The 72,089-nt window shown below is 40.5% G+C and overlaps 1 protein-coding gene across 1 annotated transcript; it reads right to left on the bottom strand.

Annotated features, from left to right (window-relative positions):
• Nucleotides 1–6,149: 6,149 nt before the first annotated feature.
• Nucleotides 6,150–53,477, bottom strand: LOC140769806 (uncharacterized). Its single transcript, XM_073110676.1, has 4 exons — nucleotides 53,101–53,477; nucleotides 36,726–36,975; nucleotides 27,995–28,088; nucleotides 6,150–6,555 (listed from the first exon to the last, which is right to left on the bottom strand). Exons 1-4 carry the CDS (start codon nucleotides 53,424–53,426, stop codon nucleotides 6,311–6,313), a joined length of 915 nt encoding a protein of 304 aa, XP_072966777.1. The 5' UTR covers nucleotides 53,427–53,477; the 3' UTR covers nucleotides 6,150–6,310.
• Between the last annotated feature and the right edge of the window lie 18,612 nt (nucleotides 53,478–72,089).

A 72,089-nucleotide genomic window follows, 5' to 3' on the forward strand; every position in this document is an offset into this window, starting at 1 on the left:
GAGCCTAGTATTGTCGCAGGAACAAAAGAAAGAGAAGAAAGAAGAAGAAAGGAAGAAGAAAGAAGAAGAAGAAGAAGGGAAGAGGAGAAGAAGAGAAGGAAGAGGAGGGAGGGAAGTGCGGACCCGAGCCGGCAGGGAGGGCATCGGCCGCTGGCTGGCCTCTCGTCGGCGGCTCGACTCCGACGAGCCTGAGCTTGGGGCAAGAAAGAGAAAGGGAGAGGGAGAGAGAGAGAGACAGAGAGAGAGAGAGCAAAGGAAAGAGAGGGGGAATGAGGGATCTCACTGGCAGCAATGGCTTCGGGGAGGTGGCGGCGGGCCGACATTGGCAATAAGTAGAGGAAGGACTGCGAGAGAGAGTAGAGTGAGAGAGTGACCGAGAGAGAGATTCAAAAAGAGAGAGCGAAGGCAGCAATGGCTTCGGGGAGGTGGCGGCGGGCCGACATTGGCAATAAGTAGAGGAAGGACTGCGAGAGAGAGTAGAGTGAGAGAGTGACCAAGAGAGAGATTCAAAAAGAGAGAGCGAAGGTGGTGGAGGAGGGGTAGTGGCGATGCCTGGGCCCGCCGCGACCAGCTGGCCGCAGCCGGTTGGCTATGGCAACAGCAGTGGGCGCGTGGCGCCCCACCACGCAAGCTGCATGGGCAGCTTGCATTGGCACGAGACTGGCCATAGTGTGGCTGGCCACGTCATGCCCAAAATTAATTAATTAATCAATTGATTTTTTAATTATTATTATTATTATTATTTTTTAAGGCTAGGTTGTTACATTTTCCTTCCCCCTTATGAAAATTTCGACCCCGAAATTTAAATCACACTAGTATTGTAAGAAAATCCACATATCTAGTTTTGGTACCTTCTAATCAAATCTACAACTGCACAATCTTACTTTTCCAAATCTATAACTTATACCACCACAAGTAACTCCCTGACAAAAATTAAATTTTCTAGATCTAGGTCAGTTAGGTAATCATACCATATTTATACACATCAATAACACCACTGGTCTGCAAGAAAGAGTACATTCATTCTATTAATTGAACCATATTCTACTCCAAAATATCTCAAGCTATTCCAATTTATCACTTTTCATGCCATGCATGATTGTCTCAGATCATGATCGTGTATTTATGAGCGACTTTTAGACTGAGTTTTCAGATTATAGGGGACTCGATTGAACTTCAGTTCAGCCTACCATCCACAGACGAACGGCCAAACCAAGGTGGTCAATTGAGGCATTGAGCAGTATTTGACGTGTTTTGTTGGAGAGATGTCGAGATGATGATTAGAGTTCTTACCATGGGCGGAGTGGTCTTACAACACCGTGTACCATAACAGTTTTGGCATGACTCCATTTGAGGTGGTGTATAGACGCATAGCTCCGACATTACATGCTTATCTAGTGGCATCTGCAGATCGAACAGAGGTGGACTTAAAGTTGATGGATAAAGACGCCATATTGAGGATGTTGCATGCCCATCTTAAACTTGCTCAAAATCGCATTAAACAAGTTTATGATCGTAGTCATAGGGAGGAGTTTGACATCAATAGTTGGGTGTTTATAAGGGTGCAACCGTATCGACAGGTGACCTTGCGTTCGATGCAAAACCAGAAGTTAGCACATCACTACTTCGGTCCATTCATGTGTTAGAGCGTATTGGTCTGGTTGCATATCATTTGGAGCTGCCTGAGGGATTGAGAGTGCATCCTATCTTCCATGTATTATTGCTGAGGGAGCGAATTGGAGATCATGAGGTCGTTGGATCAGTTCTACCGAAGCCATTGGAAGAGACAGACATGATACCATATTAAAGATGGAGATTTTAGTCGAGTGGCTTGGCAACCCATCCGATGAGGCGACATGGGAGTTGGAGACTAACACATGGAGGATTTCCTTAACTTTTCACCTTGAGGGCAAGGTAGGGGAAGCGTGGTGGCTAATACATTTATTTAGGATCTTTTCTTATTGCATTAGTTGTTTATTTTTATTAAAATAAAATTCATGTAGGTCGCGTTCGAATGCAGGAGGGGTCGCATTCGAACGCAGGAGGGGTCGCATTCGAACGCCCTTGCAAATGCTTACATCAAGTTCGCAAATACAGAGGATGTGAAATGCACGTTCGAACGCCTACATTATGTTCACACATACAGAGAATATCTTTTGTGCGTTCAAATGCGATCGGGCGCATTCGAACGTGATCGGCAGAATTGCACTAGGATTAGGGTTAGTTATTATTATTAGGGCTTGTTGGCTATCCTCTATAAAGATGTGGATGGCAGCCAAATTCATTATACTATTGGATTATTGATTTCTTATCTCCTATCTTCTCTCTATACTCTCCTTCCTCCCTCTTCGCCAACCTACCATCTCTACCATTGGCAAGGTCTCTACTAACTTCTAATCTCCCTCGTCAAGGTCTCAAAATTGAATAAACCCACACATAGAGAAGGCCTCATTTGCTGAATTGCTGCTTCCGATTCCCTCGATCATAGATTTGCTTCATGCAATTCTCAGCTTAAATCATGTGTGCTTGTAGCCTCTTCAAGGTTTGGTCTTAGTCCATAAGGCCCAAATCAGCCTTCGTCCTCACCGATGATGCTACCGGGTCAAAAGTCCTCAAAACTATCGTCAGCCGCCCATACACCGCCTCAAACGATGTCATATATATGCTATGATGATGAGCGGTGTTATATGATCACTCTACCAATGGTACGAAGTGCAACCATCACCTTGGTCTCTCACCTACAAACAATTAGAGGTATTGCTTGATCTCTCGATTGACCACCTTGGTTTGGCAATCCATCTACGAACAAGAGGCCAAACTTTGGTTCAGTTGAGTCCCTTGCAATCTGAAATATTCCATTCAGAATTTGATGAGGAAGATGTGGCCTCTATTAAATACAATGGATCGAGGTATGCCATATAATATTGCCATATCACGAACAAAAATTTTAGCTACTAATTTAGCAAAGAACAGGTGCGCCAAAATTGAGAAATGTACATATTTACCCAACCAGTCCACCACAATAAAAATTATTGAGTACCCATGTACCAACAGTAGACTTCTATGAAATCCATGGATATATCCTCCTATATGCAATCCGACATGGGCAAAGGTTGGAGCTAGCTTCAATATGTCATTCTTTGCTCGTTGACACTTTTGGCATGCTTGGACACCTTATGACCTACCTCGGGAGTAGCATGGAAGTGCTCTAGTAACCTGGATCGCAATTCATCACTATCAGGCACTCGGATGCATCCACGATCGATCAACAAGCTGGCTCAGTTCTCCAACTCAGTATGACTCATTAGATCATCCTCAATTTCTTATAGCAACTTGTGAATTTCTGGATCAACAGCACTTGCATTTCTAAGCTTGTCAAGGAAGGGAAATGTGGGGATCAATAAATCCACAAATTCTGTGGTGTTGGATTAGCATGACAAGGCATCCACCACTCAATTTTTCGTTTTCTTTCTATATTGTATATCATAGTCATAACTTAGAAGTTTAGTCACCCATCACTGCTATTTCAAGGTATGGATCCGCTATCCCATGAAGTAAGGAAGACTTTTTTGATTAGTCTAAACCACAAACGACGCTCAATCAACTACGGTCTCCACTTCGTGACCACATAGAATATAGCAAGCATTTCTCTCAAATATATTGACATTTGATGCGATTTCTCAAACAAGGCTTTGCTAAAAAATGCTATAGGTCTACCATCTTGCATTAGAACAACACCTATGCACACTCCCGATACATTACATTCAACAACAAAGCCTTTACAAAAGTCCAGCAAGGCCAAAATAGGTGCTAATGTCATAGCAATTTTAGATTTTCGAATGCTATCGTAGCTTCTTCAGACCACTCAAATGCATTCTTCCTTAGTAAGGCAATAAATGGAGCAACAATTGTTCAATATTCGACAATGAATCGATGGTAGCAGTCAATCAACCAAAGAAATCCTTGAAGTACTCACACCATCTTTGGTAGTGGCCACTCGAGCATGCATGCAATTTTGCTCAAGTCGACCACCACCCCCTCAACTGAAATAATGTACCAATGCAGAAAAGGTCTAAACACATCACTCATAAGACCTCGAAAAGTTATTGAAGCTTTTGTGAGGCTGAATGGCATCACCCAAAACTCATAGTGGCCATTTTGAGTCTAGAACGCCATTTTGTACACATCTGTTGGATGAACTCTAATTTGGTAATAATCGACCCTGAGATCAAGTTTTCTGAATATAGTAACCCCTAGAAGTTCATCCAGTAGCTTCTCGATGGCCAAATAGGATACTGGTCTTTAACAGTAATGGCCTTTAGTGCTCGATAGTCAACACAAAAACATCAAATTCCTTCTTTCTTTCTCACCAACAACATTGGCGAGAAGTATGAGCTACAACTTGGTTAGATAATTGTTGTTCTAACATTTCAGCAATCATCTTTGAAATGATCTCCTTTTGCACATGAGTATATCGATACGCTCTCAGGTTAGTCAATTCAGCCCTCGGAATGATCTCTATGCGATGATTGATTTCTCTAACCGGCGATAGCCCTTTCGGGTCCTCAAATAGATTTTGAAATTTAGCAAGTCTAGCAAATTAATAGGTGTAACTAAGCTCAAATTTGGCATGAGTTCAACTGGTCCTATTTGAAAAAAAGTAAGCCTCATCATGTGCACCCAGCTGCCCCACTCTACAATGTCGGAGTCGATTAGGACATGACTTCATCAAAGTGCACCACTTTGTTGTTTCTCCAGAATGTCATCAACATATTGCTGAAATTGAACGTGACGAGACCCAAGTTTTGTAGCCATTGTGTGCCTCGAACCACATCAACACTTTGTAATGTAAGAGGATACAAATCCACAATCAACTTGTGACCTTGGACTTCGATACTGACCCGACGGCATAAGTTGTTCACCCTCAAATTTGTGCCATCTCCAATGGTGACGTTGGAATCGTTGGTTCCACTTCCAATCCAATGACTCTAACCAACCACTAATTTAGAAAATTATGTGTGCTCCAAAAGTCAATTAAGATATGCTTTTCTAATAAGGCACTCCACCCTTAGCTACTAGTCTTAGGATCATACATTCATTGACACACACTTGACTGCATCATATTTTGTTAATTTATTTATGTACTTTTGACCGAATTTTAATTATCTTTTTATTTGACGGATTTTCATCAATGCATCTTTTGTCATAATAGAATTTTGGATTTCATAGTTTCGACCGAATTGTGTTGCTTTAATGGATTTCTTTTGGCCATGTCTTATATATATATATCAATTGCTGAAATCTGGTATGTAAATTGCTGGTAGGTTGCATGTCCTAAATGTCTAGTAGGCATGTTGCATATATTTTATAAATATTAGATTGACCATTAAGCCTTGCTGCAATTGCATACTCAAGCAAAATTTCATATTGCATGATGGAAACCTTGACATATTAAGGTTTCACAAAGTAAAAAAATTATAAAAAAGAAATCCAGTAGGGGAAACTAAAAAAAAGAGTGATAAGAAATAAAAAATTTACATGAAATCATTTTGAAAAGATTTAAGGAAAGGGTAAATTTTGGTATGAAATCATTTTAAAAAGATTCAAGGAAAGTGTTAAGAAAGATATAAATTGATGACATTGAAGAAGAAGAAGCGGAGGGGAAAAGGAATCCAATCGCTGGTCAAGCATATTGAAGATCATAGACTTCCAGCCTATTTAGGAGGGAGGAATTTTTCCAAAACCAACTATTAACTTTGTGATCACCAAGAGCAGAAGGAAAAAAACAGAAGAAAAAAGAAGAGGGATTCGCCAACTTAGATTTTTAAATACAAGAAACAAGACATCCCTGAAGAGTCTGCTGCTTAAAAGAACGTTTCAAGATAGGATATTCATAATTTAAGGGATATAAAGAAGCAAAAGCGCTAACAACAATCATATCTTCATTTCTTGAATATGGAAGATTTTATAACACATCTTTACAGAAAAACATTAGTATCTATCTATGTATTGCATCAAACTTCCTTTGCATCAATATTTTAATAAGTCAAGTTAATTAGGCACAAACATTTGAAACAGCATGTAACTGACAATAAAAAACAATCAAGCCATTACGCACCACCATTCAGTCAACTGAGGCCCAAATACCCTAAACAGAATGAGTCTCTTGGCCCAATTGGATTCAGAATGAAGGCCCAAATATGTTTCTTATACAAGGAAAAATACATGCATATCAGAATAACCCAATTAATTTTCAACACCTCATGTCTTATATACAGATAAAAGTTTTTTTCGTCATATGAGTCAATAATCAATCTCCTTGAATGCGTTTCACAATGATAACAATGAAGACCAAGACTGACAGCATAAATGATGAACTTAGTATATCACTCGCAGTATCCCAACTTATACCCTTTTCTTGTGAATGAAAAAGCTCATTCACCAGATTGGTGATCTTATCAATAAGTTCCAATATCTTGGACATTGCATTCTCCAAAATCCAACTCATAACTCTTGTTACAATGTCAGCAAACATCCTAGTTTTACTTCCTACAGCTGCATAAAAAAATGTCAGCAAGATTCAGCCAAAAATTAATAAATGCCTACAGAAATATTGTCTTCAACCACTCCTTTTTTGAAAAATAGTTAGTAACATTAGTTAATGAACACATTCAATTCTTTAAATTATATTAAAACTGGCAGTTTAGATTTTTCTTTTTTAGAAGATTATAACTAACATGATATATATGTCCTACAACATAAATGTCTCCAAGCAAAAAGGACAACACAACAATATGGTACTTCTCGCAAAGTAAGAGACAAATATCCTGGCACCATTTCAAATCATCTAGCCAAACAGTCTACTTCTTGTAGAAGGAAAAGTCTGCTTTGGAAATTAGTTCCCTTCCTCCCTGATTGTAAAGATTAGGTCGTGCTGCTTTTTCCCTGCCTAACAACATAAACAATATAAAATCATCTCATTTTTTGCTTATGTATATTCTAGTTTTTAGATTGGCTGAACTACCTATGAAGTTACTAAAATCCCCCAGTTTAACTTGACTAGATCCTTAGGAATCTGACTCAGATAAAATGATGTTCCAACCAAGTCTGTCCCAACTGAACAATTCAACGGTTATATGATGTGGGGAGGAAACGAACAGATTTGAGACAGAAATAAGTGCAATTTGGGGATTGCAAACATTACATTCAAAAAGAGTGAAACGCATTGTTATATTAAATTTAACCTACATAACATGAGATGAGTCAAAAAGGCCCAGATAATGTAGGAGAGTAAAACAATCCATTTATGTATAATGATGTGGTGGATTGCTCAATGAAAGATCAAATTTTATCAAATGTAAAACCTCTTTAGAGTTTGGACAACCGCCAACATAATCATACTCAAATACAACATAAACAATATAAAATCATCTCATTTTTTGCTTATGTATATTCTAGTTTTTAGATTGGCTGAACTACCTATGAAGTTACTAAAATCCCCCAGTTTAACTTGACTAGATCCTTAGGAATCTGACTCAGATAAAATGATGTTCCAACCAAGTCTGTCCCAACTGAACACTTCAACTGTTATATGACGTGGGGAGGTAACGAACAGATTTGAGACAGAAATAAGTGCAATTTGGGGATTGCAAACATTACATTCAAAAAGAGTGAAACGCATTGTTATATTAAATTTAACCTACATAACATGAGATGAGTCAAAAAGGCCGAGATAATGTAGGAGAGTAAAACAATCCATTTATGTATAATGATGTGGTGGATTGCTCAATGAAAGATCAAATTTTATCAAATGTAAAACCTCTTTAGAGTTTGGACAACCGCCAACGTAATCATACTCAAATACAATATAAACAATATAAAATCATCTCATTTTTTGGTTATGAATGTTAGCGGTAACAATCTGATTCCAAAGAGTTACAAAAAATCTGATCAAAATAAATAAATTAAATGAACTTATATATTACAAAATATAAAATTCTGAATAGTTAAGTCTAGTGTTGAACACTATTTCCTTAAGACCAATTCGCCCTCCACCGATTACTTCTGGAACAGCGGACGTCAGTCTCCCAGGATACAACAACTGCTTTGCACTGGAAAGGAAGCAGCTTTCTAATGCCTTGATTGAACCTGAGAAGTTAGTCTTTGAACCACGTCAAGCTGAAGTAGAAAAGAGGAGAAACTACCATGGAATGGGGCCACAGGTCAGACTTGGACGAGGATACAATTCGAATGGCAACCATGGGATCCAAGGGCGAACAGTATGGCTAAAATTTCTAAAATTCAGCGAAGGATATCCGGTCGGTTGGTTATATCATGCAGAGCTATTCTTTCCTTCCAAAGGATGCCAAAGATCAAAAAGTCTTGCTCACAAGTTTTTCATCTTGAGGGCTCAGCCCTACATTGGTAACGAGATGCCACCACCTACTAAAATTTGGATCAGTGAAAAATCTTTAGTTCCTGCCTCAATGAAATTTGGATCTAGTTGGTTGATTTTGATGCTCTTCTTATTAAGACAGTTTAGCGAACCATCATGTGTGCGTATCAAGAAGAGTTTGCTAAAATTAGCGCTTGTTGCTTTTCACCATGGTCGGATATATCATTGAAGAGCACTTCTATTTCAGGATTGCGGAGTGAAATCTAAGTAGACATTCAAGCGCTTCCACCACAGACCTTGGAGGAGACCTATGAAGACGTCATACTCATAGAAAAGAAGTATATATGACACAAGGTACCCGACGCGGCCTAATTGGACGACAGGAAATTTTTCTACTAGACCAAGGGTGCCTGCTGCAAATTCTGGACAACGACCGCCCCTTCAGACCTCAGCTAATATAAGGAAAGATTCTAGGCCAGCTGTTCGTATTGTAAGTTCGGCCCAAGTAGAGGAGAGACAAGCAAAAGGTTTATGTTTCTATTGTGAAGAGCGATTTACACCAGTCATCGGTGTGCAAAGACAACAAGGAGTGATGTTGATTGATGGGTAAGAGAACATTAAAGATAATGAGGGCGAGGAAGAGAATCTAAAGAAGGCAATGGATGAGTATGTGAAAGAAGTCAAAGTCAAAATCTCAATGCATACCTACCTAAGAGGTTCTTGGTTGGTTATGGGAAGAAAGCAACACCCGTAATGACTCTCCTAAAGAAGGATGCATTCGAGTGGAGCAACAAAGCTACAACAGCTTTCAAGGCATTAAAATCAGCAATGACGTTGGCACCGGCTTTGGCGCTACCCGACTTCACCAAAAGCTTCATCATTGAATGCGATAATTTGGGAGTGGGAATAGGTGTTGTTCTCATGCAAGAGGGCAAACCTATCGCCTATTTTGATAAGAGCTTTATCCAGAAAATTGCAGCAACTCTCAAACATACGAGAGAGAGATATTAGCAATTGTGCATGAATTGACAAAGTGGAGATCATATCTAATCGAGCGCCACGTCATCATCCATACCGACTAGAAGAGTCTTCCCTACTTCATAGGACAACGTATCCACACACCGACACAACAGCCAAGGTCACAAAATTACTAGAATACGATTATGAGCTACAATATAAAAAGGAAATAGAAAATCAAGCGGCAAATGTTTTATCGCGTCAACCACATGAAGCTTAACTTGCAGCCTTTTCTACTATATCTTTTCCCTTCCTCAACAACATAAGGAGAGCAGGTATAATTGACCCTTAAGTGAGAGGTTTGTTGCAGGAAATTAAAATTGATCCGAAGAGCCACCCCAAATTGGAAGACCAAGACAGGCTTTTACTCAACCATTGGTGATTCGTGTCCCCGAGGATGAGTCGTTATGGACCAGATTGTTAGAGGACTTTCACTGCACTCCAGAAGCAGGAGAGAGGGTATCTTGAAGACCTATAAGAGGATCTCCCAAATCTGGTCTAGATTGAAGAAAAACATCAAAGCATAGTGAGAACATGCGAAACAACGGGTGAAGATGGAGATGATAAAGCTGGCTGGACTTTTACAGCCATTGCTCATTCTAGACCATGCGTGAAGGACATATTCATGGACTTTATTGAGGGTTTATAGTGGTTCAAGGGTACTCAGTGATATTCGTTGTGGTAGACCATCTAATCAAATATGCTCATCTTTTTCAGCCTTGGTTGATACGATTTGGACTTCACCGATGTTGTCTCGAGTATGGCTACACTTTAGAAATATCTTTTTTCTTATTTTAGTGTTTAATTCATAGAAAAATAAGTTTTCTGTATGTCGCATTTGAACGCGGGTGCAGTGTGTTCGAACGCGCTTGCAAACGCCTGCATCAGGTTCGCAAATACAGAGACTGCAAAATATACGCTCAAACGCTGCGTTCAAACGTGCTTGTGAATGCTTGCATCACGTTCGCACATACAGAGAATGTAAAATGTGCGTTCGAACGCGGTCAGCGAAAATCTACTGTTTTAGGGTGAATAATTATCATTTTTAAATTGTTTGGTTAGCCTCTAAATGTGTAGATTACAACCATGGAATCATTATTGAATGAATTAAGTTTTGCCTTGTCTCCTTCGTCTTCTCTCTCGTTCTCTGGTTCCCCGGCGACGCCGCTTCTAACCCCGCTCGACCGGCACTCACTCTAGTCCCTTATTTCAATTTATCTATCACCTTGCCCTAACCCCTTCCATCATCCGTAATCCTTCCACCTCCACTTACTCACCGGTGCCACCCCATTATCGCCGGTCCACCACCCTCCACCATCACCAAGGATCTCATGCCTCCATCCACGGATCCAAAAACGGACCCCCTGATATTCGTCTACTAATTGGACGATATCTTGAGATCCTACTGTCTGTTTCGCCTGAAACTAGATTTTGTTAGAAAGCTCTTTTTCGGGGCTACGACATATCAAAATTTTACGTCGATCCGACGGCTGCATCTTTCAGGATCTATTTTCAAAGTTCCGTGTCAGATCCTGTCCAAATTTGAAAACGGGATAAGATCTAACCTTAGCTCAAAAGGAGATCGTACCAAGAGTGGTATCAGAGTCACCATTTCTCGAACACGCACTTCCTATGACAACAACCAGAGCCATGGCTGCATGGTGAGATGAGGAAGAAGAGATTTTCCCAATAGAGGAGGAAACGGTTGTGGAGACTTCCACCCACGGAACCACCCGACTAAACTTGAATACAAAAGAGCCTAGCATTCAAGCCATGTTTGGGTCTTTTTTCGAATAAATGGGCATCAGCAACTAGATGATGATGGAGATGATACGAGAATTACAGGCGACAAGGGAAGCCATGGCAAACGGAAATGCACCATCGACCCCACGATGCGAGTCCACCCCCATGAACCCGCTACCACCGGTTTAGAATTTGCACCAACAAGCGCCCCTGCTGCCACCACCCTATGAGCAGAGACAAGCAAGGATAGTTCCACCAGGCCCAGTTGCAGGTGAGCCCATCCGACGAGCGAACCACTATGGAGATCATCTTGGAGATCTAGATCCGTAGGCGGGGCAATACAAACTAGAACCGTGTCGAATCAACCAAAATTGAAGGAGGGATCATCAACCATTCATGGTGCATCCTCCTCCGGTTAGACAAGGACTGGGATATAATCCAGATCGAGATAACGGTATTTGTGGGCAGATCATGCGTCTCAAATTTTCCAAGTTCAAAGGTGGTGATCCGATCGATTAGTTGTATAGGGTGAAACAATTCTTCGCGTACCAATGTATAGCGAAAGAATATAAGGTGACGCTTGCGAGCTTCCACCTTGAAGATGCGGCGCTTCATTGGTTTCAAGCAGCCAATGCCCATGAGACGATTGAAACTTAGGTCGACTTTTATGCCGATATCACACGGCGATTTGGAGCATTGGGGTATGAAGACTTCGATGCTCTCTTCTCAAAGACGATGCAAAGGACTACGATTGGGGCATACCAAGAAGAATTTAAGAGGATAAGTAGCCGATGCTAACCTCCATGAACGGATCAACAACTACGCAGTACCTTCATATCTGAACTGCAGGGAGACATACAAACTGACGTGAGGGCTTTAAGGCCTACAACCTTAAAGGAGGCCTTCGAAGATGCAATACTCATGGAAGACAAATATCGAGCCATAAAGTTACACCTCAAACAGAACTGGTCGAGCCAAGAAAGCTACAATCTAGCTGAACCAACCATAGCGGCAGAAAATGTTACCGGTGTACCAAGAACCGTTGCTGCAATGGTTCCTCCTCGAACACCCCTGAAGCTCTCCCAAGATGTGAAGTACGCACCTAGAGGTCCAGGATGAGCACTCACACCTACTCAAGTGGAGGAACGAAGAGCCAAAGGCCTATGCTTTCGTTGTGATGAGAAGTTTGTACCCGAACATCATAGCGCAAAACCAATGGGATCGATGATGCTAATAGACGGATTAGAGGAGGTAGATGAAGAGATTGCAGCTGAAGATGAAGATGTCGCTGGACAACAAGGAGTAGCTTAGGAGCAACTCGTGGAGGACATGATCGCCGAAATCTCCCTCCACGTCTATTTAGGGACAGTCGCGCCAAAGACTTTGCGAGTGAACGGTATAGTCAAAAAAATCACAGTAAGAATCTTGATCGACACCGGATTCACCCACAAATTCATTGATAAGAGGCTTCTTAGAAAGATTGGGCTCAAGTCGGAACCCACGAACGGGTTCGATGTGACGATTGGAGATGGCACCATATTGCGAACAGATTTTATTTATAGTGGTATGGAGTTGAAGGTACAAGGCCAAATTTTCACACTGGATCTTTATCCGTTGGCCTTGTGAGGTGCCGACATTGTCTTAGGGACTCAATGACTTCAAAGCTTAGGGCTCGTAACATTTGATTTTTCAAATATCACACTTACATTTCAGAGAAATGGTCGAAGAGTGCTACTGGATGGAAACCAACCGCGGCAAAGGCCGACGTTGCAACCATTATTAGGGCTTCCATGTGTAGGGGACCGAGCTTTACTCTTGCAAATGGCGGTTGCTAAACCAGAACATCCACCATCAAGAGAAATACCCGTTGACATACAAGAGCTACTGCAGGAATTCAAGGATCTTTTCGAGGAGCCTCGAGGACTATCGCCGAATAGTCAGCATGACCATCGCATTCAGATCATTCCGGGGGCTGAACTAGCAAATGTTCGGCCATATCGATACCCACATGTCCAGAAGGAGGAGATCAGCAAATTGGTGGTGGAAATGCTAGAGCAAGGGATTATTCAACCGAGTAAAAGCGCCTACGCATCGCTGGTGCTGTTGGTTCGAAAGAAAGCTAGGAATTGGCAATTTTGCATCGACTACCGAGCCTTAAATACGATCACTGTGAAAGACCGCTACCCAATACCGGTGATCGAGGAGTTGCTGGATGAATTTACAGGGTTGGCTTACTCCAGCAAACTTGACTTAAGAGCGGGGTACCATCAAATCCACGTTGACCTAGAAGATGTGCACAAAATAGCGTTTCGAACTCACGATGGCCACTATGAGTTCCGAATCATGCCGTTTTGGCTCACCAATCCACCGGCTACCTTCCAAGGGCTGATGAATGACCGTTTTCACCCGCTCTTGCGTCGGTACGTGCTCGTCTTCTTTGACAATATTCTAGTGTATAGCAGAAATTGGAGCGAGCACTTGCAGCATGCGCGTGAGGTGTTAAATATCTTGCGACAAAGCCAGTTAAAAGTCAAGATGAGCAAGTGTCTATGGGGTGAGCTACGAGTGGAGTACTTGAGTCATATAATCTCAGTGAGAGGAGTGGAAGCCGATCTAAGCAAGATCAAAAATATGGTGGATTAGCCGATTCCCACTAATCAACAGGAATTGAAGGGATTTCTTGTGTTGACGGAGTACTATGATACACTTAGTTAGGATCTTTTCTTATTACATTAGGTGTTTATTTTTATTAAAATAAAATTCCTATAAGTCGCGTTTGAACGCAGGAGGGGTTGCATTCGAACGCCCTTGTGAACGCCTATATCAGGTTTGCAAATACAGAGAACGCATATTGTGCATTCAAACACGGTTGGACGAGTTCGAACACCCGCGTTCGAATGCTTGTATCGCGTTCACACATCCAGAGATGGAGCTTTTTCAGTGCGTTCGAACGCGATCGACAAAAATCTTCTAGAATTAGGGTTTCATATTGGTTTAGGAACTTGTTGGCTAGCCTCTATAAATATGTGGATGGCAGCCAACTTCATTATGCTATTCGATTATTGATTTCTTGCCTCCTATCTTCTCTCTAGACTCTCTCCTTTCTCCATATTCACCATCCTTCTACCTCTATCGTTGGCAAGGTTTTTTCTAACTTCTAATCTTCCTCGACTATCGAGCAACCCCTCTTCTTTGAGATCTCGACCACTTCATTCCCTTCGTCTACTTCCCTTAATCACATCCACAATCCACCTTCATCTCCATACCCATCCGTAACCCTAACATCCACTTCACCCGTCACCACCACCATAACTCACGTTATTTCGTGTTTTCGTCCCTACTACAGTTCGAATCTGTGAAGGGCATAAATACGAAAGTTGTAGATCAGGAAGTTATACATCTAACCCAATTGGTTTCGTAATTTTCTGACTACTGGAGAATATCTGACGAATATTTTTCCACGATTGCATGGACTAATTTCTGAAATACATTCAGATCTTAAAGGAATCATAGCGTAGCCTATCTTAGGTTCAAGAACTCATCAATTTAGTATCAGAGCCTATCAAAGTGGTATCAGAGCAGGTAAGCCTCAGACCTCCATTAATGGTTAAAACAAGAAAGATAACATCAATAAGGAGACCTATAGTAAACACACCAACAAAGGAAGACTCAATGCACGATGATCCTAACCGTGCGGCCGATTCCTTTGGAGCGACCACGGCAGGAATGAATCAACCAACGTCCATGGGTTCGTCGAGAAGAATTGGCACTATAAGGATAAGATTGATCTCTATGGAGATGGTAATGGACGTGCTCGAGGTGTAACAACCCAATCCAAAAAAAAAAAAAAATCTTTCTATGGGCACGACGTGGCCGGCCATAGTGTGATCGGCCTCGCGCCTGTGCAGTGGGGCTGCGTGGGGGAGGTGCCACGCAACCCCCCCCCTCGCGTCGCCGCAGCCAACCGGCTGCAGCCATCAGGCAGCGGCGGGCCCCAGCGCCGCCGCAGCCACCGCCAACCTCCCACCGCCTTCCGTCTCTCTTTAAATCTCTCTCTCTCTCGTTTGGTCTCTCTCTCTTTAAACCTCTCTCTCTCTCTCGATCTCTCTCTCTCATTGAGGCCGGCCTATCGCCGCCGTCGCCGTCGCCACCTCCGCGAGCTCCGGTGAGCTCCTTTCTCTCCCCCCCTCTCTCTCTCTCTCTCGCGCGCGCGCTCACACCCGAGCTCGGGCACGTCGGAACAGAGCCGCCAGCGAGAGGCCGGCCGCTGGCTAGCCAGCAGCGGCCGGTGCCCTCCCCGCCGACCCGGTTCCGCAGTTCCCTCCCCTCCTCTCTTTCTTCTCTTCTTCTCTTCTCTTTTCTTCTTCTTCTTCCTTCTTTCTTCTTCCTTTCTTCTTCTTCCTTAGCTGCTTCTCCTCTTCTTATTTTCTACAAGATCCTTTATCCTTTTAATTTTATTATTTATTTATTTAGGTATTTCTGTCTTAATTAATACAAATAGATTTAGACATTATTTATTTTAATAATAATACATATTCATCATTATGATTATTATTAATTAAAGTTTATTGATGATTAATTAAGTGGTAAACTATTACACATAATATAGGTAATACTTATATTTATTTATTTATTTACTTATATGTATATTAGATTAATAGATAAATTTGTAAATTATAGTTATTAGATTTATATTCTAATATTCTTATGATATAAATTTTAAGTAATTCTGTTAATTTATTATACATTATTATTTTGTAACAAATAAGATAATGACTACATAATCCCTAATTAATCAAGATATAATTTAATTATAATTAGGTTTTTATCTATATTTATATTTTATTTATAATTAAAATCTAGCCAATCATAAAAATAAGTAGAAATTCTAAAATCTAATAAATCATCATATTTTACTCGAACGGATTATAATGGGATAAACAACTAACTTTATGTTATTTAAACATTTTCAGATCCCGAACCCTTTATTTGAGACCCCATTGTACTTGCTAGCGAGAAGTGTCACACAGTTGATGGGCGGATGTAAGGGATACGTGGTTTGTATCTTCTGATTAGTGTGAGTAGTCTTATCCCCTAGATCCCTTTCTCAAATTAGGTTATATTATATATTATGTACATGCATGTTTTGGCCTCCAGCATGATTATATGATTTTATCTAGAGATGATTACAGTCGAGCATATTTTTATCATGCATATAATTAGGCTGATCTTGGATATGAGTATGATGATGATAAATAGAGATGATAAGATATGATTATACTGTGGTGAGGTTATGTCTAGTTGATCTGTAGCATGGGTATGCATATAATAGATTAGCATGAGTATGCATGTGTTGACTATATAGTTGGAGACTACATTGCATCATTTTTCTCTTGATTCCTATTCCACCTAAATTCCTGTTATGCATTGACTTGTTATCGTACTGGATATATGCATATGATCTGTCATTTAGAAGGAAAGCATGAAATGTGATTGATAGGATAGTTGATAGAAAGCGTGAGGATACCCGAGTGAGCGCGAGGGTTAGGGCATGCCTGGAGATGACTGATCGCTTGACATAGTCGTGATCCTGTTGGCCTTACGTCTGAGGTCGTTAGTCTGTGTGCGCAGCAGACATTCGGACACATGCCGTTCGCCAGGGCATATGTGGCGAGTTATCCTCACGAGGTTTCTATCAACTATGTGGGTGCCCGGTCTGGATGGATGTTGATACCCTAGCGGGTGGCGGGGTATGGTTATATTAGAGATACTCTTGCGGGTGGCGGAGTATGCTCTGAGCCTTTGGATATGATGTTGAGACCGGGTACCGGGTATTGACTGTGCACAGTGGTCTAGTATGATGATATTATACCGAGATGTCGATGATAATCGTAAATGTTGAGAAATGCATATGATTTTATTTTTATCTGACATACCTGATTATTAAGTGGTCAATATACATCATATATGGTTGCATTTGGTATCATAGCATGGTCATAGTCGGCATGCATCATGTGTCATATTTGATAGAGAGTTATGATGATCATATGACATGGAGATTTGTTTATTCATTGTCGAGGATTATATACTTTTATCAGTTATGATATGTTATCTACTTTTCATTTATATATTATTGAGGATACATTCATATACTCATTCATGACATGATGTTGCTTTCTGATTCATATTATCCAGTACATGATTTACTCTCTGTTTGGCATCACTGATTCGGGGTAATGTCTATTCACTGAGCCTTTTGCTCATGACTCTCTTTATTTCTTTTCTAACCCCTCAGATTTGTGGTACGTGATAGCGACCTGAGATATCTTGGGAAGATATTTTAGAGTGATAATGAGGTGAGCTATTGATGCGAGACGATATAGAAGATAGTTTAACCAGACATTGAGTTGTATCGTTGTTTGTTATATTTGTACCTTATTGTATCAGACGATGATTTATATAATATAGGTCGAATCATAGTGTACTCTTGTATTAGTTATTTTATTTGTATCTTGATGGTTTGTTGTGGCCTGTGTGGGTCTTGCCAGATTATGTAGCGGTCTAGTATATATTATTGTGGACTTTGATATTCATATGTTAACAGGTTTATTTGGTTAAGAGTATGATTTATTTGGTGATGGATTATATGATCATGGATAGGTTAGCAGGTTTTATTTGATGATGTCATGATTATATGTGCACAGGAGAGTATCCGTGTGTGACGGGCCCCGCCCGACTTGTCGCGTGCGTCGCGCGTGCCGTGCGACCGCGTGGGCGTGCACGTGCCGTGCCGGGCGGGGGCGTTACACGAGGATTTAGAGAAGATGATCAACATGCACAAAAGTTTAGACCTGAACAAAGGATCTTTCGTGAACCCGACAATGCTATTCGGGGGAGAACCGTACGCTTAGACTTTCCAAAATTGCAAGGCGGTGATCCAATAGATTGGGTGTTTGAAGTTGAATAATATTTTGATTGTCAAGGTACAACAGAAGATGCAAAAGTCCAGATGGCAAGCTTTCACCTCCAAGAAACGGTTATTCATGATGGTGGATTTATCAGATGGTTAATTTTTGTAAGAGGATTACATGCAGATTTGGGGCAGCAGCATATGAAGATTTTGCTACCACATTAAGCAAGATGGTTCAGAGGATAACCGTATTAGAGTACCAAGCAGAGTTTAAAAGAGTTAGTAGTCGTTATGAGCCACCGTGGCCTGAACCGACATTGATGAATACATTTATTTCAGGGCTGCGGGATGAGATACAAGCAGATGTTCGTGCTCTATGTCCTACTACTCTCAAGGAAGCCTTTGAGAAGGCCGTGAGGATGGAACAAAAGCATAGGGCTCTAAAGATGGCAGCGAAAACCAATTAGGGCAATCAAGATGGGCAGTTTGCACCTAAAACGCCGACTGAAAATTTTGCGGGTTCAAAAACAGCGGCTGCGGCTATTAGACCACGACCACCTTTGAGACCTTCAGATCTTAGAGGAGGCACTAGACCCCCCGTTCGAACTCTCACACCTGCCCAGGTGGAGGAGCGAAGAGCCTTTGCTTTCGATGTGATGAGTGTTTCACCCCCGGTAATCAGTGTTCTAAACCGATCGGGAGTGTGATGCTTATCGATGATGAGATTGATGATGGAGAGTGTCCAGAGGAGACCCATGAGGAGACCGTTGAGGAAGGCGTTGAGGAACATATCCAAGCTGAAATATCAATGCATGCATATTCGGGTACTTCTGCACCGAGGACGTTACAAGTAGATGGACTCGTTAGAAAGCATTGTGTGCACATCCTCATCGATTCGAGGAATACATAACATTCTAGACGAAAGGTTAGTGAGGAGATTGGGTTTGGATGCCGAACCGACCACGGGATTTAACGTTGCTATTGGAGACGGCACGAAGCTTAGGGCAAAGAGCTTGTGTCGCCGAGTCGGTATACGGGTGCAAGGACATGACATCGTTGTGGACTTGTATCCGTTGGCGCTACAAGGAACGGACGTTGTCCTTGGTGCTCAGTGGTTACAAAGTTTGGGACCCATCACATTTGATTTCCGAAGCATGTGGATGAAATATAAATAAGGAAACAAAGATGTGGGACTTGATGGTGTACGAACTTCACCGATTCCTACGATGCAGCCTATGGTGGGGCTACTTGGTGTGTATGATTTGGCCTATCTTCTTTAGTTAGGACCAGCAAGAGATGAGCCTCAAACGAGTTCAGGTACTACTATTGAATTGTCTAATTTATTAGATAACTTTTATGGACTGTTTGAGGAGCCACAGGAGTTGCCACAGGAGTTGCCACCTAGGAGAGCGGCGGACTATCGCATAAAGATTGTACCTGGGGTTGCACCGGCGAACGTGAGGCCATATCGATATCCACATATGCAAAATAAAGTTATCTCGAAGATGGTTGCCGAGATGTTAAAGCAAGGCCTCATTTAACCAAGTCATAGCTCATACTCATCCCCCGTGCTATTAGTGCGAAAAAAAGACGGAACATGGCGTTTGTGTCGTCTATCGAGTAATAAACGCTATTATCGTCAGAGACCGGCATCCTATTTCGGTTATCGAGGAGTTGCTGGATGAGTTTGCCGGGGCGACTATATTTAATAAACTTGACTTGAGGGCCGGGTATAGTCGCCAACCTCCGGATTTACAACTTTGATATTCATGACTTCTCCAAATTCAGAATTTATCTGCGACAAAACGAAAGCTTAATCCAAGAGGTAATCGGAGAAGATAAGGAAAACTGGTTTAGTTGGTTTGTTAGGGTTTCATATTGTTTTAGGACTTGTTGGCTAGCCTCTACAAATGTGTGGATGGCAGCCAACTTCATTATGCTATTCGATTATTGATTTCTTGCCTCCTATCTAGACTTCTCCCTCCTCTCTCTTCACTATCCTTCCACCTCTACAGTTGGCAAGGTTTCTTCTAACTTATAATCTCTCTCGACTGTCGAGCCACCTCTCTTCTTTGGGATCTCGACCACTTCATTCCTTTCGTCTATTTCTCTTAATCACATCCACAATCCACCTTCATCTCTATACCCATCTATAACCCTAACATCCATTCCACCCGTCACTACCACTATCACCCACGTTATTCCGTGTTTTCATCCTTGCTACAGTTCGAATCTACGAAGGTCGTAAATACGAAAGTTGTAGATCAGGAAGTTACAGATCTAGTGTTAGTGGTAACAATTTGATTCCAAAGAGTCACAAAAAATCTGATCAAAATAAATAAATTAGATAAATTTATAGATTACAGAATATAAAATTCTGAATAGTCGAGTCTAGTGTTGGACACTATCTCCTTAAGACCAATTCGCCCTCCACCGATTACTTCTAGAATAGTGGACGTCGGTCTCCCAGGATAAAACGACTGCCTTGCACTCGAAAGAAAAAGCAACTATTCGAATGCCTTGTTGAATCTGAACTGTGCTGTGCTCTCTCAAATGTAGACTCAAACTTAAGAGTGAACTAAATTTCTATGTAAAATTATGCAGATTGACAGCCTATTTATAGAATTAAACAGGCTCGACGAAAAGATGCAAATGGTCACTGAATGGATGCACCATTTCAGGTCTAAAACCAATTAACAGTTACACCATGAAAGGATTCACCATTTCGGATCAAGTTCAACCAACTAACTAACTGATTAACTGTTCATCGAAGGGACACACCACTTCGACTTCGGGCAGGTTCAACCAACCAACCCGAACCAGACAAGATTTAAACCCGTATTAGGCAAAAAATTAAAATTGGACTGACCCATGCGTGCGAACCAAGCCGGGCGGCGTGCGCATGTGAGTTAAGTTGTATAGTAACTTTTACCCACAAAATAGGTATCCCTTTTGGAGCCCAAAACCTATAAGAAGTTTGTTACTTATATACCATACTAACATTTCTCAAATATCCAATATAGTACTAAACTCACTTTTCTTTATTTTCCATTGCCATAATACCCACTTTAGAGCCAATTTTCATTCACTTCTATTCATGGATTTGACTAAGTGAATATATGACAATAAAGTACTCTTTAAGCTAAATTAATTCCACCATTAAACCATCATTAATAATGTGTGGGCCCCATTTAAAACTTAGCTCAAAGTTAATAAAAAGTTCATGTCAAATACATGAAATTACCAATATCTAACCCAATTGGTTTCGTAATTTCCTGACTACCGGAGAATATCTGACGAATATTTTCCCACGGTTACACAGACTGCTTCCTGCAATAAATTCAAATCTTAAGAAATTGCTCTGTAGCCGATCTTTTGGTACAAGAACGCATCAAAGTGGTATCAGAGCCCATCAATTTAGTATCAGAGTGCATCACAAAGATGGAGTATTTAGGCCACATCATTTCAGCGGATAGTGTAACAACGGATTCTCAAAAAGTTGCTTGCATGACCGCTTGGCCTATTCCTACTACCACCACCGGATTGAGAGGATTTTTGGGGCTGACCGGATTTTATCGCCGATTCATTTCCGAATATGACAAAATCGCTACTCTCACTTCTTCGTTGAAAAAGGACTCTTTTAGATGGACGGATGAAGCCACTATAGCCTTCGAAAAATTGAAAACAGCAATGACGACAGCACCCGCTCTAGCACTACCGAACTTCACCAAAGAGTTCATTATGGAATGTGATGCGTCGGGTGTTGGCATAGGAGCTGTATTAATGCAAGAACATCCCATTGCCTATCTTAGTAAGGATTTATTACAAAAATCTCAGCAATTATCGACTTATAAAAGAGAGATGTTGGCAATTCTGTATGCGGTGATAAAGTGGAGGCCTTGTTTGATCGATAGACGATTCAGTATCCGAACCGATCAAAGGAGCCTTCATACTTTATGGGACAGCGCATACACACTCCGGCACAGCAGAGATGGGTTACAAAATTGCTGGGATATGATTATGAAATCCAATACTAGAAGGGAACGAAAAATAGAGCGGCAGATGCACTATCGCGCCAACCTAATACCGCCGAGCTTGCAGCCTATTCTTCTCCTACATTTAGATCTTGAAGGAATCATAGCGTAGCCTATCTTTGGTTCAAAAACCCATCAATTTGGTATCAGAGCCTATCATACTATTGGCGATTCATTGCCTACTATGGCAAGATTGCTGCCCCGCTGACCTCCTTACTCAGAAAAGAAGGATTTCAATGGACGGCCAAAGCAACGGAGGCTTTCGAAGCATTGAAGACAGCCATGTCTACCGCACTAGTTTTGGCTCTACCGGATTTCAGCAAGCCCTTTATGGTGGAATGTGACGCTTCGAGTGAGGGCATTAGAGCTGTTTTAATGCAAGAGGGCAGGCCCGTGACATATATGAGCAAGGCATTGTCGAACCAATCGTGACAACTATCCATCTACGAGTGTGAAATGCTAGCAATTCTACACGCCGTCACCAAATGGCGACCCTACTTGTTTGGCCAAAGGTTTACTATCCGGACGGACCAACGTAGCTTACTCTACTTCATGGAGCAATGTGTGCACACCCCAGCACAACAACGGTGGGTCACGAAACTCCTTGGGTACGACTACGAGCTAGTCTACAAAAAGAGGATCGAGAACCGAGCAGCCGATGCACTTTCATGCCAACTGGACACAAATGAACTCGCTTCTTTTTCAGCACCAACCCTTCCTCTATTTTCAAATATCTGGGGAACCAGTGCAGAGGATCAAGTCATGGAGGAGCTTGAGTCAGAGTTTAATGATCGCTTCCCAAATTTCACACTTTGATAACAAAATTGCGGAAGCATGGTAGATTAATACGATTCGGACTTCACTGATGTCTCGAGCATGGCTACACTTTAGAGATATCTTTTATTCTTGTTTTAGTGTTTAATTCATAGAAAGATAAGTTTTATGTATGTCACGTTCGAACGCAGATGGAGTGCGTTCAAACGCGCTTGCGAACGCCTACATCAGGTTTGCAAATACAAAGAGTGTAAAATGTGCGTTCGAATGCGCTTGCGAAGGCCTACATCACGTTCGCACATACGCTTGCGAAGGCCTATATCACATTCGCATCTATCACCTTGCCCTAACCCTTTCCATCATCTGTAATCCTTCCACCTCTACTTACTCACCGATGCCACCCCATTATCGCTTGTCCACCACCCTCCACCATCACCAAGGATCTCGTGCCTTTATCCATGGATCCAAAGATTGACCCCTTGACGTTCGTCTACTAATCGGACGTATCTCGAGATCCCACCGTCCTATTCGCTTGAAACTAAATTTGTTGGAAAGCTCTTTTCTAGGGCTACGACATATCAAAATTTCGCGTCGATCCAACGGCTGCATTTTTCGGGATCTATTTTCAAAGTTCCATATCAGATTTTGTCTAGATCTGAAAAAGAGATAAATCGAGCCTTGGTCTAAGGGGAGATCGTATCATTGGTACATCCTTTATTGGCAAAGACGGTGGCTAAAAAGTTTGTGCAAAATGTAGCCAAACTCTATGGCATGCCACATTTGATTGTTTTAGATCGCGATCAAGTTTTATAAGTGACTTTTGAACTAAATATTTCAGGTTGCAAAGGATCCACTTGGACTTAAGCTCAACATATCATCCACAAACTGATGGGCAAACAGAGGTCGTGAACCGAGGATTAAGAAATACCTTCGGTGCTTTATCGGAGATCATCCTAGATGCTGGCTGGAGTACTTGTCATGGACAGAGTAGTCCTACAATACTTCATATCATAGTAGCACGCAAATGACACTGTTTGAGGTGGTATACAGGCACATGGCACCCGTTTTGCGTATTTTTGACCCGCTAGCCTCTTCCAATTGAATCGAAGGTCATTTAACTCTTATGGATCGTGATGACATATTAAAGAAGTTAAAGATACACATAAGGATAGTCCAAAATCAAATGAAGCAAATTTATGATCAAGGGCATTGAGAGCATGAATTTGAAGTTGGTGACATGGTATTCGTACAGGTGCAAGTATGTCATCAAGTGGTGTTACATCCAATGTGAAACTAGAAATTATCACATAGATTTTTCAAACCATTTTAGGTGTTAACGAGGATTGAACCAGTACCGTACAAGGATTGGACTAGACCACATTGTGAGCATGGAGTTGTGCAAGCCCAAGGATAAGTGGCAAACTTGTGTGCCGGTTCGTGTGCTAGCGAGGAGGAGACGACATGGCTTGAGGCTAGAGGCAGAAGTCCTAGTGGAATGACTTGGAAAACCATCCAACGAGGTGATATGGGAGCCCAAGATTTATATCATCGATCGTTTTTCTAACTTTTCACCTTGAGAGCAAGGTAAGGGAAGCTTAGTGGGCTGATATGGACCCAAACACACCAATGAAGCACTCTCGGGCCTAGGCGTTCGAACGCTTGGGCAAAATGCCCTAGCCCGAGAGTAGAAATGGGCCTTAGGCATTTGAATGCCAAAACGACAAATTTGACTTGAACTAGACTTTACATGTTTTCCTTACATTAGGACTCTAATTATCTTAGGACGTGGGTTAGCTTATAAATAGAAATTGAAGCAACCCCTTTTGGAGAAACATTAATTACTTTTGAGTGTTATTGATCTCTATCTTCATTTCTCTCGCTCTTTTTCTCTCTCATTTGGCTAACTCTAAGTTTTGACCAATCTAGCTTCGATTTAGAGATGCCATCGCTTCCTCCTTGACTGATTGCTCCCTTTGTCTATAAGGAATGATCCAACTTCTCCCTCCTCTCGTCTTCCGTTCTACCAAATTATCAACACCTACAAGTTATCGTCACCATCTGTCTTAGTTACCACATAACCTTTATCTAGGGTTTTCCTCTATCAAATCACATCCTTTGCCAAAATCACCACACCCAATGCATCCTATCAATTTTTCTCATCGATTTACACTACTCACACGCCCAATTCCGCCACCAAAATCATATTCTAGACTTTGTCCTAGCTCACCATATTAATCCAGAATTGAAGCCAAGATCGTTTGTACCTTGATATGCTCTTAATCAAAGCAGACCAATATCTCTTTAAGGCCACATGGATATGGATTCGCCTCCAAATATTGAAATGGATAAGTATATTGGTTCACATCTGGTTAAACCTTGCCATTTTGAAAACAAGTGTAGTTTAATATATCAGCAATATATTACCCAACAAAATGATCATGCATCAGTAATAGGAGTAGACCTGATCAAACGGCCCAGCCCGAGCCCGAACTATCTATGGACAGTACGGACCAACCCTTTGCTTGCCTGGCCTGGCCTGCAAGCCCGTCCATCAGCCCGACTCGAAAGCCTGCTCTAGAAACACACCCGTCAGCTCACACAAAAGCCCACCCGTTCGGCCCAATTGTTCAGCCCACACAAAAGCACGCCATACTCTGTACTATTTTTAAAAAAAGAATTTAACATATTATTTTTTCTAAGAAAAGAGAGGAACAAAATTATTTTAAAAAAGATAAGCTAATGGTAAAAAAATTCTACAAATTCGCACTAGCCCGGCCCGACTAACCCGCTCTCTCACGGGCCAACGGGCAGTAACGTAGACTATTCTAGTGATACAATCTCCCCTTAGGCTAAGAGTTGATCTATCCCATTTTCAGATCTGGCACTAAACTTTGGAAGAGGATTCTGAAAGTTATAGCCATCTGATCAATGTGAAATTTTGATATATTGTAGCTTTGAAAAAGAGCTATCCAACGAATCTAATTTCAGGAAAATCGAACGGCGAGATCTGGAGATATCATTAAATAAGTAGACGAACGTCAGGGAGTGAGTTCGTCAATGGATCCGTGGATGGAAGCACGAGATCTTAGGTGGCTTATGGAGGTGGTAAGCCGGCGATAATGGGTGGCACCGATGAGTAAGGTGGTAGTGGAAAGATTATGGATGATGGAAGGGTTAGGACAAGGGTAGAGAGATTTGAAGAAGGAGGAGGAGTGAGCCGTCTCTAAGGGACTAGGGTGAGTGGTTGGTCGAGGGAGGTTAGAAGCGGCAAAGCCGGGGAACGAGAAAACGAGAGAGGAGAAGAAGAATAGGGCAAAAACTCAATTCATTCAATAATGCATTCTTGGTTGCCCTCCACACCTTAAGAGGCTAACCAAACAATTCAAAAATGACAATTATTAACCTTAGAAATAATAGATTTTCGTCGACTGCGTTCGAACGCACAAAAGACGTTCTCTGTTTATGCGAACCTGATGCAAACGTTCGAACACACTCAATCGCGTTCGAACTCATATTTTGCGTTTTTTGTTTTTGTGAACCTAATGCAAGCATTCGCAAGTGCATTCGAATTCACCCGTATTTAAATGCGACTTACAGAAAAATTATTTTTCTCTAAATAAAACACTAAAACTATAAGAAAAGACATTCATAAAGTGTATCCATGCTCGAATAAATATCGATAAAGTTTGAATTGTATCATCTAGCCCGGCAACGCCCGACCCACTCACGGGCAGGCTAGCGAACACATTGAACAGTCCGATTGGCCCACCCAAACCCGACCCGACCTGCCCAATGATCACATCTAAATAGGAGTAACATCTCTTGGAGCAACAAGTACCAAAGGTAGAGAAAGTGGTACCTTTTGTGGCACTAGGTGGGGATTTATAGATATATAGTAAAAAAATAAAGTTCACTTTGTAGGGGAAGTGGTGACTTGGTGGCACTAGGTGGGGTTTCTAAATATCTAGTAAAAGAAGAAAGCTCATTTGCTTTCCTACAACTTTATTTACTTTTATTTAGTAAGTATGACAAATTTCAAAAAAATTATTTAAAAATTTATGTACAATCTTCGAATTAGGCAAACCCAAATAAAGTGTTTATTGTTGTTGTTGCACTTAATTTTGGGAATGGAATGTACAATAGGCAAAAACTGATTGGATTTGAATCTGCTTCTCTTCTCCAAATAAGATTACGGATAAAGATGGCTACAAATAGCAAAACTAGTTACCATGTTTGCTTAATATAGATACGGATATAGATTAAATATCGGTAATAAACATTTGATTTTTAAAGGTGAAGAAATGTGAAATTACTCAAATCTATAAAGCAATATATAAAAATAACAGATTGGAGATTCTCATAAACATACAAAATAGGGCTTTTCTCTATTCATTTTCTTTACCTCCATAATATGTTAAACTATTTTGCTTATGTGGATATATATATATATATATATATATATACTAAGTATGAAGTTAGATAAGTACAACTATAATCATGCCGAAAGGCACTATACATATCAACACATGGCACGAGGATTGCCACACAACACCCCTTCTAGCAGCCATTCACTCACTATCACTGTTAATGCTCGCATTTTCCCTTCGCTGCCCGACATCAACCTTATTGTTTCCCATCGCGATCCGCAACTTAATTTTTTATTCAACCTAATCCAACCACATCCAATCCAACTCATCTCCTTCCTCCTCGAGCTAGGGCACAGAACACAACATAAGCGGCGCCTTCTTTGTTGAGTTTGGGGCACGTGAGCAACGAGCTACGCCAAAGTCAATGGCAAGCTTAGCTGCGAGCGATGTAGGGCGCAAGGCGAAGGCGAGCAATCTCCCTCCTCTTTTTCTCTCCCTTTCTTGTGGCACGGACCATGCCATAGGAACAGCCATCCTTGGATAGGTATATCTTGTCATATACTTAATATAATATATTACTAATGTATTATATTATTAGCCCTCAAATCGTCCTCTCCCTCCACAAGGCCTATGATTTTAGGATATTGGAAGTTGTAAGTTAAGATAAATTAGTAATACCAATCACTATAGAGGTTAATGATTGCAAATTCATACAGCAGAACAAAATTAAGTATACTATAGCACTTAAAGAAACCTGGAAGGAAGCATTGCTTGATTTCTTGTACTGCATCATTTTTCATAACTGCATCCCATACAGCTTTATCAGTTGAAAGTGAAATAACCATCCTCTGCAAAGGAAGTAGTGCAGCGTCAAGCAAGTTACATAGAACTTCAAAAATCAACTATTTTATATACATAGACCCAATGCAAAGGACGAAAAGTGTGTGCTCATACATCACTAAATAATAAATACTCCATTATTATGGCTCAGTTAATAAGTTTTACTCTTGATGAAGAAAATAATCATTTCTTTAGAAAATTTTCATTTAACATCTTATCTTTAGTTGCATTACAGTTCACATTTGATGCTTTTGCCTTTTAAAATGAGAATCCTGTGCTTTTGAGTTTTGTCCCAAAGAACAAACTAGTCAGTCTATCAAGCACATTTTTAGTCATAAGCTTAGTAAAGTTAATCATATACTTGATTCTAGTCTATTTGCAAAAGGATATTCTTCAGCATTAAAGTTACGCAAGGCTTGATTTTTGAATAGCGAAAATATGTCATATCGTCAAAAGGTAAGCTGTGAAAAAATTTTAACTACTTATGTAATAAATGTGGTTTAAAATATATGTCATATCGTCTCTACAGTTGCTTCATTGTAATATATAATCTCTATGGCAAAAGTGCATACCTACTACAGGATGTAATTCTCCAAATAGGCAGGTATCACTTCATGTATTATAATAACTATACAAATTCGAATGATTACTATTCCGCACTTAGGTATAGCCAAATGTAAAAAATGTGGTTTAAATAAGACTTGAAACGGTATTAATTCAATAGATAAGGTTTTCTTTGGCAAGGTCAACCAGAGTCTGATTGTCCGTGAATTACTCGTGTGTGAGGAGTTATAACAACTTGATCCTGCCTTCGATCTTGTGGTAGCCATGACGGTCCAAGGAGCGTTGGCTCTGATACCAGTTGTTATGAATCGGCTTAATCCAATCCGTAATTGTTCTAGACTGATTTGAGAATGAGACTTTCGAAAGAAGCTGCGGATGATTTAACCGTTGGATCTTGCTGAATTTTGGATATGTTGTCGCCCTTAAAAAGAGTTTTCCAAAGAATCCAAGATCGTAGGGTTTGGATGACTAGATCTTGAGATATCGGCCGAACAATGGCTGAAGGCGAATGAACCCTAACTTGTTATCCCTTCAATGGCTACATAGGTGCTAGGTTAATTCCTTCAAAGTGAAAGGAGAGAAATTGTTGTAGAAAATGGAGGTTAAGAGTTAGAGAAAGCCGACCAAGGACTTAGACAGTGGAAGGAAAGAGGTGGAAGAGGGCGCCAATGGCTAGAGCAAAAGAAAGGAGATAAAAGCACAATGCTATTTCAATTATCAAATAAAACTCCAATTAGGATTTCCTCCATATATTTATAGAGGCTCACTCTAAGAACCCAACAAGTAAGTTAAAACCCTAATAAACTAACAATTTTCACCGCGGCGCATTCGAATGTGAAAATACAGTTTTCTATCGTTACAAACGTTCGAACGACCACGTTAGAACGAGCCCAAGGCTGCTCAAACATGCAAATCATATTCTCTATCTTTGTGAATGCGTGCAGGCATTCGCATGGCCTGTTCAAACGCAGTCCTTGCATTCGAATGCCTCCTGGCAAAAACCTTTTATTTCTTCAAATAAAAATCAACTAGATAAATAAGCTCATCCCAATGTGATACAATTCGGACTTCACCGATGTCGTCTCAAGCATAAATACACTTTAGGGATGTCTTTATTTCTTATTTTAGAGTTTAATTTATAGAAAAATAAATTTTTGGTATGTCGCATTCGAATGCGCCTGCGAACGCCTGCATCGCATTAGCACATACAGAGAATGCAAAATATGCGTTCGAACGCGATCGGAAAAAAATCTACTGTTTTAGAGTTAATAATTGCCAATTTTAAATTGTTTGGTTAGCCTCTAAAAACGTGAATAGCAACCATGGAATTATTATTGAATGAATTGAGTTTTTGCTTTGTCTCCTTCATCTTCTTCTCTCCCGTTCTCTCGTTCCCCGGCGTCGCCGCTTCTAGCCTCCCTCGACCGGCCAATCACCCTAGTCCCTTAGGGGCAGCAGCCCACTCCTCCCTCTTCTTCCAATCTATCACTTTGCCTTAACCCTACCATCACCCATAACCCTTCCATCTCCACGTACTCACCGATGCCACCCCATTAACGCCGGTCCACCAACCTTTACCATCACCAAGGATCTCGTGCCTCCAGCCACGGATCCTAAATCAGACTTCCCGACGTTCGTCCACTATTTGGACGATATCTCGAGATCCCACCATCCGATTCGCCTAAAACTTGATTTGTTGGAAAGCTCTTTTCCGGGGCTACAATAACAAAATTTCACATCGATCCAACAACTAAATCTTTCGAGATCTATTTTCAAAGTTCCGTGTCAAATCCTGTCTAGATCTAAAAATCGGAATAGATCGAGCCTTGGCTAAAAATGGGAAATCATATCAAGCAAATATCAGAGCCACTGTTCCTCGGACACACGCTTCCTATGACAACCACAGCTATGGCTGCACGGCAAGATAAGGAAGAAGAGATTCTCCCAATAGTGGAGGGGAAAACGGTTGTGGGGATTTCCACCCGTGGAACCGCCCGACCAAATCGGAATAGCCTAGCATTCAAGCCATGTTTGGGTCTCTTTCCGAACAAATAGCCATCAACTAGATGATGATGGAGATGATGTAGGAATTACGAGCAACAAGGGAAGCCATGGCAAACGGGAATGCACCATCGACCCCACGATGCGAGTCCACCCCCATGAACCCATCGCCATCGGTTCAGAATTTGCACCTACAAGAGCCTTTGCTGCCACCACCCTATGGGCAGAGATAAGCAAGGATGGTTTCACCAGGCCCAGTTGCAGGTGAGCCCATCCGTCGAGCAAACCACTATGGAGATCGACTTGGAGATCTTGATCCGTGGGCGGGGCAATACGAACCGGAACCGCGTTGAGTTAATCAAAATCGAAGGAGGGATCATCAACCATTCATGGTGCATCCTCCTCCAATTAGACAAGGACTGGGATATGATCCGGATCGAGACAACGGTATCTGTGGGCAAATCGTGCGTCTTAAATTTCCTAAGTTCAAAGGTGGCAATCCGATCGATTGGTTGTATAGAGCGAAACAATTATTCGCATACCAGGGTACAATGGAAGAATATAAGATGACACCTGCGAGCTTCCACCTTGAAGATGTGGCGCTTCATTGGTTTCAAGCAGCCAATGTGTAACACCCGAAAATTAATTAAAAAAATATAAAAAATATAAAAAATATAAAAAATATAAAAAAGGGAAAACCCAACGCACGAGCGCGTGCGTCGCAGGCCATGCCATCCCCTCGTCCAGCCTGCCCTCCTTCCTTCTTCTTCTTCCTCTTCTCTTGCCGTGCACGCAACCATCCCCAGCCCCCTACTTTTTCTCCACCCCGCTATCTCTCTCTCCCTCCCTCCCCTCTCTCGGGTTGCCAACGCCGAAGCCGACGAAGCCAAGCACACAAATCGCAGTAAACCTCTAAACCCCCCTATGAATAAGTAGTTTAATCCCACCAACCCCCCCCCCCCCCCCCCCACCGTCGTTTGAGTCCCTTGCGGTCGACGACTCCGAGTCTAGCCACCGATCCGAGAGCCTCAGTGGAAGGGGGGGCTCTCTAGTCGGGCTTCGGGCCCTTGGTGAAGGGAGGACTCGGCCTCATGCGGTGCCGTTGGCACCGCAGCCTCCTGGGCCCTTCCCTCTCCGCCCTCTATCTCCTCCCTCGGAAGGAGATAGTAAGGGAAGGTGGGGGTTGTTTAACCCCCACCCATTCCCTTGGTGGGCTGCGATCTGACCGCAGCCCACTAAGCCCTTCATGGGCTGTGGTCAAATCACAGCCCACGGGCCCTCCCTGGGTGGGCTGCGGTCCAAACCACAGCCCACCTAGGCCTGGGTTGGGTGGGCTGCAGACCGTAGCCCACCAACTAAGCCTTTGCCCAGCCCACTTCAGCCAACCTTGTGGGCTGTAGTTGGACTGCAGCCCACCAAGGCTACTCTTGCCTATTGGGTTAAGCTTAAGCCTAATCCAATAACCCCAGCCTAGCCCATTTAGGACCATTTGAATCCTATAACCCCATTTATCTATTTCCACCTGATTTATTAATCTAACCACTCCCCTAAAGACACATTATTATCACCTAATTAGTGTGAATTTTAGGATGACATAGAACTCACCCTAGGGGACCCTTAACTCATGTATACGCCTAAACATAAATTCTCTAATAAAAAAATTTATTCTATTAATTCGCTAATCTTACATATAGCCTTACTTGCATGAATTGATAGGATTTGACACTGCGTGAGGAGGATTTTGGGATTCCGAAGGAGCCAGCTAGCTAAGGAGATTTAGTGTACTGTGGAAACCCTCCAGACGAGTAGAATTGATACAAGTCTAGAATAATATAGTTACAATTATCATACCTTCCATGGCACTGTAGGAATATTAGTATTAGTACATACATCTAGTGTACTATGATGTATCTTGACATGTGCAATTATTGATAGTTTACTCATCATGATATTATGAGAATGCTAGCATATACATTAGTATAACGATGCTCTACATATATCCTGTATGATAAACTCTTGATAAATATATGTTGTGAATATAAAATGTAACGATCATGATGACTATGACATGCCTTATACACTCACAGACACTGCACCACTTCCACCTATCATTAGTAGTTTGGTTCTAACTAGGCAGTGCCCTTACCTCTACTCACTCAGCCTAGGGTTAAAGGTAGAGTGTATCTTATATAACTATATTATTAACGGCCTACACCTGAGGTCGGAAGCCTGTGTGGCATTTAGGTAATTATACTGCATAGTCAGAACTAGATTATGATGATAGAACATGATTGTGAGGTGGGGATATATCTCTAGCGGTACCCGACAGCGCAGGGTTAGAGCGTCCGTTGATGAGCCGATGGCTCCCGATTCTCCTGTTGAGGACGGTGATGATTTAGAGAAAGTAAGATATGGGTTCACGACCGAGATCCTTAGTCTGATGGCCACAGACAACCGATCATGTGCAGTGTCACCATGCATGTGTATGTGACATTACCGCTAGATGTGTGTATATCATCCCCTTCGATGTATGAGATATAAATGGTTATGTGATTGATGATTTTCTTGAGAGTATCTACCCTGTGTGGTGAATGGCTCAGTGAGCTATGATAAAACATGATTAATGCCTTGGTGAGCATGAGATGACTAAACTACTCCTTTATTGCTATGCATAATATATAGACACTATAATTGAGATTTATATGAATAAAAGATTGTATCAAGCCTTATATCTGTGTAGACTTATCCTGATACATTTAGGAATTGGCATGTTCCAGGATAGTGACGTGTAATTTTTATTGGTTGCATTGATTTAATAACTCATGGTAAGTCATTAAAACCAACGTATTGTTATTGCTAGCAATTATAGGCATATATTAGATATGCACCTGTAATTTCATTATTATAGATTGTATAGATTCTACTCGCTGGGTTGTGTGCTCACCATCTTTTGGTGGCATCATTTCAGAGCTAAGGGATGCAGGTGCGAGTAGTAAGGAGTAGATGCCTTTTTATTTCAGTTATGTCTATTAGTTGTATTGAGCCCCTACGAGGGTGTTATGATTAACGTTGTATTTTGGACCTTAGAGTTGTATTTTGGACCTTAGAGTTGTATTTTGGATGTGTATCTTGAAGGCTTGTTGTGGCCTGTGGAACTTGTATTCGGACTCTTATAGTTGAGTTTATTTATGGTATGAACTTATGCTGCTATGTGCCTTGTAAAATCCTATTATTGACAGGTCATGTGATGCACCGCGTGGGGGGATTTACCCACACGGTTTACACGTGTATTTGGAGGTGTGAGTGTTTCACAATGCCCATGAGGCTATTGAAACTTGGGCTAACTTTTGTGATATCACGCGGCGATTTGGAGAGTCGGGTATGAAGACTTCGATGCTCTCCTGTCAATGATGGTGCAAAGGACCACAGTTGGGGCATACCAAGAAGAATTTAAGTAAAAAATCTACTGTTTTAGGGTTAATAATTGCCAATTTTGAATTGTTTGGTTAGCCTCTAAAAGTGTGGATGGCAACTATAGAATCATTATTGAATGAATTGAGTTTTTGCCTTGTCTCCTTCGTCTTATTCTCTCCCGTTCTCTCGTTCCCCGGCGTTGCCACTTCTAGCCTCCCTTGACCGACCAATCACCCTAATCCTTTAAGGGCGGCCCACTTCTCCCCCTTCTTCCAATCTATTTATCACCTTGCTCTAACCCTACTATCACTCATAACCTTTCCATTTCCACGTACTCACCGATGCCACCCTATTAACGCCGGTCCACCAACCTTCACCATCACCAAGGATCTCATGCCTCCATCTACGGATCCTAAGTCAGACTCTCCGATGTTCGTCCACTATTTGGACAATATCTTGAGATCTCACCGTCTGATTCGCCTAAAACTTGATTTGTTGGAAAGCTCTTTTCTGGGGCTACAACATATCAAAATTTCACATCGATCCGACGGCTGAATCTTTTGGGATCTATTTTCAAAATTCTGTATCAAATCTTGTCCAGATCTGAAAATCGGAATAGATCGAGCCTTGACCAAAAAGGGGAGATCGTATCACAATAAACCCAATATCGCTAGTAGAGCCAATATAGACCAAATCATATCACTAGAGTTTTATTAGAGCCGCCCACACCCCCACCAGACCGGGTCGAGTTTCTTCCACCCAAGGAGAGCTAGTGCAGACACCACTATTCAACATATTTACTCTCGTAGGCACAAGAGAATTTTACCCATGACTCTCTAGCTTAATGAGGATTTTGAATAGCCTTGTAGGGCTATTTTCATTATTTGTGCATATTAGGGCATCATGGTTAGTTTGATCTTTTAATTTGCTTTGCCTAAATAAAGGCTTATGCTATTCTCTTTTCAATTAATGAATATTTTTTGAGTTTTAATATACTAAGTGTTATGTTGGTGGATTCCAATGTTGGTGGGTTCCGACACTCTAGTTAGTGAATTTCCCAGGTTCAGTTATTTTTGTTATATTTCTTCTTAAATCTGTGATCAAGATGTTTGTCCAACATCAAATTGTACTTAGAGGAAGCTACAAACTAGCTTTAACAAGGGTAAATCAATGTTTATCTCGGATCCTGTTTATAGTTGCAAGTTGAAGAAGTATCAACCTTATTGTTATAAACTGGTACCATATATATGATATCCTAACATAGTATATACATGCACTTTAATCTCCAAATAGGGAGAGATACAGTAACACCACAAGCAACAAAATATGCGTTGACTAACTGGTGACATTTTAGAGTACAAGTTCTGACTTCTTGACGTGGGCATCATCTTCAATTTGACCAAATAAAGTTGCTTGAGTCTAATTCTGGTCTAATTGAGCTAATTAAGACTCAACTTATTTTTACATTTAATTTGTCGAGTTGATTTTAATTCAAATGATCAATTCAATTAGTTAATTAATAGATATGGTATACCTATATGCAGGGGATGTCCGCATTGAGTTATTACCTAAATTGGGTTAGTCAATTTAGGTAAGACCTAATCAATTAGGGTACTATTAGGAAATGAATTCCTTTAGGATCTCAATTAATAGCTGATTCTAATAGGAACTTATTTAAGAATTATTGCACGAGAAACAAGGAACGATTGAATAAGATTTATTTGAAATCTCTTATTTTCTCTCCTGTGATCTTCTCTCTCTCTCTCTCTCTTCCTTTCTCCTACCTCATTTTAAGATTCTTCTCTAATCTCTTCTACTTCCTTTCTAAACCTCTCTCCTTCTTCAATCTCTACTTTTCATTGGTTACTGTTGCTATTTAAAAGATTTCAGTAGTAAAAGAGAACCTTTGGGTGCCCAGACGTGAAGAGAAAGACATGATTTCAAAGTTAAAACACTACTATTCCATTATTAGTAAACCTAAATCCTAAAGTCTTTCCTTACACTATATTTTTGGCCTTTCTACTGTCAAAATACCTATTTGAGAGTTGAAGAAGTTACTGCCTTATTTGAGCTTTTCTCTCCTTCCATCTAATAGTGATCCTTTTAATCGATTAACTTATTATCAATTATTGTCTACTTATTTTATTTTAGTTACTTGTTTTGGTCGATTGTTCTCCAAAACATTGCATTCATACTAGATTTGCATTACTTCTAAGCACAGCAAATATAAGACATTAAATATACTCAACCACATAAGAAAAAATTAAAAGTGGAAACATGAATATGAAAGAAAATTTACATCAGCAGGCGTAAGCTATTCTAAGGAACTGATAAATCAGAGTAGGTGTAGTTAAGATACTCAACAGCCTAAAACTGAATTAACATCTAGTAAACTTCAGAGAAATTAGATTAGAAAGAGACCTAAAGGTTATCATTTGTGTTAAAGAAGAATTAGCACTGTTACATTGGACAAAGTTACAAACCAAATGCAAAATTCTAAAAATAATGAATCAGTAACTCATTGATTATCGATGAGGTATTGCAGAGTTGAAGACAAAGAAAAACATAGTTGCAGAGAGAGTAAAAAAAAGAAAACTCAAAATGAAGAGAAAGAAAATATAGTTTGATAAGCAAAAACAAACAAATGTATGGGAGAAGAGTATCACCTGAATAGAAGTGTTCAACTGCAACAGGTAAAATGAGTTGCGAATTCTGTCCCACCCTTGAGACTGAAAAGTATTTAGTGCATCAATATCCAAGGCATGGTTAACTTCCTGTCGACCAATCTCAATTTTATTTGATTCTTGTTCAGCAGAGCATATTCTCTGACACATTTTAGATGAAACTGGCACTTTATCAACAGCATCCTTGCCCAAAGAAGGTAATTCATCTTTTGAATGTGACAGTCCGAATATCCTAGAAGTAAAAGATACAAAAAATATTTGTTGAAAGAGGTGAAACACAAACATGCAAAGATTTGGAATGCACAACAGCAAAAAGTTTAAGCTAATTTAGTCATCACATCTAAAAGACAAAGATATAGATGAAACAAATTATGTGCTCTTATGCTTGTTTCTCAAATGAAACAAATACTGTACATGTAGAAAGATGGCACTACTATGAGTGCATAAATTCCTGAAGATAGCTATGAGGAATTTCAACAAATATATGACTCCTCAGACCCAATGAAGATCAATGTTATTTAACATCCTAGAAAAAAACGTCAACTTATTAATATATAGTAGCTTAAATTTTTCTTTGGCTAATCAAAGTAGCTATATATTTACTAAATCTGACACCCTGCTTTTACATGTCTTTCAACTTAATCTTGTAAAACGAAAAAACTTGCGTAAATAGACTCTGTAATAGATATTCCATATTTTAGGACATTGTTTTCACATTTCAGTAACTTTGAGCTTTGCTGCATGGAGAATTACTGTCCATGGTTTCACTGATTTCATTATGTTTTACGTGCAATCATAATGATGCGGACATCACTGATAGGACGCGATGGCGTGTATACCAGCGCAGGAGGCGTCGACAGTTAATGATCCCTCCTATAGGAATCTGTTTCTGATTTTAATTTATTTAGGGTATCTTTTGTTTATTTCCTTTGTATGGTGTTTTTTATTTAATTCCATTGTAGGTCTATATATAGACCCGTTATATTTTCTTTGGAAGTTAATGAAAGTTTATGTGATTTGTTCTCTATAGGATTTTGGTGTGAAACTATTTTTTAGAGTGGAGATGTGAAACCCCATTCATTCCCTTCTTATTTCCTTATTTCATCTTTCTCCACCACGTTTTGCATCATTTTGGTATCAGAGCGAAGGATCCTAGTTTATGTACGTCCCTCCTCTCAGGTTCTACGCCGCTCCACATTTGTTCTTCGCACAACCAATCGCTCCACGAACACCAAAACGTCAAGAAATCCGGCGTACAACGAGCAAAGAAATTACCGTCGACGAGGAACAAAAAGAATCTATTGTCATAGTGAAATTGCCACCGTGTAAGATTCCAAGTCCTTCAAAAAATTAATTTGTTGTATTATTTAGTGATCTACTATTCCATCTTTATTTTTATTTTTTTTAGATTGAAAAAAAAGAGAAAACAACACGTCTCTTTTGCTGTAAAAAAAAAATCAGTGTTTCAAAATTTTCAAAAATTTCATTTTTTTGGCTTTTAATTTCTATTAAATTCCAACCAATTCCTTCTTTCCCTAAACTTCCTACCAAATTTCCTATTTCTTCTCAACATCCCAACAAATCCTATCTTTCCTAATTTTTCTCCCTCCAATATTTCCAATTTTTGAGTTCCTTTTCTAACTTGAAACCAACCCAATCCTATTAAACCCATTAAACCCATTAAACCCATCAAACCTAAACCCAAAATCCATTAGCCTAAAACCCAAACCTTGTTAGACTAAACCCACAACCCATTAATCATTTTTTATCTTTTCTAATATCATCTCTAAACTGTTATCAATTCCTGCTGTCCACATATAGTGAGGGAGAGACTACACAGAAACCTTATATGTTTTAGTCCTGATATTAAGAGATGAACTGTGCCAAATAGAATATTAGTATTATGTTAATTTTTGGAAAAAAAATTTAAAAGGTTTGGCATTTATTAAATGTGACTTTTGTTTAAAAACCATTAAGTCTTGACATTAGTCTTTGAATCTCCTGAATAGAAAATCTAAATTCAATTAAGTATTCATTTTTAAGATTTTCTTGATTGCATAGCATATCATCTCATATCATTTAAATTAAGACATTTGTATTTGGATTAAATATAGGAGACGTCTGCATTCCATTAGGTTAGAACACTATTTAATTTTGTTTAAATTAGCAAGCATAAAATTAAAAAGATAAAAAAAAAATATATATATATATATAAATAAAAATATATAAAGCAATACCTAACTCAATATTAGTGTATGCCAACTCATAGAGGCAAGGCTTATCTCCTCAGTGATTCTAGTGAGTCTAGCAGTAACAGTATGGATCCCGAACTTATTAAGAAGCTTGACGACATTATGGGACAACTAGGTACCTTAGCTCAACAAGTCAGAGATACTCAAGATACTTTGCTTTGAAATCAACGGATAGCCGATGAACGACTATATAGGGTAGAAAGACCCCGTGAGCACACTGCTCCTCAAAATAATCACCGCCTTGACCTTAAACGTGGTGAATCTCCCACTTCTTTACCTCGTCAACATTTTCAAGGGAATGAGTGAGATCCTAATGAACGGTACCTTTAAAGCATTAAAATTGATGCTCTGATGTTTGATGGTCGTCTAGATCCGCAGCACTTCTTAGACTGGATCAAATACATGGACCGTTACTTTAAATGGTATGATATGTCGGAAATCCATAAAGTCAGGTTTGCTGCCATGAAATTGACTAGAAAAGCAAATCAATACTGGACCAACGTTGAGACTCTTCGTGAGATTAGGAGTGAGCTTCCAACTGAAATTTGGGTTGACATGAAAAATGAACTAAAACGTAAATATCTCCCACCTTCTTATTACCCTAAACTTCTAGACAGATGGAACCGACTTACCCAAGGGAGTAAGTCAGCTAAGGATTACGTTGCAACCTTTGATAAATTGCTTGTTCGGTGTAGCGTGATCGAATCAGAAACCCCTATGCAAATCTTATCCAGATTTAGAGTTGGCCTACATGAAGAATTGAGAAGTGAGAAGTGAACTTTTTGCTCATAATATTGATACTTTAGAAAAGGCCTACAGCTTAGTTCAAGACTTAGAGAAGTCAAGACCTAACCACATCTCAAGAAATTACAAAACAAGACCTCAAATTCATAAATCCTCCACAGGTCCTCATCAAGCCAAATCTATCAATCAATCTTTTAATCAATCTACCCCTAGCCCTTCACAATCCAAGGTAGAATACAAAGGTAAGAGCATCAAGAAAGACTTTTCTAAGATTAATCCTCGGGTCAAATGCTATAAGTGTTAAGGCTATGGACATGTTGCTGCAAATTATGCGAGCCCGTATAAAATAAGTTTAATTGGGGAACCCTTCGAAGAAGACTCCGAGCAAGACTTTGATAGATATGTTCACCATGTAGATGGTGAAGAAGAAGATTTTGAAGATGAAGAGGAAGAAAATATCCTAGGATGCCTGAGGCACATAGACTCCACAAAGTTACATGTTGTTAGATGTGCCCTCTCTCAACCTAAAGTCAATGATGATTGGAGGCACAGCTCCATTTTCCACACGTTCACAAAAATTGGAGGTAAAAATTGTAAAGTAATTATGGATAGTGGCAGTTGTATAAATACCGTATCCTCCACCATTATTTCAAAACTAAACCTGAGAGCGGTTTCCCATCCTAATCCTTACAAGATTTCGTGGATCAATTCAACCACGTTGGAAATAAAAGAGCATTGTTTGATTCTAATTGAATTCACGACTTATAAGGATAAAATCTGGTGCGATGTATTGACCATGGATGTGGGTCAAATTATCCTTGGAAGGCCTTGGCTATTTGATAATGATGTGCATATTTATGACCGTTCAAATATCTGCATGTTTGAACACGAGGGTAAGAAAACCAAGATTCTTCCATCACAACAACCTAGAGGTTGTAAGATGGAAAAGAAGTTTGATCCCATCCACTCAGACAATAAAATCAACTTGATTAGTGCGAGAAGCATTGAACGCAAGATGAGTAAAGGAACTCCTATTCTGACTCTTGCTACTCGAGAAATTCTGAATGAGTCTAGTGAATCGATTCCTTTTGAAGCCACTGCTGTGATTGAGGAATTCTCAAATGTCTTTCTAGAGGATCTCCCGGATGAATTGCCACCAATGAGAGATATTCAACATGCTATCGATTTCGTCTCGAGTGCATCTCTTCCTAACTTGCCTCATTATAGACTTAACCCAACTGAACACGCTGAACTCAAACGGCAAGTTGACGAGTTATTGAGAAAAGGCTTTCTGAAGAAAAGCCTAAGTCCTTGCGCAGTTCCCGTATTGTTAACGCCAAAGAAAGATGGAACCTGGCGTATGTGCGTCGACAGCCGCGCTTTTAATCGAATAACGATAAAATACCGTTTCCCCATTCTTCGTTTGGATGACATGCTGGACATGATAGCAGGGGCCACGATCTTTTCAAAGATAAATTTAAAAAATGGCTATCACCAAATTCGTATACGCTCTGGCGATGAATGGAAGACTGCGTTTAAAACAAAAGATGGGTTATATGAATGGACAGTTATGCCTTTTGGCTTGACTAATGCTCCGAGTACTTTCATGAGAGTGATGAATCAAATATTACGACCTTTTATGGGACAATTTTTAGTCGTATACTTTGATGACATCCTTATCTATAGTCGATCTCGAGAGCAACATATAGATCATCTTCGTCAAGTCTGCGCTGTCTTGAGGAAAGAGCAACTATATGCAAACCCTAAGAAATGTACGTTTCTAACAAACAAAGTTGTTTTCTTGGGTTTCATTGTTTCATCTGAAGGAGTGTCTGCTGACCCTGATAAGGTCAAAGCTATTAAAGAATGGCCTGAAACCCACCCCGTACATAAGAGACGTGAGAAGCTTTCATGGACTCGCTACCTTCTATCGTCGGTTCATTAAAGGGTTTAGTACCATTATGGCTCCAATAACAGAATGCCTCAAAAAATGTGAATTTAAGTGGTCAGCAAGTGCTACTAAAGCTTTCACTGAAATCAAAAAGAAAATGGTGGAAACCCCTGTAATGCGACTCCCCGATTTTACTAAAGTTTTTGAGGTCACTTGTGATACTTCTGGAGTTGGTATAGGAGGAATCCTGAGCCAAGAGGGCCATCCGATTGCCTACTTTAGTGAAAAGCTGAATGAAACTAGACAACGATATACCACTTACGATAAGGAATTTTATGCTGTAGTTCAATCTCTTCGCCACTGGAGACATTATTTGCTTCCTCAAGAATTCGTAATCTTCTCTGACCATGAAGCTCTTCACTACCTTAACTCCTAGAAGAAGCTTAATGCTAGACACGGCAGGTGGGTCGAATTTCTTCAGGACTATACATACACCTTGAGACACAAGTCTGGAGCAGACAACAAAGCGGCTGATGCACTGAGTCGTCGCATGATTTTTCTTTCAAGGATGAACGTAGAAGTAATAGGATTTGATAAAATCAAAACTGAATATGAATCATGTTTAGATTTTCATGAAGTTTACAATTTATTAAGCGATGGAGCGACTCAAGAAATAAATGGTTTCATCTTGCAGGATGGCTATCTATTTAAGTCTCGAAAGTTACGCATTCCCAGCACCTCGTTAAGGGAATTTTTAATTTGGGAATTGCATGCAGGGAGTTTAGCTAGACATTTTGGGCACGCAAAAACTATTGAAGCTACGGAACATCGATTTTTCTGGCCAAGCTTAAAGAGAGATGAGACTTGTTAGTCGATGTCATGCATGTCAACTCGCTAAGCAGCGAAAGCAAAATACAGGATTGTACACGCCTTTACCTGTTCCTAATTGCCCTTGGCAAGATGTTAGTATAGACTTCGTACTTGGACTTCCTAAGACTACTCGAAAGCATGATTCCATTCTTGTGGTGGTGGATCGATTTTCAAAGATGGCCCACTTTATACCCTGTTCCCGAACTTTTGACGCCTCTCGAATTGCTAAAATCTATTTTGACGAAATCGTTAAGTTGCACGGGCTACCAAAAACTATTGTATCAAATAGGGATGTAAAATTCACTAGCTATTTTTGGAAAACCCTATGGCATAAGATGGGAACTAAGCTTCAGTATTCAACTACTTTCCACCCACAAACTGACGGGCAAACTGAAGTAGTCAATAGGAGCTTAGGTAACCTACTAAGAACTCTTGTCGGCGAGAATCTAAGAGACTGGGATCAAAAACTGCCAACTGCTGAATTTGCATATAATAATTCTGTTAATAGATCCATAGGTCTGAGTCCAACTGAGGTAGTATATGATTACAAACCTAGACAACCTATAGATCTCATTCCTATGTCCCATTATCATAGGTTGTCTGAGTCTGCATCTGCATTCGCATCACATATTCATGACTTGCATAAAGAAATCAGTAACAGAATTGCTCAAAATAATACTAATTATAAAATTCGAGCTGATCTAAGAAGGAGATTCAAAGAATTTAATGTTGGAGACTCTGTGATGGTCCGGATACGTCCGGAACGGTTTCCACCTGGAACTGTCAAAAAGTTGCATACACGAAGTGCCGGACCCAAGAAAATTAATGATAATGCTTATGTTCTAGATCTCCCTAGTAATTTCGGCATCAGTTCTACTTTTAATATTGAGGATCTAGTAGTTTATAAAGGTCCAAATTTTTCTCTAGATAATCCACTAGATACTGAGCCTACCCATGAGCCTGTTTATGAGAGACCCTCTTTACCTCCACTTCCTAATATTCCACCTAACACAGCAGATGAAATTGATAAAATTTTAGATGATGAAATAATTTCAACTAGAGAAGGTGGATCCCAACGGTATCTAGTACGTTGAAAAAAACGGCCTATATCTGATGACACGTGGCTAGATCGTTACGATTTGGAGGTGCATCACCCTGATACCTTAGAGCAGTATGAGAGCAGCAGAGCAGCACACTCGACGGAGTCGACGTCTCTCCCACCCGGGGAGAATGATGCAGACATCACTGATAGGATGCAATGGCGTGTGTACCAGCGCAAGAGGCGCCGACAATTGATGATCCCTCCTATAGAGATCTGGTTCTGATTTTGATTTATTTAGGGTGTCTTTTGTTTATTTCCTATGTATGGTGTTTTTTGCTTAATTCCATTGTAGGTCTATATATAGACCCGTAATATTTTCTTTGGAACTTAATAAAAGTTTATGTGATTTGTTCTCTAGAGGATTTTGGTGTGAAACCATTTCTTAGGGTGGAGGTGTGAAACCCCATTCTTTCCCTTCTTATTTCCCTATTTCATCTTTCTCCACCACGTTTTACATCACATAACCTAGCAGCACAACTTGGTAGTGGAAAAGCTGATGCAAAACGTCTTGATTGTAGAGTTGAGAAGAAAAAGTAGGAAGAAATAATCAAACTCGGTAATCCACCAATCGGGGTGTCGGAATCCACCGACGTTGGAATCCACCAACAAACACTCAATAGGCAAAAGCTCTCAAAATATTCATTAACCCATAAAAGATGATTACAAGCCTTTATATAGGCCAAATAAAATAAAAGACAAAAGACGAAAATAGCCCTAGAAGGTGACTAAAAAACAAATGACGAAAAATAACCCTAGAAGGTGACTAGTCACAACCCTCGTGAAGCAAAGGGCCACGGGTGCAGCCCTTTTGTGCTTACGAGAATAAACGTGATGAAAAATGGTATCCCCACCAATGTGGGTATATGAGCTTACTTTAGTTAGGCAAGCAGGGTAATAACTAAAAGCATGGTCCATGTTCAACTTCATCTCCTATCCAGCTTTTTGCTTATAGCCAGGTGTTTTAAGTATTACTTGGAACCCATTTTATGTTTATCCTTTTTTAATGTAGATCATGAGCTGCATAAACTAGTTACATCATCACATAATTCATAATTGCAAGCATCTACTGATATTTATAACCTTGCTAATGCTCAAGCCCAATATTAGTACAATAGCTTCACTATTCACATATTAAACAGTTTCTCTTGAGAACTATTGAATCAATAAATGACTACCAAACTTGTCAACAAAAACCATTATTGTGATCTACACAAGCTAAAAGTGCTTTCATATTCAGTGAATGAAAGTTAGATGGCTATAATGGTAAAGTCTGATTCTAATATCTATGGTTGAGAAGAATCTAAACTTAGACTTATTCTAAGAAGTTTTCATCAAGAGATATCATGTAGTGTTGTTTCATATGTGCCAAAACAGAAGCCCACTTCAATGTTTTTGTGAAAAGATTCAATTAATGGTATGAGAACCTCCAAAGTTCAAACTATATGCCATTTTATTATTAACAGCTTTCACCATCATAGAGGCAATGGACTTTCAATTTGTATACTCTAATATTGGAACTTTACATTAACTATTTAACTTGATAGAGAAACATTTAACAGGGAAGTAATTTTATGTGTTAGAACTTAGAAGCAAAATAAGTTCATATTGCCCTTACTACTGACAACAGCTCCAGACATACAGAAATTGGAAAAGGCTCCACTTATTGGTAACAGCGACCACAATTTCAATATGCATTTAAGTGCTTGCTGTCCAAAGTGGATAGGCGATGAAAACAGGAGCCACGCAACATCTAATCTTGAATGCATTTGGGATAAAGTCCATCTAATGCTTTATCTCACCAAAGTGTAGATCATCATAAAGGGAATGGATCTTTTGGCAGATTTTGGAAAATGCTATAATAGAAGTTGCTTTGCTCCTAAACTTTAGTGAGGTATAAAACTTGTTCCAATTTAGGCTACACCATGATGCATTTAGCAAATTATTATCTCACCAAAGTTTAACAAATCCAGCCTCACAACAATTACTTCACACGTATTATCTTCTGCAAATGTCAGCATGAAACTTTGTAACCTAAAACAACAAATTCCATCTAAAGGCACTCGTGCTGTCATGGTCACACAAAAACAAATATTTAACCTCTTCATGAACTATTTAAGTTCACGATTGCTTTCTTTTCTGTAATCTTCCAGCTCCAACGCTTCTTATAAGGACAAATTTGTCATTTTGGGGAAATCTATGTCATATTCTACTCTGCGAGTGTCACGACACCATTAAATTCTTAGAATATTAAATATCAGATGTAAATGTCTCAGAAACGAAATTATTAAAGGTTCTAGGTGTGGATATCACAAAAAGTTCATTATAATAATATGATTGAGACTTATTCGGCCTGCTCGAGCTCGTTGGATATATGTTATTATTTTCATTTAATTGTAAGAAAGTGTTACCCACTAGTTAAGTTGTTGAATTTGAAATATAAATATGAAGTTGCGGCAAAATAAACTCCTGGACACAGCCAACTTTATGATGATGTTAAAGACTGCTCTAAGTTCTCACATGTAGCCTATGAAAATGCATGTTTGTTTGTATGGTATTATACGTGAAAACACTATGTATTGAGCATGATTGACATTAGATTTAAATACTACTCATTTGATTGATGAAAATATTGTTTTCTGCTCAGTACTATTATATGTCACTTCCCTATAATATCGTTTGAATAATATGTATTCATATTAAACTGTAGGCCTCTCCACTACATAACTAGCATAACAGAAAACGGCAATTCATTGATAAATGATACAATCTCCCCCTGGACTAAGGTTCGATCTATTCCAGTTTAAGATGAATCTAACATGAAACTTTAGCAATGGATCCCGGAAGATGCAGCCGTCAAATCGACGTGAAATTTTTATATGTTGTAGCTCTGAAAAAGAGCTTTGATATGTTTTGATATGTTGTAGCAAGATGATAGATAGATTGGAAGAAGGGGGAGAAGTGGGCCGCCCCTAAGAGACTAGGGTGATTGGCCAGTCGAGAGAGGCTAGAAGCGGTGGCACCAAGGAATGAGAGAATGAGAGAGAAGAAAAAAAAGACTAGAGCAAAACTCAATTCATTCAATAATGACTCCTTGGTTGCCATCCACACCTTTAAAGATTAATCAAACAATTTAAAAATGACAATTATTAACCCTAGAAATTGTGGATTTTCGCCGACCGCGTTTAAACGCACTTGATCGCGTTCGGACACATATTTTGCATTCTCTGTATTTGCGAACCTGATGCAGGTGTTCGCAAGCGTGTTCGAATACATATTTTGTATTCTCTGTATTTGTGAACCTGATGCAGGCGTTCGTAAACGCATTCAAACACACTCCACCCGCGTTCGAACACGACATACAGAAAACTTATTTTTTATGAAATAAACACTAAAATAAGAATAAAAGACACCTATAAAGTGTATCCATGCTCGAGACGACATCAGTGAAGTCTGAATCGTATCAATCCACCACGCTTCCGCAACCTTATCCTTAAGGTGTGAGATTAGAAAAGCGATCGTTGAACCTTGACTCAAGCTCCTCCATGACTCGATCCTCTATACTGTTTCCCCACATATCTGAAAATAGAGAAAGGGTTGGTGTTGAAAAGGAAGCGAGCTCACTTATGCCCGGTAGGCGCAAAAGGGCATCGGCCCCTCGATTCTCAATCTCCTTTTTGTAGACTAGCTTGTAGTCATACCCAAGGAGTTTCATAACCCACCGTTGTTGTGCTGGAGTATGTACACGTTGCTCCATGAAATAGGGTAAGCTACACTGGACCGTTGGCCAATCAAATAAGGTCGCTATTTGGTGACAGCGTGAAGAATTGCTAGCATTTCGCGCTCGTAGGTGAATAGCTATCACGACTGGTTCAACAATGCCTTGCTCATATATGCCACGGGCCTGTCCTCTTGCATCAAAACAGCTCCAATGCCCTCACTCGAAGCATCGCATTCCACCACAAAGGGCTTGCTGAAATCCAGTAGAGCCAAATCCGGTGCAGTAGACATGGCTGTCTTTAATGCTTTGAAAGCCGCCGTCGTCTTGTCCATTGAAACCCTCCTTTTCTAAGTAAGGAGGTCAGCAGGGCAGCGATCTTGCCGTAGTTGGCAACGAATCACCGATAGTACCTTGTTAACCCAAGGAATCCCTCTCAATTCCCGCTGATTAGTGAGAATCAACCAATCCACCATGTTTTTGATCTTGCTTGGGTCGGCTTCCACTCCTCTTGTTAAGATTATGTGACCCAAGTACTCCACTCGTGGTTCACCCCAAAGACACTTACTCATTTTGACTTTCAACTAGTTTAGTCGCAAAATGTTCAACACCTCACGTACATGCTGCAAGTGTTCACTCCAATTCCTGTTATACACTAGGATATCGTCAAAGAAGACGAGACTTACATGTCAATAAGTATTTCACTTGATGGTGGATGTTCTGGTTTGGCAACAGCCATTTGCAAAAGTAGAGCTCGGTCCCCTGCACATGGAAGTCCCAATAACAATTGCAATGTCGACCTTTGTCGCGGTTGATTTCCATCCAGCAGCACTCTTCGACCATTCCTCCGAAATGTAAGTGTGAGATTTGAAAAATCAAATGTTACGAGCCCCAAGCTTTGAAGTTATTGAGTCCCTAAGACAATGTCGGCACCTCGCAAAGCCAACAGATAAAGATCCAATGTAAAAATTTAGCCTTGCACCTTTAACTCCATACCTCCACAAATAAAATTTGCCCGCAATATGGTGCCATCTCCAATCATCACATCGAACCCGTCCGTGGGCTCAATCTTCCTAAGAAACCTCTTGTCAATGAAGTTGTGGGTGAACCTGGTGTTGATCAAAATTCTCATTGTGGTTTTCTTGACTACATCGTTCACCCGCAAAGTCTTTGGTACAGCTGTCCCGAAATAGGTGTAGAGGAAGATCTCGGCCATCATATCCTCCACAGGTTGCTTCTCAACTACTCCTTGCTGTCCAGCCACACCCTCATCTTTAGCTACAATCTCATCCTCAGCCTCCTCCAACCCATCTATTAGCATCACCGATCCTATTGATTTAGCGATTTTCGAGTACAAACTTTTCATCATAGCGAAAGCATAGTCCTTTGGCTCTTCGTTCCTCCACTTGAGCTGGTGTGAGTGCTCGACTTGGACCTCTAGGTGCATACTTCACATCTTGGGAGGACTTCAGGAGTGCTCAAGGAGGTACCATTGTAGCAGCGGCTCTTGGTACGCTAGTAACATTTCTTGCTACTACGGTAGGTCGAACCGGATTGCGGCTTTCTTAGCCTGTCCAGTTCTGTTTGATGTATAACTTCATAGATCGATGTTTGTCTTCCATGAGTACTGTATCTTCGAAGACCTCCTTTAAGGTTCTAGGCCTTAAAGCCCTCACGTCGGCTTGTATGTCTCCCCGCAGTCCGGAGATGAAGGTGCTGCGAAGTTGTTGATCCGTCCATGGAGGTTGGCATTGGCTACTTATCCTCTCAAATTCTTCTTGGTATGTCCCAACCGTAGTCCTTTACACCGTCTTTGAGAGGAGAGCATCGAACTCTTCATACTCCGACACTCCAAATCGCCGCATGATATCGGTGCAGAAATCGGCCCAAGTTTCAATCATCTCATGGGCATTGGCTGCTCGAAACTAATGAAACGCCGCATCTTCAAGGTGGAAGCTCGCAAGCGTCACTTTATATTCTTCCGCTGTACCCTGGTATACGAAAAATTATTCCGTCCTATACAACCAATCGATCGGATCACCACCTTTTAACTTGAAAAATTCGATACGCACGATTTGCCCATGAATACCGTTGTTTCGATCCAGATCATATCCAAGTCCTTGTCTAACCAGAGGAGGATACACCATGAATGGTTGATGATCCCTCCTTCGGTTTTGGTTAACTCAACGCGGTTCCGGTTCGTATTGCCCCACCCAAGAATCTCGATCCCTAAGACAATCTTCATTTTGGTTCGCTCGTCGGATGGGCTCACTTGCAACTAGACCTGGTGGAACCATCCTTGCTTGTCTCTGCCCATATGGCAGTAGAGGCTTTTGTTGGTGCAAATTTTGAACCGATGGCGGCGGGTTTATGGGGTTAGACTCACGTCGTGAGGTCAATGGTGCATTTCCGTTCGCTATGGCTTCTCTTGTAGCCCGTAATTCTCGTATTATCTCCATCATCATCTGGTTATTGATAGCCATTTGCTCGAAAAGAGACCCAATCATGGCTTGAACGCTAGGCTCTTTGATATTTAAATTTGGTCGAGCGGTTCAGCGGGTGGAAGTTCCCGTAGCCGTCTCCCCCTCTATTGGGGAGATCTCTTCCTCCTCATTTCGCCGTGTAGCCATAGCTATGGTGGTTGTCATTGAAAGCACATGTCCGAGAAACAGTGGCTCTAATACCACTCTTGATACGATCTCCCCTTAGGTTAAGGTTCGATCTATTCCGTTTTCAGATCTGGATAGAATCTGACACGAAACTTTGGCAATCGATCTCGTAAGATGCAGCCATCGGATCGACGTGAAATTTTGATATATTATAGCGCTGGAAAAGAGCTTTTCAACAAATCTAATTTTAGAAAAATTGGACGGTGGGATCTCGAGATATCGTCCGAGAAGTAGACGAACATCAAGGAGTCCGTCTATGGATCCATGGATGGAGGCACGAGATCTTAGGTGTTAGTGGATGGTGGTAGACCGGCGATAATGGGGTTGGCACCAGTAAGTGGAGATGGAAGGATTATGGATGATGGAATGGGTTAGAGCAAGGTGATAGATAGATTAGAAGAAGAGGGAGGAGTAGGCTGCCCCTAAGGGACTAGGGTAATTGGCCGGTCGAGGGAGGGTAGAAGCGGCGGCGCCGAGGAATGAGAGAACGAGAAGAAGAAAAAGAAGACTAGGGCAAAACTCAATTCATTCAATAATAACTTCTTGGTTGCCATCTATACCTTTAGAGGCTAACTAAACAATTCAAAAATGACAATTATTAACCCTAGAAATAATAGATTTTCGCCGACTGCGTTCAAACGCATATTTTGCGTTCTCTGTATTTGCGAACCTGATACAGGCGTTCGCAAGCGCGTTCGAATGCACATTTTGCATTTTCTGTATTTGCGAACCTGATGCAGGCGTTCGTAAGCGCGTTCGAACGCATTCCACCCGTGTTCGAACGCGATATACAGAAAACTTATTTTTCTATGAAATAAACGCTAAAACAAGAATAAAAGACACCCCTAAAGTGTATCCATACTCGAGACAACATCGGTGAAGTCCGAATCATATCAATAAAATATGGGAAAAAAATATTATTTCATTTTTCCAAGGCATCTAATGACCTCCTTCTCTTCGGTAGTTCTACTCTTTGTGACACTACAAATATGAGAGCAACAATCGATCTTTATTGCCAAGTTTCTAGTCAGCCATGAACTATGATAAGTCAGCCATACATTTCAGCTCCAAAGTTGACCCCATCATGAGAAGCCAGGTGATTGCTACCCTCCGTGTCAAACTCTTGGAGGGAGGGGATAAGTATCTTGGGAATCTTCTAATCCTGCCGCATTCCAAGTGGAAGTCCTACCAGTTCATCCTAGATAAACTTAAAAAGCACTTGGCTGGATGGCAAGCAAGACAACTATCACACGCTGGAAGAATTGTTCCTAACAAAGCAACACTTAGCAGCATTTCGGTGTACTTCATGTCGAGTTTACTCTTCCAGAAATCTTTGCTAAAGGAGCTTGACACCATCATGGGAGACTTCTAATGGGGGTTCACGGCAAATAAGAAGAATTTTTATCTCAAAAAGTGGAGCTCAATATGTCAACCAACGAACAGCGGAGGCTTGGGAGTCCGGTGCATGCACCTTGTTAACAAGGCTCTGATTATAAAGCTTGCATGGAGATTCCTTACGAAAAATGACAACATCAAGACAAAGCTACTTAGGGACAAGTATCTCGCCAAAACCTCCTTCTAGTCGATAAAAGGCACAGGAGCAGCTTCGTAGACATGGCACTCAATCCTCAAGACCCGCAGCTACCTAAGGAAAATGATCAGGTTTGAGATCAGCGATGGAAGTTCAGTTTTTATCTCTAATGACCCCTGGGTGCCAATCTTCGACCTCAGCGAGATTCAACTCCCAGACCACATCACTAAAGTGGAAGATCTAATTGTTAGGCAAGAAGCGAGGTGGAAAATGAGCTAGTGCAACAACTATTCCCAGCAGAGATAGCAAGAGCCATCACAAATATATTCCTTAGTCCTGCTTCCTTAGCTAGAAAGGATAGGCTTCTCTGGACCCGGACTACAAATGGTGTGTTAAGCTCAAGCTCTGCTTATGCTGCACTCTTAGAAGGAGACTGGGAAGCCTCTGCTTCAAGCCCAAGAGGAGCCAAACTCTGGAAAATAATCTGGAAAGATGCGGACACAATCCCTCGCATCAAAGTATTTATATAGAAATACACAACGGGAGCTCTGCCAGTCCGGATGACACTTCACAAGCTGATGCCGCACATTGACACAGAATGTCCGCTCTGTCAGAACGAGCCTGAAACTATAGAGCACCTCCTCATTTCATGTCACTTCACGAGAGCAATCTGGTTCACGGGACCGCTTGGGATTCAACCTGACCGGAACACAAGCAGCTTTGATGATTGGTTGGAGCTCCTAAGTGAAAAGCTGTCAAAGGAGCAGCTCAGTTATGCCTTCAACACCATGTGGCTTATTTGGAAAGCAAGGAACGAGGCAGTGTTCGAACATGAAGAGCAGCACCCAATAAAATTTGGTCTCCTGGCTCAATATCCAAACTCTAAAACAAGGAGCATAGACCGGGCTGCATGTTACCGTTGCCCCAAGCCATGCAAAAAAGCAGCAACTACAAGGTAGTGGATGAGGGTGGCTTCATGTGCTGGGCTGATGCCGCTTGGAAGGGCAGTTATTGTGGAGGTGTGAGGATCTACCTAGTAAGCAAAAGATCAAATCGCAAAAGGTACAAAAGCGAGTTCTTAGCCCGCTGTGACAAACGCTCTGGTTGGAGAAGCTCACGCACTACTCCTAGGGATCAAAGAAGCCATGGATCAGGCCGAACAGTCTGAAGTGATCTTTAATGATTGTTTAACAGTAGTGAATGCAGTAAATGACAGTCTAGAGCCCATGGATTGGCGAATATCGGCGATCATCCAGGAAAGCAATAGATTATCAAGCAAGTTATCCTCTATCAATGTTCTCTATTCGAGCAGGAAAAACAACTCAGATAGCTCATAACCTTGCCGGTCTAGTTATTCAGAACAAATGTTGTAATGAATGGACCGAATGTTATCCAGATTTTGTGTAATGGTTTGAATGAAATGAATTCAAATCAAAAAAAAAATCCACGGCATCTTAGGAACAGATCATCTCATCACTAAGCAATTGTAGCATAAAACAGAGAAATTCACACGTGACAACTAAATTCACAGAATCCATATAAAAATTAAAAGGCTAGAAAGAAGGAGAACTTAGCAATCATACTGCTTAAGAGCTGAGAGAGCTGCCTCGGCCTCCTCCTCGGACGGCACCGGCCCGAACAACACGAAGTGATCCGAGAGTCCGACCCCATTATTGGGTATTCCTCCTTCGCCCAATTCGCCTTCTTCGCTGGGGCAAAAAACGTGAGAGATGCTGCTCGATGCTGATGACGAAGCGGAGACGGAGGGAAGTGGAGAAGAAGAGGAGGTAAAGAAGGGGAGGATGGTAGTGGGCTTTGCCTTGCCAGCGGGACCGGACACGAAGTGCTTCTTGCCGGAAGTTCCGGCACCGGCCAGACCTGCCGGACGTGTGACGCTTCTTCCTCCCATTCTCTTTATCCGCAGTACAATAGATAACAGCAGATTTATGTGGTTCGGGTGAGTTCCGGACTCGTAGAAGTTTTTGATTGCACCAAAAATCTTTTTCTTTTTTGGCTTTTGCAAGTAAGATCTGTTTTTAGTTTAAGAGTCATTTTCCATTTTATCATTTCAAGTTTGTCTCCTATTATTGGATTATTTGTATTAAAAATTCACTTAGTTTTCGATTTGGCGAGGCTGGGTCATTTTTCGATTTTTCTTGTGCTTGAGATTATTTTTCTTACTTTTCGATCAACTTTGCTCTTTCTGTTATTTAATACCTCATTAAATATTGATGGGTCACTATAAAAGAGAGAATTAACTCGTACTTATCTCCATCTTCTTCATTTTCTACTTCATATGTTATTACTAATTCTTCTTCTTCTTCATCATCTTCTTCTACTTCTCATGTTTTTATCTTTTAATCTTTTATTTTTTATACAAGTTTCCGGTCACTCTTTAATCTACACCTCTCTTTAGTTCGGTTCGTAATAGTGGTATCAGAGCCACCAGTTCTCAGACCATGACTAACACAAGTTCGACGACAAAACATGGGATGACGGATGCCAACTCAAACCTTGACACGAGCGTGCCGACAATCACGAGCAGTACTAGTGACGCTAGCACTAGCGCCATGTCTAGTGCGCCTCTTTTCACATCACTCGATCCTAATGTTGCAGCTATTATCCAGCAAATGATGGATCAACAACAGTGGATGATGGATCAACAACAGTGGATGATGGACCATCAACAGTGAATGCAGAAAGCCCAGTCCCTACTCCAGGAGATCCAAATGATATCGCGCGGAGGACTAACACCAAAGGAACCCACTGCAAATATACTAGCGGTTATCCTCTGATTTATCTTACTTAATGTGGCAGCAAAATCTTCATATGCCGTTGTGTTAAATCTACGCATAATCCTTCTATAAAAGTTAGCCCAACTGGTAAATCCTCCACCACGAATAGCCGATCTACGCCAATGCAATGCCGTTTCTTGGAGGTGAAAGCTTGCCATCTAGATATTTACGTCCTCCGCTGTCCTTTGAATCAAAGTATTGTTTAACTTGAAACACCCAATCTGTCAGATCAGCGCCTTTGTATTTTGGGAAGTCCAAGCGTGCGATTTTCCCTCATATAGCATTGTTGGGTTCGCGAAAGATCGTTGGTTCAGGTCTGAACCTTTGTGCTTGCTAATCTCCTTCTCTATTTCTTCGAGTACGCCTATCACCATCTCTAAAAGAATCAACATCATCCTCTAAGTACCAATCCTCTTTTTCGATGAAGTGCACCGGTGCCGTACGCCTCTTGGGTTCCACCACCGTCGATCTTGGGTTATGGATTGGAGGTGAGGGATGATGTGTAGGAATAGATAAAAGAAGATCATTGACATTAACATGTCGCATCTAGACCATTAGGGTATCGATTTAGTGTGTTCCCACCGCTGGTCCTTCTTGAGGCATCGATCTTCATCGAAGAGATGACAAAGCCGGTCGGTTCATGATAGTGCATGCATACCTCAGCTCATCAAGAAAAAAAAAGTAAGAGAAGAATAGGCTGCAAGCTCGATGGTATCGGGTTGGCATGATAATGCATCCACCGCTCTATTTTTCGTTGTTTTCTTGTATTGAATTTCATAATCATACCCCAGGAATTTTGTGACCCATCTCTGTTGTGCCGAAGTGTGAATACGCTATCCCATAAAGTATGGAAGGCTCCTTTAATCTGTTCGGATAATGAATTGTCTACCGATCAAATAAGATATCTAATTTGTCATCGAATGCAGAATTGTCAATATATCTCTCTCGTAGGTCGATAAATTATTGAGATTTTTGTGATAAGGCCTTGTTAAGAAAGGCTATGGGACGTCCTCCTTGCATTAGTATAACTCCTATGCCAACTCCTGATGCATCACATTCCATAACAAACTCTTTGGTGAAGTCCGATAGAGCTAAAACGGACGCCGTTGTCATTGCTGTTTTTAGTTTTTCAAAGGCTGTAATAGCTTCATCCGTCCATCTAAAAGAGTCATTCTTTAGCAAAAAAGTAGAGGAGCAGTGATCTTGCCATACCCGGTGATGAAGCACCGATAATATCTGATCAGCCCTAAAAATCGTCGCAATCCTGTGGTGGTAGTAGAGATCGGCCAAGCGGTCATGCATGCTAACTTTTGAGGATCCGCCGCTATGCCTTTTGCTGAGATGATGTGGCCCAAATACTCCACTTGTGATACTTCTCATAGGCACTTGGACTTTTTAATCTTCAGTTGGTTTTGCTTCAACAAATTCAGCACATTCTCCAAATGCCACTAATGCTCTATTTCAGTCTTGCTATATATCAAAATATCGTCAAAAAATATCAAGACATACTTTCATAGTAGCGATTAAAAAATATCATTCATGAGGCCTTAAAAGTAGCTGGGGTATTGGTGAAACCAAAAGGCATCACCCAGAACTTGTAGTGCCCGTCTAGAGTCTAAAATGTAGTCTTGTGCACATTCATCGGGTGAACTCTAATTTGATAATTCTGGCCCTCAGTCAAGTTTGTTAAGTATGGTTGCCTCTGCAAGCTCATCTAGCAGCTGCTCTATAACCAAAATAGGATTTCGGTCCTTGACAGTGATAGCGTTTAGTGCCTAATAGTCAACACAAAAATGTCATGTCCTATCCTTTTTTCACACTAATAGCACGAGCAATGAGTAACAGTTATGACTTGGTTGTATGAAGCCTTATGAAAGGTTCTACGGTACCAAAATATTGGCTCTGATACCAATGATAGGCTACAGAACGATTCCTTAAAGATCTGGATTTATTGTAGGAAGCAGTCCGCACAACTGAAAAAAAATATTCACCAAATACTCTCTCGTAGTAAAAAAATTATGAAACTAAGTAGAATCGATCCATAACTGCCTAATCTACAATTTTTGTATTTACACCATTGGTAGATTCGAACTGCAACTAGGACAAAAACATAATATAGTGCGGGGGGTGGTGGTGGTGATGGGTGGAGTGGAAGTTAGGGTTATGGATGAAAATGGAGATGAGGGTGGAGTGTTGATGTTGTTTAAGGGATAAAGACAAATGGAAAAAAGTGGTCGAGATCCCAAAGAAGAGGGAGGACTCGATAGACGAGGAAAATTATAAGTTAGGAGAGACCTTGCCAATAGTAGAAGTGGTAGGTTGGTGAAGAGGGAGGAAGGAGATTAGAGTAGAGAAAATAGAAAGAAGATAGGAGGCAAGAATCCAATAATCCAATAGCATAATGATTTAGGCTGCCATCCACACCTTTATAGAGGCTAGCCGACAAGCTAAAATATAATTATTAACCATAATTCTAGAAGATTCATGCCGATTACATTTGAACGCGCCCAATCGTGTTCAAACGCACAAAAGACGTTCTTTGTCGATGTGAACGCGATGCAGGCGTTATAACACCGTGTTCTCTATATTTGCGAATCTGATGCAGACATTCACAAATGCATTCGAACGCACCCCTAACTGCGTTCAGATGTGACTTACAAAAAATTTATTTTAATGAAAACAAAGAACTAATGCAATAAGAAAAGACCATAACTAAATGTATCAGCCTACCACACTTCCCATCATCTTGTATTTAAGGTTAAAAGTTGGGGAAACACTCCAAAATATTAGTAGAAATGCGGTAACTTCTGAGACGATATGCAATCGGACCAATATGCTCTAACACCTAAAATGGATCGAAGTAGAAATGCAGTAACTTCTGATTTCGCATTAGACGCAAGGTCACCTGTCGATACGGTTGCACCCTCACAAATACCTAATTGCCAATATCAAACTCTTGCTCCCTACGGCTGTGATTATAAACTTGCTTCATGCAATTTTGAGCAAGTTTAAGATTGGCACGCAACCTCCTCAATGTGGCATTTCTATCCATCAAAGTTAAGTCCACCTCCATCTGATCTACTGATGCCATTGGATCATAAGCACGTAATGTCGGAGCCATGCGCCCATACACCACCTCAAATGGAATCATGTCAATACTATTGTGGTAGGTGGTATTATAAGACCACTTCGCCCATGATAAGAACTCCAATCGGTATCTCTCCAATAAAGCACCTCAAGTACTGCTCAATACCTCGATTGACCACCTCGGTTTGGCCGTCCGTCTGTGGATGGTAGGCCGAACTGAAGTTCAATTGAGTCCCTTGCAATCTGAAAAACTCTATCACGATCTGAGACAATTGTGCGTGGCATGCCATGTAACCAAGCAACATCTCTCACAAAATTTCAACCACTGACTTAACTGAAAATGGATGTGACAATGTAGAAAAATGCGCATACTTGCTCAACCTATTAACGACCACAAAAATAACTAAATAACCATGTACCAGCAGAAGACCCTCTATGAAATTCATAGAAATATCTTCCCAAACATGATCTGGTATAGGTAAAGGCTATAGTAATCCGGTCAATTTCAATGTGGTTGCCTTAGCCCTTTGACAGACTTTGCAAACACGAACAAAACTCCTCACATCCCACCTCAATCTTGGCCATGTGCAACTCTAAGATATTCTCCTATAAGTCCTCAAGACACTCTCATGACCAACCTTTGGAGTTAGGTGGAAGTGCTCCAACAATTTATGCCGCAATCCATCATTTGCGGGCACCCAAATTCATCCACGATCCACTAGCAAACCGCCTCGATTCTCTAACTTTGGATGGAGCTCCGGATCATCCAACACCTCCTGTAACAATCTCAAAATATCTGGGTCAGATATACATACATACCTCACCTCATCAAGGAAGAGAAAGGTAAGAGAAGAATAAGCTGCAAGCTCGGCGGTATCGGGTTGGCGCGATAGTGCATCCGTCGTTCTATTTTCTTTTCCCTTCTTATATTGGATTTCATAATCATATCCCAACAATTTTGTGACTCATCTCTACTGTGCCGGAGTGTGTATACGTTGTTCCATAAAGTATGGAAGACTCTTTTGATCAGTTTGGAAAATGAATCATCTACCGATCAAATAAGGCCTCCACTTTGTCACTATGATGGGTTCTTGTACCAAAAGATCGGCTACGGAATACTTCCTTAAGATCTGAATTTATTGTAAGAAATAATCCGTGCAAGTGTGGGAAAATAATCGTCAGATATTCTTTGGTAGTAAGAAAAATATGAAACTAATTGGGTTAGATCCGTAACTTCCTGGTCGACAACTTTTATATTTATGCCCTTCACATATTCAAACTGTAGAAGGGACAAAAATATGGAATAACGTGGGTGATAGTAGTGGTGACGGGTGGAGTGGATGTTAGAGTTATGGATGGGTAAGGAGATGAAGGTGGATTGTGGATGTGATTAAGGGAAATAGACGAAGGGAACGAAGTGGTCGAGATCCCAAAGAGGGGTGGCTCAATAGTCGAGGGAGATTAGAAGTTAGGAGAAATCTTGCCAACGGTAAAGGTGGAAGGATGGTGAAGAGGGAGGAGGGAGAGAGTCTATAGTGAAGATAGGAGGCAAGAAATTAATAATCCAATAGCATAATAAAGTTGGCTGCCATCCACATATTTATAGAGGCTAGCCAACAAGTCCTAAAATAATATGAAACCCTAATTCTAGAGGATTCTCGTCGATCGCGTTCGAACGCACTTAAAAGCTCCATCTTTGGATGTGCGAACACGATACAGGAGTTCAAACTCGCCCGACCGCGTTCGAACGCATAATATGCGTTCTCTGTATTTGTGAACCTGATGCAGACGTTCACAAGGGCGAATATGCGACCCCTCTTGGATTCGAACGCGACCTACAAGAATTTTTTTTAATGAAAAATAAACATCTAATGCAATAAGAAAAGATCTTAAATAAGTGTATCAGCCCACCACGCTTCCCCCACCTTGCCCTCAAGGTGAAAAGTCAGGGAAATGCTCCAAGATATCAGTCTCCAACTCTCATGTCGCCTTATCAGATGGCTTGCCAAGCCATTAAACTAAAATCTCCATCTCCAATCTGGTACCATATCGTCGTTGCTGTCTAGGAAGTACACGAACTAGCTCTATGATCTCTATTTCATCCAATGGCTCAGGTAGAACTCATCCAACGACCTCATAGTCTCTAATGCACTCCCTCAGCAATGAAACATGGAAGACAGGATGCACTTTCGACCCCTCCAGCAGCTCCAAACGATATGCAACTTGACCAATACGCTCCAACACTTAAAACGGACCAAAGTAGCGTTGTGCTAACTTTTGGTTACGCATCGAACGCAAGGTCACCTATCGATACGGCTGCACCCTCACAAACACCCAACTGCCAATGTCGAACTCCTGCTCCCTATGGCTACGATCATAAACTTTCTTCATGCGGTTTTGAGCAAGTTTAAGATGACCACGCAACCTCCTCAATGTAGCATCTCTATCTATCAACGCTAAGTCCACATTTGGTCGGTCTGCAGATGCCACTAGATCATAAGCGCATAACGTCGGAGCCGTGCATCCATACACCACTTCAAATGGAGTCATGTCAATGCTGCTATGGTAAGTGGTATTATAAGACCACTCTGCCCACGGTTGAACTCCAACCATCATCTCGGCATCTGCCCAATAAAGCACCTCAAATACTGCTCAATGCCTTGATTGACCAACTCGGTTTGGCCGTCTGTCTGTGGATGGTAGGCCGAACTGAAATTTAATCGAGTTCCCTACATGCTAAAATGGGTGCTGTCGTTATTACTGTTTTCAGTTTTTCAAAAGCTGTAGTGGCTTCATCCGTCCATCTAAAAGAGTCCTTCTTCAATAAGGAAGTGAGAGGAGTAGTGATCTTGCCATATTTGGTGATGAATCGGCGATAATATCCGGTCAGCCCCAAAAATCCTCTCAATCCGGTGGTAGTAGTAGGAATAGACCAAGTGGTCATACATGCAATATTTTGAGGATCCGCCGCTATACCATTCGCTGAAATGATGTGGCATAAATACTCCATTTTTGGTAGTCCCCATTGGTACTTGGATTTCTTGATCTTCAATTGGTTTTATTTCAACATATTCAACACATCCTCCAAATGTCTCTAATGCTCCAATTCATTCCTACTATACACCAAAATATTATAAAAAAATACCAAGACACACCTTCGCAGTAGAGGTCTAAATATATCATTTATGAGGCCTTAAAAGATAGCTGGAGCATCGGTGAGACCAAAAGGCATCACCCAAAACTCGTAATGCTCGTCCGGAGTCCGAAATGCAGTTTTGTACACATCCGCTGGGTGAACTCTAATTTGATGATACCCGGCTCTCAAGTCAAGCTTACTAAATATAGTCGCCATTGCAAGCTCATCCAACAACTTCTCGATAACTGGAATGGGATACTGATCTTTGACGGTAATAGCGTTTAGTGCTCGATAGTCGACACAAAAGTACCATGTCCCATCCTTTTTTCGCACCAATAGCACGGGGGATGAGTATGAGTTATGACTTGGTTGTATGAGGCATTGCTCCAACATCTTGGCTACTATCTTGGAGATAACTTTTTTTTGCACATGTGGATACCGATATGGCCTCACGTTCACCGGTGCAGCCCTGAGTACAATCTCTATGCAATGGTCCGTCGCTCTCCTCAGTGGCAACTCCTATGGGTCCTCAAATAGTCCAGAAAAATTATTTAATAAATTAGACAATTCAATGGTAGTACTTGAACTCATTTGAGGCTCATTTTCTAGTGATCCTAACTGAAAAAGATAGGCCAAATCATACGCACAAGGCAGCTCCACCATAGGCTACATCGCAGGAATCGGCGAAGACCGAACACCATCAAGCCGCACATCTTTTTTCCTTGTTTAAATTTTAACCACATGCTCCGGAAATCAAATGTGACGGATCCCAAACTCTATAACCACTGAGTATCAAGGACAATGTCCGCTTCTCGTAGCGCCAACGGATACAAATCCACAATGATGTTGTGTCCTTGTACCCGTATACTGACCCGGCGATACAAGCTCTCCACTCTAAGCTTTGTGCCGTCTCCAATAGCAACGTCAAATCTCATGGTCAGTTCGGCATCTAAACCCAATCTCCTCACTAACATCTCATTTAGAAAGTTGTGTGTACTCCCTGAATCGATGAGGATGTGCACACAATGCTTTCTAACGAGTCTGTCTACTCGTAACGTCCTCGACGTAGATGTACTCAAATATGCATGTATCGATATTTCAGCTTGGATATCTTCCTCCACGCCCTTCTCATGGACCTCTTTTGGACACTCTCCATCATCAACATTTTCATCATCCTCCTAAAGACCATCGATAAGCATCACACTCCTGATCGGTTTAGAATACTGATGACCAGGGGTGAAACGCTCATCACATCGAAAGCAAAGACCTTTCGCTTTTCGCTCCTCCACCTAGGCAGGTGTGAGAGTTCGAACTAGGGGTCTAGTGCCTCCTCTAACATCGGAAGAAGGTCTCAAAGGTGGTCGTAGTCTAGTGCTCTCAACCATTGTTTTTAAAATTACAGAATTTCCAGCTGGCATTCTAGGTGCAAACCGCCCATCTCGATTGCCCAAATTGGTTTTCGCTGCCATCTTTAGAGTCCTATGCTTTTGTTCTATTCTCACAGCATTCTCAAAGGCCTCCTCAAGAGTAGTCGAACAAAAAGCACGAACATCCGCTTGTATCTCATCCCGCATCCCTAAAATAAATGTGCTCATCAATGTCTGTTCGGGACAAGGTGGCTCACAACGACTACCAATTCTTTCAAACTCAGCATGGTACTCCAATACGATCGTCCTCTAAACTATTTTGCTTAATGTGGCAGCAAAATCTTCATATGCCATTGTCCCAAATCTACGTGTAATCCTCCTACAAAAATCAACCCATCCGGTAAATTCACCACCACGAATAACCAATCTATACCAATGTAATGCCGTTCCTTAGAGGTGAAAGCTTGCCATCTGGACTTTTGCATCTTTCGTTGTACCTTGACAATCACAATATTGTTCAACATGAAACACCCAATCTATTGGATTACCGCCTTAGAATTTAGGAAAGTCCAAGCATGTAGTTCTCCCCCAAATAGCATTGTCGAGTTCGCGAAAGATCCTTGGTTCAGGTCTAAACCTTTGTACATGTTGATCACCTTCTCTAAATCCTCAAGCACGTCCATCACCATCTCCAAAGAGATCAACCTCATCCTCAAAGTACCAATCCTCCTCATCGACGAAGCACACTAGTGTCACACGCCTCTCGGGTTCCACCACCGTCGATCTTGGGTTTTGTAACGGAGGCGGGGGATGATGTGTAGGCATAGGTAAGAGGGGATCATTGACAGTCACATGACGCACCTGGACCTATGGGGTATCAGTTCAATGAGGTCCCATCGCTGGTCCATCTTAAAACTCTGATCGTCGTCTAGGAGATGATGAACCCAATCGATTCATGACATATTTCTTGAAATCATTGTGATCCTTTTGAATTGTGTCAACTCTATGTAGCAATATTTGGAACATGCTCCTAAGTTCATCCGCCGAGCCCATATTCACACCTATGGACGTTGGTTGACTCGGTCCTATCGTAGTCGCTCCAAAAGAATCAGCCTCACGGTTAGAGTCATCGTGGATTGAGTCCTCCCTTGTCGGTTTGCTCTCCATAGGTCTCCTTGTTGATGTCATCTTCCTTGTTTCAACCATTAATAGAGGTTTGAGGTTCACCTGCTCTGATACCAAATGTTAGGCTCTGATACCAAATTGATATTCTCTGATACCAAAGATAGGCTACGCAACGATTCCTTCAAGATTTGGATATATTATAGGAATCAGTCCGCGCAACCATGGAAAAATATTCGTTAAATATTCTCTGGTAGTCAGAAAATTATGAAAGCCCTAGCTTCCCACTAGCGGAGATCCAACCCCCACATCTAGTCACTTCCCAGGATCAACCGCAACCGGGATGTGGCCTTTATTCATGCCAATAGCCGCCGAAAGACCGCCAACAACAGCTATTGTGTTGCAACAAACTTGTGGCTAATGGCCGTGGGTTCGATGCTCTCACGACCAACGGCGGCCACGGCTGGCTTCCTCAAGCCTATTGTCGACTAGTGGTGGCTGCCGCTGTCACTAGCGACCATCGAGTAACTGAACCCAATAGCCGCAACTATGGGGAGTTACCTCTATGATGGGGTGGCTCCGCCGCGGCTTCCTATAGCTATTGCTCCCATGCAGTTGGGCCACGGGCTCCTTCCATAGCCGCTTGGGGTCGGTGGACTGGCCGGCGATGCACCGTGGTCCCCGCTGCACCAGCTTAAGCCCGAGCTCGAGTTTGGCCTTCCTCCGCTGCTCGTCGCCATTCCACTATCACAAGGACCAGCTAGGGGTCGACTACCGGCAACCCACAACTTAACCCAGCCGCAGCCACCCTCCATGCACCCTATGGCGGTGCCATAGGCTAAATTCCAAATTCAGCCCTATGGTTAGGGTTAGATTATTTGAATGAAGGAGATGAAGTGCACGATTTTTATGGCAAGCCAAATTTTTGCAAACCGATTTGACCACCTCATGCGAACTAGTTTGGTACTTAGGAACATGACCCCGAGCACGAGTATGAGCTTGAGGATGAATAATGGAATGATCTGGTGGGCTTGCGTCATCAGACCGAGTCGGACCCGCATGCAGCTCGAGTGCAACATGAGCCAAACCCATGGGCCTATGACCCACGAGACCAACCTCGACCCTGTGGTCACTTCGCCTGCGATGATAGACCACATTTTAGGATCCAAGCTCAGACTGTCAAGCTTGATTTTCTAAAATTCTCTAGAGGAGACCCGCTAGACTGGACCCATCTAGCGAAGTAGTTTTTCACGTCCCATGGCATGCCTAACCACCAGAAGGTCCAGCTAGCCTTATTTCACTTGGAGGGCATGTCGATTAGGTGGTACCAGTCAGCTGAACGGACTCAACCATTCGAGTCTTGGTAGGACTTTATGGATGCGATTTGTGCTCGGTTCGATTCAGGCCATATTAACTAAGCTGACTTAATCAAAACCAATTCGAGCTTACTAGGAGGAGTTTGAGTGGATATGCAGCAGAGTCACTAACTAGTCTGACTTAGCCCTAAAGAGTACTTTCATTAGTGGGCTCAGGCTTGACATTCAGGTTGAGGTCAAGGCTTTGAGGCCTATTACTTTTGATGAGGCCTTCTCCTTAGCTGTCCTAATGGAGTCCAAGTTGGACAGCATTTGCCCAAACTTAGCCTGCACTAATGGCTCAGCCTAACCAACAAATGATCACGCATCGCTTTATACCCATCGACTTGGAAAAGTGCTAAAGAAAAGGCTTATGTTTTTACTATGATGACCAATTTACCCCCGATCATAAATGCAAGCGCTAGCCAGCCCACATCATGTTTCTAGGTGGACTCGAGGAAGACGAAGCCAAATCCATTGATTGGCATGACAAGCTGTATGAGTACAAGGACGTGAGAGACTAGTTATATTGAAGACAAGGTGTCAGAAGTGTGGTGGATTGTGAAAAAACCCCTAGACACACGTATGTATTTAAACACTAGGTAATGATATCGCTCGTTCGCTTAAAGTCCGAAGAAATATTAAAAATGAAAGCAGAGATGAACGCCAAGATTTTAACGTGAAAAAACCCAAAACGGGAAAAAAAACCACGGATCAAAACCAATCACTATGATAGTAGCAGTTACAAGACTGACTCACAAAACAACTCGTCGATCCAAACGACTTTGTTCCTCTCAGTCTTGATCGCTAGAACCCACGATTCTTCTTTTTCACATGGGCCTATGTCAAGAATATATTTTTGAATATAGAAGTGCATCAATTTCTTTTTATAAACAAAATAAAACTCTCGACAAATCTGAAACATAAAAAAAAATTTCAGAGTAAAAAAAAATCTAAAAAAAACGAAACGAAATAAAAAGAAACTCGCAAACTAAAAAGAACACAAATGCCAATAAAATCAGTCCAAAGCACAAATCCCTAAAGATGTACGAAGATACTCAAATCTCTATATATCCAAAGGTTTTGTGAACAAATCTCCTAACTGTTTCTCTGTCTCAACATGTTCCAGTGCTATTATTTTGTCTTCAACTAACTCGCGTATAAAATGATGTCGGATATCTATATGTTTTGTACGCGAGTGTTGAACATGATTTTTCGATATATTAATAGCACTCATGTTGTCACAATAAAGCATCATAGTATCTTATTCAATGCCGTAATCTTTGACCATCTGTTTTATCCATAATAACTGAAAACAACAACTCCCTGGTGCAATGTACTCGGCCACCGCAGTAGATAAAGATATCGAGTTTTGTTTCTTACTGTGCCAAGCAACCAGATTGTTTCCAACATAAAAACATCCACCTGAAGTACTTTTTCTATCATCACATGAACCTGCCCAATCAGAATCCGTGTATCCCGATATGATAGCACCCGAGTCATAAGTAAACCAGTATCTAAATCAACTGTGCCACTGACATATTTTATGATATGTTTCACAGCAAACAAATGAGTCTCCTTAGGTTCAGATTGAAACCTAGCACACACATCGACACTAAATGCAATGTCTGGTCTACTAGCAGTTAAGTACAAAAGAGTCCCAATCATGTTCCAATATAGTGTCTGATTAACACTTTTTCCTAAATTGTCTTTTCCTAGTTTGGTAGTTATACTAATAGAAGTTCTAGCATGTTTTGCATTGTTACATTTCAGATTATGTGAAGTTCTAACAACATAGCAATTATCAGATGTTCTAGATCCAAAACATATAACATTACCATCATGATCTAGAATAGTACAATCATTTTTGGAGAATTTTACCTCATAACCTTCATTACAAAATTGACTAATACTTAATAGATTTGCTTTTAAGTCCTTAACATAAAAAACATTTTCAAGAATAGGAACACCTAGAGTACGTACCTTTCCTTTACCTATTACCTCGGATGAGTTACTATCTCCAAATGTCACAACTCCCCCTTCATGTTCTTCGAGATTAGAAAATAAGGATTTGTCACCTAACATATGTCTTGAACAGCCATTGTCTAAATACCACAAGTCAGAATTTAAAGCTTTCAAGGCAGTATGTACAACATAACATTTCAAGTCACTTTTCTTGACCCATATGGTGTTTGTTTTCATCCCATAAATGAAAGCACTTCTAGGTTTTTGCAATGGGGTCGAATATGCCCTAGAATGCCACAATGAAAGCATGTTGGAACAAACCCTTTTTTACTCATCTTTTGTCGAGGAGTATGACTAAAGTTTACCTTTGGTGCCGTTGAAGAGTTACCAGTTTGTTGATTGAACTTCAGTTTAGAGACATTTATCCAGGATTGTTTTGAAAAAGCGGTTGATGACCTCAGGTTTTCTTCCTTTTGTATACCTGCAGAAACAAAGACAGTTTTATTATTATTTGAATTACCAGTGTATCCAATATCATACCTATCTTTTCTAGAAATTTGAGCTTTTAATATCTCGTCAAGTTTGTTCTTCCCTTTAAAAAATGTCACTTCTTTCTGCAATCGCTCTAGTTCAATTTCATCAGCCTTCATCTTATTTTTTGCATTGTCAAGTTGTTCAGAAAGGTCTTTGACACGTTCAAGTTCCAATTTGTACTTCTCCTCAAATTGATTTCTTTCTGGTTCAATTACCTGAGTTGTTGAAGTAGTCTAAGATTGTTTTTCTTGAGTTTAAACGACTTCAGGTATAAGTCATTATATGCATTTTGAATTTCAGATTCATTTTCCTCAACTGGTAACATATCAAGATCATCTGTACTATCAGTATCAACAATAGAGTCAGTATTAAGTAGAGAAGAGGCAAAGGCTACAAAGTTTTCTTCATCTTTTTCAGAATCATCATCAGATACATCTGAGTCATCCCAAGTAATTTTCATAACTTTACTCTTCCTCTTTAGACGATTAGGGCATCCATGTGCGATGTGTCCAAAACCAGAACATTCAAAACATTGAACTTTATTCTCAGAATTCTTATTTTTCTGTTTGACATTGTTGTTGCTACCACCTGTATTCGAACTCACAGTATTCTTCTTTTTCACAAAGGCTTTGCTTTTTTTCAAATTTTTTAGCATTCAACTTGTTTGGCTTTCGAAAGAATTTATTGAACTTTTTGATAAACATAACCAATATTTCAACATCTAAATCACCTTTATCATCAGACTCCTCTAAATTTTGTTCAACTGTGGATAGGGCCATCCATTTGGACTTCCTTGGTTTTGAAAGACTGGACTCAAATGTTTGTAGATTTCTTACCAATTGTTCCACTTTCATAGAATCGATATCCTTACTTTCCTCAATAGCTGTAACTTTCGCCTAAAACCTTTCTAGAAGAGACCTAAGGATGTTACGGATAATTCTGTTTTCAGGAAATTTCTCTCTTAGGTTGAAACTGGAGTTGACTATATCACTCAGCTTTGCATAGAACTCATCAAATGTTTCATTCTCCTCCATACGTAGAGTTTTAAAAAATCAACCTCTGAAGTTTTGAAAGTTTTATAGCCATAGTTCCTTCATGAGTTGTTTCTAAGATCGTCCCGGCTTCTTTTGCTATCTCACAAGTAGAAATTCTTCTAAATTCTTCTAAATTCTTTCGAGGAAACACAACTAAAAATTGCATTTATTGCTTTGCTATTCCAGCCAACTTTTTCATAATCTGTCTTATCCCATGACTCAATCGGTTTCTCAATAAACTTATCATTCACCATGTACATTGGTAGACTCCAACCGTTCACAATGGCCATCCATACTCGCTCATCTATAGACTTTAAATAAGCTCTCATCTTAGTTTTCCAATATCTATAATTTGATCCATCTAGAATAGGAGGTCTAATAGATGATAGTCCATCTCTATGAAAATCCATGCCTATTTGATCTCTCTCAAAGGGTAAGAGAACCTGCTATGATACCAATTGAAAAAACCCCTAGATATACGTATGTATTTAAACGCCAAGATTTTAACGTGGAAAAACCCAAAACGGGAATAAAACCACGGATCCAAACTCGGATCAAAACCAATCACTATGATAGTAGCAGTTACAAGACTGACTCACAAAACAACCCATCAATCTAAACGACTTTGTTCCTCTCAGTCTTGATCGCTAGAACCCACGATTCACTGCTTCTTGTGATTGAAGTCCAATCTCAGTAGCCCTCGAGATTGATCTTTCGTCTAGATAGCCCTTAAGACGAAAGATTAAATTCTTGTAGATGATTAGAACCTTTTCAAACTTCATTGGTGCGTTCGAATGGCATGACTTGATCTCATCAACTTTGCTCCAATAATTTTGCAATTCTTCAAACCAGAAATTTTCTAGACTTGTGTAAAGCTCATATACATGTAAAAAATACACTTAGAATAGTTTGTACACAATTGCTAATAATTAAAAACCTAACAAATTGTTACGATCTGACCATATGGGTTAAGTTAAGTCAAGTCGAGTTGAGTCAAGTTAGTTATTTAACTTTATTTTATTATTTTGACTTTCAAATAAATCAGATAATCCGCATGTGGATATGATTCGCTAGGGATTTTACTCCTATAAATAGGGGTGGACATGTGTTGATAATTATTAATTGGAAAAAAATATGAGTTTAGCCAATTATTATTTTCATCCTTATCTTTTATCTAGCTGTTAGATCGCTTTATCTTTTTAAGAGTAAATCATAGTCGTAGAAACATCCCAACCTTCCAAACCCTAGCCATTTTCTACCTCTTGTAGCCACCCTACAATACGGCCATCCACCACCACCCTTGATTGTTCGCCACCCTCCAATGACCACCACAATATTAGATATTTACCATTTTGCCCTCTTTGATTTATCTCCACTGTTTTATTTTTAACTTTTCATCCCGACCTTTGATTTAGGTGAAAACTAGAGCCATTAGAACTCTAACTCACGAGGTTACCTCCACCTAAATTTTTATAATTTTTTTACATCTGGATTAGTCCAGATCTGGTTCATAACTGATTAGCAACTATTATATTATGGTTTCCATTGCTACAAAAGAGGTTCTAGTGTGGCTATCCATGGTCATGGTGGTCCACGAAAAGGCTGCTTTGATACCAATTGCTACAAATCGTCTTGACTCAATTCCTATCAATTTTTGGACAGATTTGAATATAGAACTTTGGAGATTAATGTCGATTGATCTAACCATAAAAAAGACTTGAAATTATGATCAAGTCGATCGAATGAGTATATCAAGAGATATGATCAAAATATTGACCAAAGGTCAAGATGTGGCGAGATGGATGTGGAAGGTGGATAATGGAGTTGTGGCTAAGGTTAGGGCATTGTTAGGTGGAAATGATAGTAGCTGAAAAAAACCCTAGACACACATATGTATCTAACCTTTAGGCAATGATATCGTTCTTTCGCTTAAGTAAAAGTCGGAAGAAATATTAAAAACGAAAGGAGAGATGAATGCCAAGATTTTAATATGGAAAACCCAAACGGGAAAAAAAACCACGGATCCAAACTCGGATCAAAACCAATCACTATGATAGTAGCAGTTACAAGACTGACTCACAAAACAACCCGTCGATCCAAACGATTTTGTTCCTCTTAGTCTTGATCGCTAGAACCCACGATTCAGTGCTTCTCGTGATTGAAGTCCAATCTCAGTAGCCCTCGAGATTGATCTTTCATCTAGATAGCCCTTAAGACGAAAGATTAGATTCTTGTAGATGAGTAGAACTTTGTTCGTTGAAGAACCGATGTAGCATCAAGAAGTCTCCTTCAATAATCTTCTTCAACCCCCATAGAGATAGGGTTTCACAATCCTTATATATGATATTCAAGATAGAGCCAAATCCGAGTCTTATCCGTACTCATGATCTTCAAGATAGAGCCAAATCCGAGTCTTATCCGTACTCACGAAAGTCCAAGATTTTCAAACTTCGTTGGTACGACTTGATCTCATCAACTTTGCTTCAATAATTTTGCAATTCTTCAAACCAGAGATTTTCTAGACTTATGTAAAGCTCATATACATGTAAAAAATACACTTAGAATATTTTATACACAATTGCCAACAATTAAAAACCTAACAATCTCCTCCTTTGGCAATTTGTGATAAAACAACTAGATTACAAGATATTACAAAGAATTCAAAATGAGCATTCAACAAGTCTAGAAGATTTCACACTTCAATCCCTACAAATAATAAAAATATACCAATCCAAGATCAAGTGAAAATAACTTGAAATGAATAACAATCCAAACACAAGTTATCAAGCAAGCAAAAGTTTAAAAGTACTTAAGCAAAGTTATTATACAGTAAACATAAACCAATAAACTCTAATAAACTCCCCCTATGCCAACACTCCCCCTACACCAGTAAACTCCTAAACTTTAAACTCGCGTCTAAACTTACCACATACCACACACTACACACTCTCCCCCCTTTTTGACACAAATGCTAAAGACTAGGAACTCGGAGGGAACTAACGATGAAGAATCGTCAACACGGAGTCGAGGTAGGTGATGAAGGTAGCCTTGGTTTCTTAGTAACTATAGCTTTTTTTAGGCATTCTAGAGAAGGAAAAAAGTTGTAAGATTCAACATATGCCCAAAGCATACAAGAAATCTAAAAATTCTAGAAACCATGAAGACCCTAAGTGAAATTTATCTTCGAATTGAAAATGCTAAGTTATCACATTCAATCGCACAAGAAACATCAAGATATTAACTTTAACGTGATCAAAACTCGAAACCGCACGAAATCAATCAAGATCAAGAGACTTTGGAGATGCACTTCTAGAAATTCAAAATAGATTCAAGACATAGAATATGACAATCAAATGAAATAAGTTATACACAAATCAATCAAATCATCAAGAGCATATTATAATCAATTCTAATGTATCACTCAAAATTAAATTAATCTTGATTGATCATAACAATAAGTATATGCAAGTTGAGTATAGATAACATGAAACTATCAACTTAAACAAACTTTCATATTTAACAATGATGCAACAAGTAGTCAAACCGACTTAGTATAGAAAATTTTACACTTTTCAACTTATTCTCCATAACATGACAGGAATTTTTCCTGTATTTTTTTTAACTAAAACATATAGGTGCAATAATGGCTTTCACACATGAGTAGATAACCCTTTTCTTGTAATACAAATCAAATAATGTGCAAGAAGAAATTCACATATATCATTTTTTTTTGAATTTGCAAATAATGTACTGAGTCAAACTAAACTCTAAACAAGACGGCTTTCACACTAACTCATTGTAGCTTTTTTCATTGATCTTTTATGAACAAATTTTTGATGACTAAGCATGAGGTCAAACCGTGCAAATCAAAGTTAATAGTGAGCTATCTAAAAAAAATAATTCATGATATCATGCTCACTCAAGAATACACATACGTTATGAGTGCATTAAATTTGGTTTCATTATTATAGAAGTTGAGGGAGTGACAAAATCAAAATTGATACAATATACTACAAGATGACAAAATTGACTATAATAACTCATAATCAAGAGAAAAATCATATTTTTATGTCAAGAGTATATTATTGAATCTAGGAGTGCATCAAAATTTTTTTTTATGATAAAAACTCTCGACAAATCTGAAACTAAAACTAAAGAAAATTTCAGAGTAAAAGAA

Source organism: Typha angustifolia, chromosome 11 (assembly GCF_048772165.1).
Source record: "Typha angustifolia cultivar Huaian chromosome 11, ASM4877216v1, whole genome shotgun sequence".
NCBI classification, from domain to species: Eukaryota; Viridiplantae; Streptophyta; class Magnoliopsida; order Poales; family Typhaceae; genus Typha; species Typha angustifolia.

What these genes read in the sequence shown, in the direction of transcription:
- LOC140769806 (XM_073110676.1), bottom strand. Translation starts at nt 53,426, where the DNA reads ATGGGAGGAAGAAGCGTCACACGTCCGGCAGGTCTGGCCGGTGCCGGA. An exon ending in AGTTGAACACTTCTATTCAG is followed by an intron (nt 28,089 to 36,725) that starts GTGATACTCTTC and finishes CTTCCTTTGCAG; the next exon opens with AGGATGGTTATTTCACTTTC. An exon ending in CAAGCAATGCTTCCTTCCAG is followed by an intron (nt 6,556 to 27,994) that starts GTTTCTTTAAGT and finishes TTTTTTATGCAG; the next exon opens with CTGTAGGAAGTAAAACTAGG.